This window comes from Pan troglodytes, chromosome 19, assembly GCF_028858775.2.
Source record: "Pan troglodytes isolate AG18354 chromosome 19, NHGRI_mPanTro3-v2.0_pri, whole genome shotgun sequence".
In the NCBI taxonomy this organism is placed as follows: Eukaryota; Metazoa; Chordata; class Mammalia; order Primates; family Hominidae; genus Pan; species Pan troglodytes.
In genome coordinates this window covers 70194473-70265724 of record NC_072417.2, presented here as the reverse complement: position 1 = coordinate 70265724, position 71252 = coordinate 70194473, and the positions used below count along the sequence as shown (strand labels likewise).

At 48.4% G+C, this 71252-nt stretch overlaps 1 protein-coding gene and 2 long non-coding RNA genes across 10 annotated transcripts; 1 reads left to right on the top strand and 2 right to left on the bottom strand.

Moving 5' to 3' along the window:
• Nucleotides 1-12396: 12396 nt before the first annotated feature.
• On the bottom strand, nucleotides 12397-14709 carry LOC107969279 (uncharacterized). The gene is made up of 3 exons (XR_001711009.4): nucleotides 14503-14709; nucleotides 13559-13627; nucleotides 12397-13322 (listed from the first exon to the last, which is right to left on the bottom strand). It is a non-coding gene; the product is annotated as an uncharacterized LOC107969279 (long non-coding RNA).
• A 9962-nt stretch (nucleotides 14710-24671) lies between these two features.
• Nucleotides 24672-60857, bottom strand: AKAP1 (A-kinase anchoring protein 1). Of its 8 annotated transcripts, none has more exons than XM_063798060.1 (12): nucleotides 60645-60743; nucleotides 59506-59670; nucleotides 38825-40562; nucleotides 35844-35977; nucleotides 34072-34198; nucleotides 33378-33505; nucleotides 31358-31535; nucleotides 29735-29885; nucleotides 29069-29136; nucleotides 27545-27618; nucleotides 26955-27017; nucleotides 24672-25767 (listed from the first exon to the last, which is right to left on the bottom strand). In XM_063798060.1, exons 3-12 carry the CDS (start codon nucleotides 40536-40538, stop codon nucleotides 25693-25695), a joined length of 2712 nt encoding a protein of 903 aa, XP_063654130.1. In that variant the 5' UTR covers nucleotides 40539-40562; nucleotides 59506-59670; nucleotides 60645-60743; the 3' UTR covers nucleotides 24672-25692.
• A 147-nt stretch (nucleotides 60858-61004) lies between these two features.
• Nucleotides 61005-67720, top strand: LOC101058698 (uncharacterized). Its single transcript, XR_008540528.2, has 2 exons — nucleotides 61005-61203; nucleotides 66608-67720. It is a non-coding gene; the product is annotated as an uncharacterized LOC101058698 (long non-coding RNA).
• The last annotated feature ends 3532 nt before the right edge of the window (nucleotides 67721-71252 follow it).

Genomic DNA, 71252 nt, shown 5'->3' with positions numbered 1-71252 from the left:
TTGTTGCCCAGGCTGGAGTGCAATGGCGCGATCTTGGCTCACTGAAACCTCCAACTCTCGGGTTCAAGCGATTCTTCTGCCTCAGCCTCCTGAGTAGCTGGGATTACAGGCATGTGCCACCACACCTGGCTAAGTTTTGTATTTTTAGTAGAGACGGGGTTTCGCCATGTTGACCAGGCTGGTCTCGAACTCTTGACCGCAGGTGATCCACCTGCCTTGGCCTCTCAAAGTGCTAGGATTACAGGCGTGAGCCACCATGCCCGGCCTACATTATTTTTATTTTTAATTTTTTAGTTTTTTATATTTAAAAGATAGAGACGGAGGTCTCATTATGTTACCCAGGCTGGTCTTGAACTCCTGGGCTCAAGCAACCCTCCCACCTCAGCATCCCAAACTGCTTCAGCCACTGCACCCAGCAGTCTTAAAGTCTTAATCTTTGTTGAACAAGAGGCCCTGCAGTTTCATTCCCCTCCCACTCCCCACAAACGTAATGGTCAGTCCTGGAGTAGCAGACCGTGGCATTAATAGCCTATGTCTGGAGTCGGGGTTCTATTCCCAGCTCTGCCCCTTGCTGCCGGGGCATCTTGGTCAAGCCATTTAAGCTCCATGCCTCAGTGCCCTATCTGTAATATGGGGGTAACAGCTATACCCGTTCAGAAGATGTTAAGAGAATCAAATCAGCCTTCAGCTCCCAGCTTGGCACATTACAAAGTACTCAATGAAGCTCGGTGATTAGCGCTAAGATGATTGAGGGCGGATTACAGAGGCAGCACTCTTGCCTGGACCTACCTCAGAAATGCCTTTTCTAAAGGCAGGAGCAAAAGAAAGAAGCTTTGGGATTAACTCTTCCAAAATAGCAAATGTTCTTTCTTCAGCATTAGGGCTAAGACCAGTGGCATTATTACACCCCAGGAAAAATGTGTCCTCATCAAGTCACAAAAGCCTGGTTTCAACCCACAGAGGGAACAACAACAAAAACGTCTGAAATGCTGAAAAAGCCAAGAGCGTCGGGTACACGTTATCCAGCCCATCTTTGATTTGGGAGTTCACTGAAGCATGGCTGATGCATGGTTATCTTGGGTCCTATATGTCTCTTCCGTAAATAGACTTTTGTTACATGAAAAAAAATGGACTGACTTGGAAAAACAGAAAGAAACACAAGGAGCAGCGAGACTTTTTCCCTTCTCACAAAATGGACAGGTCTGAGAACTCCCAGGGTCCTGGCTGTTCACAGATCAATTAACCTCCTGTAGCCTCAGTTTCTGCCCTTGTAAATGGGGAGTATGCAGGAGTGATGAGGAACACAGATTCTGGAGACAGACTCCCGGGGGCATCTTAACAATCTCACTTACCGGTTGTGTGGCCTGGGACACACACTAGGCTTCTGTGCTTCTGCTCCTACCTCCTGTAGAAGCTACAGTACCTACCTCCTGGGGTTGTTGGGAGGGTGAAGCAGAATAATATACATAAAGCGTAAGGAATGGTGCCTGGCCCAGAGTAAGTCCGCAATAAATGTTAGCTGCAGATCATGAACCTAAATCACCCAGCTGCAGTTGTGCCGAATAATGGGAGAAGTAGTCGTAGCAGTTGTTATTATTGTTATTTAAACTGCCCCAGGACCTCTGATCTTGTAACTTCAGGTTCCTTCTGCATATGCCTCCAAGATGTAGGAGACCCTTAAGGAGCATCAGCGATTGGTCAAGGCCTAGGGATAAGCTAAACTCAAATGAGATCTTCCCAACCTTCCCCACCCAGAGGACCATGATCATAGGCCTCAGAGTCATTTTAATGTCAGAGAAGAAAAGAACCAGCTGGGCGCAGTGGCTCACGCCTATAATCCCAACACTTTGGGAGGATGAGGCAGGCAGATCGCTTGAGCCCAGGAGTTCAAAACTAGCCTGAGTAACATGGCAAAGCCCTGTCTCTACTGAAAAAAAAAATGCAAAAATTAGACAGGCATGGTGGCACATGCCTGTAGTCCCAGTTACTCAGGAGGCTTAGGTGGGAGGATCACCTGAGCCCAGGAGGTTGAGGCTGCAGTGAGCCATTGCACTGCAGCCTGGGACACAGAGTGAGACTCAATCTCAAAAAAAAAAAAAAAAAAGAATCTTGTAGGTCAGCACGTCCACATTCCTCATTTATAGATGAGGAACTAAGGCTCAGAGAAGGCAAGTGACCTGCTCAAGGTCACACAGAACAGGAGCTGAGCTAGGAAGACAGCTCAGCATTCATGACTTTGCACATCCGTTCCCTTCCTGTTCCCGCTTACAGCTTATTCTGTTGGAGTCCCTGGCCCCTCACAAGGTCCCCCGACCTCTCTATCTCCCAGGTGAGCATCTGTCACGTTATGGACTCATCTAATTATTGGCCACATCCTACTAGAGACCCATTTTTCTTACTGAATCAGGCCACCATTAGGTCCTGAAAGCCCCATAAGTCTTCTATGGATGAGCAGATCCTTTAATCTATTATTCCCGATTCCTATTTATATATATTTATCCATATGGCTATATAAATAGGGCTTTGAGATGTATACGTGGCAGGTTATTGCTGTAGCATAGCTGTTCTCCCCAAGAGGAAAACAAAAATGATGTATGGCAGAAGCTCTTTTCCATGCAGAAAGCTGCTGTCTGATTTATTAAGAGTTAGGTTGCAGCCACATGCTCTGAAGTAGTGAATCTATTGCAAAGTTATCTAAGAGCAGGACACTCTCAGCTCCAGAAGCCAAAACAGCAAGTCTAGGGTGTGGCAAGAGCTCAAAGAATCTTACAGCAGTCACTCGCTAGGTACTTGCCATATCCCACGGTATTAACTAGGATTCCTTTGGTTGCAAGTTTAAGCAAAAAAGGGAAGCTTGTTATAAGGATATTGGGTGTCTCCAGGAGCTCAAGGAGAGGCATGGGGCTGGGTCTCAAAATGGCTACAAATGCCTCTCTCTTATGCATCTCTGCCTTTCTCTGGTCCTTAGCTCCATTCTTCCCTCTTGCTCCAGATTATCATTCTCCATATGGAAGAAAACATGGCAGCCACCAGCTCCCAAGTTTTGCCTCTTACAGTTTCCACGAACTGACTTTGTACTTTCTCTGGTCCCAAGTACAAGGAATGGAATCCAAGTTCCCCGTGTGGCTCAAGGGTCAGGAGCAGGGTCACGAACCCAGAGCAGCTGCTGCAGGAAGCATTCGATGAACTGGGTGTGGGCAGGAACAGTTCCCAGACAGTGTGGGAGAATTTTGTGTGTCATCAGACAAAGCAACCCGAATGCTTTTTCTCTATACTCACTGTGTGGACTTGGAAAAGGCACTTAGCCTCCCTGGGCTTCAGCCTCCTTCAGTGTAAAATTGGGATAATGGTGTGCTCCATAAAGGCAGTAGTTTTTTATTGTTTTGTTCACTGATATATCCCCAGTGCCTAATCAATGCCTGGAACATGTTTATGTTTAATAGATATCTATTGAATAAATAAATGAATGAGCTGGGCACAGTGGCTCATGCCTATAATCCCAGCACCTGCTTGTTGGGAGGCCAAAACAGGAGGATCTCTTGAGCCCAGAAGTTCAAGACCAGCCTGGGCAACATAGCGAGACTCCATCTCTACAAAAAATTTAAAAATTAGCCAGGTGTAATGGCGCATGCCTGTGGTCCCAGCTACTCTGAAAGCTAAAGTGGGAGGATTGCTTGAACCTAGGAGGTTGCGGTTGTGGTGAGCCATGTTTGTGCCACTGAACTGCAGCCTGGGTGACAGAGACAGACTCTGTCTCAATAAATAAATAAATAAAATACATAAATGAATGGTAACTCTGTTATTAAGATGGTTGGGAGGATTAACTGAAATAACAAAAAGAGCTAACATTTAAAGAACACTTAGGTGCCAGGAGCTGTTCTAAGCATACAACATTAATATATAGAAGACACTTCGAACAGTGCCTGGTGCATGTGTGCCCACGTAAGAGAAAACTAGGGTTCAGGAAGCAAGTAACTCGCCCGAGGTCATTAGCTAGCAAGTGGCAGAAGCAGGATTCAAATCCAGGGCTTTCTGAAACCACTATGCTCCCTTCCCCCTTCACTGACATTCTCTAGTCCAATATTTTCCAACCCTGGGTTGTGACTGTGGGGTGGGGAGATGGGGGGGGGTGTGAATAAACATGGGGTATGGAGTATGAGTCCATATGTGTAAAAAGCATTGTGGATAAACTGAATAAATATGCTGATCACAGATACATGCACAGCCATTTCAAAATGTCTTACATGTTACAGTGTTTAATGAAATACAAATTAATAATGTAAATTATTACTGAATTCAGAGTCACCTAGGATCAGGTATTTTCTCAATCAGCAAATACTACAACTACATCTGCTATTATGGAGGAGGTTTGTGAAATTGTAATTAAAAAAAAAAAAACATTCAAAGGGCCAGGTGCAGTGGCTCACACCTGTAATCCCAGCACTTTTGGAGGCTGAGGCAGGTGGATCACCTGAGGTCAGGAGTACAAGACCAGCCTCACCAACATGGTGAAACCCAGTCTCTATTAAAAATACAAAAATTAGCTAGGCACGGTGGCACACGCCTGTAATCCCAGCTACTTGGGGGACTGAGGCAGGAGAATCACTTGAACCCAGGAGATGGAGGTTGCAGTGAGCCAAGATTGCACCATTGCACTCCAGCCAGAATGACGAGACCAAAACTCCGTCTCAAAAAAAAATACAAAAACAAAAACAAACAAAAACACTCAAATTATGAACCTCTGAGCTACGCCTACCTCCTCATGTCACAAATAAGGACAGTCAAAGTCACTCAAGGTCAAGAAGTGAGCGAGAGCAGACTCAGGGCAAGAACCCAGGTCCTGGGACCATCAAGGTTTCTAGAGTAGAAAGGGAAACTTCCTCCTTCCATTCTGACAGTACCAAGCACCAGTGAGGATGTTGAGCCACAGGAAGCCACTCTCTGCTTATGGAAGGAAAAAAAAATGGTGCTAACTAAATGACCCTCAAGAGAACAGATAGAATGAAGCATGCAATGGCTTTCTATCCGAGCATTTAGGAAAAATAGCCAGTGAAATCCATCCATAGGAATGAATCTCATGGTGGAAATATGACCACCATGGGCTTATCCTCTACTTGCGAACACTCAGTCCTTTATCCTCTCCAGGCCCCAGTTTTCTTTCTTTCTTTCTTTTCTTTTCTTTTTTTTTTTTTTTTTTTGAGACAGAGTCTTGCTCTGTTACCCAGGCTGGAGTGCAGTGGCATGATCTCGGCTCACTGCAACCTGTGCCTCCTGAGTTCAAGCAATTCTCTTGCCTCAGCCTCCCGAGTAGCTGGGATCACAGGCATGCGCCACCATGCCCGGCTAATTTTTGTATTTTTAGTAGAGATGGGGTTTTATCATTTTGGTCAGGCTGGTCTCGAACTCCTGACCTCAAGCAATCCACACCCCCCCCACCTCGGCCTCCCAAAGTGCTGGGATTACAGGCGTGAGCCACTGCACCTGGCCTCCAGGCCCCAGTTTTCTTATCTGTAAAATGGGAACTGAGGATGAGACCAGTGGTTTTCAGATTGTGTTTGCCAAAGTCCTAGCGATGCTTCACAGGGTCTGCAAATGTTTAATCTAATCATCTTTCAAAAATATTTAAAACTATTTTAAAACTAGAGGCAACAACGTGCATATTCTAATGTGCTTTGTTCAAAATGATAACCCCTTGCAGACCAGCGCTGCACTCATGTGGACTATCTGCTTTCCCCATTCTTCTAGAGAACTCGAAATGAGCCTCTCTCGCCTTCTCAGTTTAATTGGAGCATATCCTACGACCGCAAGGCGAGCAGCTGTCAAAATCTGTTGCCATTTTGGACTGCTTAGCTGGGAGAGTCAAGATTTTTTCAATATTGTATCACCAAAGCAAAACATGGCAATAATTTATATGTTGTGGAAGATGCTAATGGTCATCCATAACCGTAATTTCAAATTTGTATTTTTTGTTTGTTAAATCTATTTACTAATGCAATAAGAAATATTTTTTTTTCCCCTGACCAGGAAACAAACTTGGGCTGCACCGGTGAGAGAGGCACCACATCCTAACCACTAAACCTCCAGGGATGCAATATACATTTGTTAAATACACTTTCTCTTTAGGCCAGGCAAGGTAGCTCACACCTATAATCCCAGCACTTTTGGGAGGCTGAAGTGGGTAGATCACCTGAGGTCAGGAGTTCAAGACCAGCCTGGCCAACATGGTGAAACACCGTCTCTACTAAAAATACAAAAAAATTAGCCGGGCGTGGTGACACACATATATAATCCCAGCTACTTCGGAGGCTGAGGCAAGAGAATCACTTGAATCCGGGAGGCGGAGGTTGCAGTGAGCCAAGATTATGCCACTGCACTCCAGCCTGGGCGACACAGTGGGACTCTGTCTCAAAATAAATAAATAAATAAATAATAAACTTTCTTTTTGGGAATAATTTTATATTCACAGAAAACTTGTAAAGATAGCACCAACAGTTCCTAAATACCCCTCCCCCACTTTCACTTTTTCCTAATATTACCCACATCCATTACCATTTATCAAAACTAAGAAACCAACAGCGGTATGTCACTTTGAAGTGAACTCTAGATTTTATTCAGATTTCACTTGTTTTTCCACTGATGTCGTTTTTCTGTTCCAGGATCCAATCCGATGTATCACATTGCACGTAGTCAACTTTGTATTTTCATCAATCTCGATGTCCTTATTTAATAAGTAAATACTATAAATGTGTGCATGTAGTTTCATGCTAACAAAACATCAATGTTATATGTTTTGTATAATGAAAGTCCAGAAAGATTTCTTTGAGGAAAAAAAGAGGAGATCCACTGTACCTTTTTTTTTTAAGTTTGCAAACAACTAGAGGTGCTGTTCCTTAAGGCCTGGGGAGACTCTGACAGCCGTGTGATTCGGTGTCAGCACAGGATCAGGTTGCATCAGGACTTACTAAGTGAGCTAAATGTGCCCATCTCTCAGTATGGAAATTACACATCCTGTTCAGATTGAAATCACCCTTGGCTATTCATCCTGGAGGGATGGGGACTCTCTTTTCCAATAGAATGAACGTGAAACAAATGTCCATTTATCCACTCATTCTTTTGACAAGTATTTAAGCACCTACTATGTGCCAGGCCCTCTAGGGGTGGGGAATTGTGATGAACAAAGCAGACTACTTACTGCCCTCAGCTTACAGTCCAATGGGGGAGACAATGATAAACAAGAGAGAAGTAAACTATGCCGTGCAATGGTGACTCCTGCCAAAGAGAAAAGTCAGCCTGGGAAAGGGAAAATTAAAGGGTGGTGGGGTGAAATTTTACTTTATGTAATGTAATTTTAGAGTCAGGGTTTCACTCCGTCGCCCAGGCTGGAGTGCAGTGGTGTGATCATAGCTCACTGCAGCCTCGATCTCTGGGGCTCAAGCGATCCTCCCGACTCAACCACCATGCCCAGCTAATTTTTTTTTTTTTGGAGAGACAGGGGTCTTGCTATGTTGCCCAGGCTGGTCTTGAAGTCCTGGGCTCAAGTGATCCACTCACCTCAGCCTCCCAAAGCACTGGAATTACAGGCATGAGCCACCGTGCCCAGCTGAAATTTTAGGTATAAGGTGGCCACAGCAGGCTTCCTGGAGAAGGCGACTTTTGAGTAAAGGCCTGAAGGAAGTGAAGGAGTACTCACCTGAGGGAAAAGCATTCTGGGCAGAGGGAAGGGCACGTGCAAAAGTGCTGGGGCAGGAGTACACCTGTGTGCTTGAGGAACAGCAAAGGGCCAGTGTGGATGAAGGGGATTGAAGGAGAGGGAGAGACTAGTCAGGAGGCGGGGATGGAAACATGGGAGACTGCAGTGAGAAGAGCCTCCTTGAAACAGCTGGGAGGCTTGTGCGGCCCCAGCAGAGGCTGAGACTTTGCAGTGCTCGCTTCCAGGGGAGTGTGGCCATGTGTGCACGTGTGTACCCCTGGGGAGGCCCAGAATGTGCCCTGACCGAGTGGAGAGGCACAGCTGTATCTGCTTGGAGCGAGCTGAGAGCAGGGCTTGCCTGGGCTCCTGACCAGCTCCCTGAGGCACGGTGTGAGCCTGCCTCCTATGCCCACGCTGCCCTGTGAGGGGCCGATGGGGCAGAGCAGTGAGGAGCCTGGCCCAGAGCAGGAGACTGAGCAGCTTACCTGTGCTGGCAGCAGGTCCTGAACTTACTGGCCCAGGGAGAAATTAACTCTGCAGCTCTTGGAGCACTCCAGAAATGAGGAGAAACTCAGGAAAAGAGAGGAACTTCTTACAATTCATGATATGGGATGTGGGAGGCATTTTCATTTAAATGTTAAACCCAAATGTCCTTCAGCAGGTGGCTGGATTAACAAAGTGTGGTACAACCATTCAGTGGAACTCAGCAGTAAAAAGGAAAGAACTATTGATACGCAAAGCAAATGAATAAGTCTCAAAAAGTGATGCCGGGTGAAAGAAGCCAAGTAGAATCATACGCCTGATTCCATTTATTTAAAATTCCAGAAAATGCAAACGAATCTCCAGTGATGTAAAGCAGATTGTTGGTTGTCTGGGGGGGATGGGAGGGAGGGGCAGAAAGGACTACCTAGAAAAAAGTAAACTTGGGGGGTGATGGATATGTTCATTATCTTGATTGTGGTGATGAGTTCACGGATGTGTACATAGGTCAAAACTTATAAAGTTGTATGGCCGGGCGTGGTGTCTCACACCCGTAATTCCAGCATTTTGGGAGGCCAAGGCAGGTGGATAACTTGAGGTCAGGAGTTCAAGACCAGCCTAGCCAACATGGTGAAACCCCATCTCTACTAAAAATACAAAACATTAGCCGGGCATGGTGGCGGGCACCTGTAATCCCAGCTACTCTGGAGGCTGAGGCAGCAGAATCACTTGAACCCGGGAGGCAGAAGTCACAGTGAGCCGAGATTGCGCCACTGCACTCCACCCTAGGTGACACAGTGAGACTCTGTCTCAAAAAAAAAAAAAAACAACTTTTAAAGTTGCATACTTTAAAGACGTACAGTTTATTTTATTCTAATTATACATCAATAAAGTTAAAAAATGTAAATGGCCTATACACTTCAAATACAAGTTAGAGGCGGTCAGAATGGGGAAAGTAAAAGACGTGACTTTATTTTGTGTCCCAAGATATTATTTATATTACATATATTAAAAATATGATTATGTATTCTACATTTTATGTATATATATGATTACATACTAAAACGTATATTTATACGTGTATTTATATTAAATATATTTGATTTTCTCATTTATATTTTCATATGATTTCATAGATTTATAAATGTCTTATGTTGTGTGTTACATATAATTGCTTGTATGCATTTTTAGATTATGAAAATACTGGAGGGCTGTGTTTATATAGAGAATCCCAGATGTCAGCTGGGGTCTCCTGGCCCCATAAGGTGGGTAGCATTGATTAGACCGCCCATTTCTATTTCCACAGTCCAAAACTATCTCCAAAATTTCTCCAAATTCCAGAGAGCTGAGTTTCTAGACTTCCAGCCTCCCCCAAATTCTGCTCAGCCCTGGGTCTCCTGGCTGTGGCTTTATCTCCACTCTGGTTAAGCATTCATAAATGAGACATCTCTTCCTTTCCCTCCTCGTTTCCTGGCCCGACCCCACCTCACCCCCAGCCCCATCTCCAAGCACCTCAAATACAAGGCTGCTACCCGAAACCGAATCGGCACCACAGGGCAAACACCTTAAAAGGGCGCGTGGTATTCCTCAGGCCGCCCTGGCCGGGACTTCCTCCCCTGCGGCCACGCCACCCCAGCCTTCCCTCCCTCCCCATCTCCCCTTCCAGTCCCCACTCTCCTCTTTGTTCCTCCCTGTGGGATCAGGTTCTTCTCTGCCCCCAAATTCTTCCCTTTTCAGAGCAGCGCAATTCTGCTGGCCCAGAACCTCCTCCCAAACTCTCAGATGCTCGGCAGAACAGAAGGCCCACAGAGAGATAGCTGCAACTGCCAAGAGCTATTTTTTTCTGCCTCCCGCATCTGTAGGTTTGTGACTCTACGCGCCTTCGTAGCCACGTGCATCTGCACGCACGCTTACACGGGGAAGAAATACCCCAAGATGCTAACCCGAAAAGCAGAACCTGGGAATTGGCAGGCTACCCCTCTTGGGTTCCCTCCTCCCCTCCCCACGCCCACGTTCCGGGGCCCTCAGGACTCCTGCCTCGCCCCCTCACTCTCTGAAGTGTCTTTCCTTCCTGTCCCAAACTGTTGCTCTGCCTTCCCACTCTGCCTCAAAGGCCTGCCTTTCCTGAGCGAGTAGCAAGCCAGCCAGTACAAAGGCTGAATAAACAGTCAGTGGAAATTAACTTGAACGTTCAGGGAGAAGAACAAAGACTTTCGATGTGAGCTGGGGAAGGAATCATAATTGCCAGAGAGAGAGGGGCGGCCCAGACGCCCGGTTGCAAGAGACACAAGAAGCTGCGTTGTTGACAGTGGCGGAGACAGACAGGCACGATGCTGATTTGATAAGTGGAAGGGCGAGAATTCTAATGTAATGATGCTGATGGAGAGAGAAATGAGGACTCAGAGCGGAGAGGCAGGTGAGGGGTCCCTAAGGCAGCCAGCTGAGGTCTTTGTGCCTGAACAGGGGATCCCAGCTTCGCACCCTGAGAGCAGGGCCTGGGCAGCAGGTGTTCTGATGGCAGCTGCACCCTGGGGCCATAATTACAGCCAAGGAGCATCCCATGGCAGTTCCAGGGGAAAGTGGAGGGAGGACTGGCAACTGGGTCTCCAGCGTGGGGGAAATGACGGACCCCTATGGACCTAGAGAGATGGGGTAGCCGCGACTCTGGAAGAACGCATAGAAGCAGACAAAGCTGGCCTGCTTGAGATTTCTACAGAGAAGCATTCAGCAGATCTTGTTGTCTTCAGGCCGCAGCTAAGGGACATAAATAATAAAATATAGATTGAGTGCAACCCGGATGCCAGGGCTTCATGTTTAAGTCCTACAATCACCTTTTGAGGCGGCACTATTATTGACCCTAGTTTATAGAGGAGCAAACTGAGGCCCAGAGAAGTGGAGTAACTTCTCGAAGATCACACAGCTCTTAACTGGCACAGCCAACCCAGAACTGTCCAGGCATGTACATTTGCTTTTGCAGGTTGGGAGGTTTCAGCCTTAGTGACACATTGATGTGGTCAGAGATCTAAGGTTCAAGGGTCTAAAGCCTGGCAGGATCCGGCTTTTTCTTCATATCACTCACAAGTATCCTGACAGGCCTAGTCTGCATCCACCAGAGGCTAAGATGGCACCACCTGTCCACAACCTTCCACGAGTCACGAGGTGCAGAGGAGGTTCCCTGCCACTGGTGTGAGCTGCTCACTGGGTATTCTGCACTCATTTTCTTATCTAACCTCATCAGACCTTACCTGACCCCAAAGTGGGGTGCTTAGAAGGAATATAAGGAAGGCCCTTTCAAAGGGGCCTGAGATGCTGGAACACACAAGACAAGGATGCAGTCATGGAATTCCCTTTGGGCATCTCACCCTCTGTTAAATGCACCTCTATCTATAGCATTTGCTTGGGGGAAATGGACTTACTTGTTTATTCATTTGACAAAATATTTTTGAGAGCAGATGATGTTCTGGGTCCTGTTTTATATGCTGGGGTTACATAATAAAAAACTACGCCCTGCTCTGGAGGGGCCCACAGTACCAGCAGCTGAATCACAGCAGGCCATGGGAACTGAGGGGCCGCCATTCCACACCTGGTGGGAGGCCAGGGTGAGGGTTCAGAAATTCTTCCTGGAGGAGGGAGCCTCAGAGTGCAGTGTTAGGGGAAAGGCAAGGGGTGGAGGTGGGGAGAGAACGCAGACTTTCTGCAGTTTAGAAGACTGGAAGTCGGGGGTTGGTGAGCCAGGAGGCTCTGGTGGCCATGGGGTTCTGGGAGCCTTTCTGGATGGTATTGGAAGCCTCTGTTGGGGGCACTAAGAATGGCTGGTGACTCTGATCCAGCTGGAAATGGGGATAAAAGAAAGATTCCAGTCCAGGCCCAGTGGCTCACACCTGTAATCGCAGCACTTTGGGAGGCCAAGGTGGGGGGATCACTTGAGGTTAGTAGTTTAAGACCAGCCTGGCCAACATGGTGAAACCCCATCTCTACTAAAAATACAAAAATTAGCCGGACATGGTGGCACACACCTGTAATCCAAGCTACTTGGGAGGCTGAGGCAGGAGAATTGCTTGAAACCGGGAGGCGGAGGTTGCAGTGAGCTGAGATCACACCACTGCACTCCAGCCTGGGCAACAGAGCGAGACTCTGTCAAAAAAAAAAAAAAAAAAGAAGAAAGAAAAAAGAAAAAGAAAGGAAAGAAACAGAAAAAGAGAGAGGGAAGGAGGGAGGAAGGAAGGGGAAGCGGAAGCAGAAGGGAAGGGAGGGAAGGAAGGAAAGGAAAAAAGAAAGAAAAGAAACAAAGATTCCAGAGTGTTTCTCTCCCTGCAAGAAATGGAGGAGACTTCCCAGGACCCTTGCTGGGTATCCTGGGGCTGGTCTGCCAGGATCTAAAACATGGGAACCAGCATCTTCTGGAGGGAAGCCACACCAGGCCACCTCCATACCTCCCAGTAATTGACAGGAGGGACGCTCAGGGTCTCCGTTGCTCTCTGAGTCACACCATGTTCTATATGTGCGTGGCCTGAGGACACGCTATAAATATTCATGGCTGGAAAAACAAGGTGAGAGTACAGTCGTGCTCCAGAAGAAACCACGGAGGGCAACTGGCTTTCATTGGGCAACTTCGCTTCCCGCCTTTAAATGCTAGGTCAAAGCCCGAGGAAGAACTAGACCTTCTAAAACCCAGTTTCCTTAATTTGTTTAACAAAAGACATCTCCATGCTCTGTGGCCTCTTAATTGCCGTAGATGTTAAAGTGCAGAGAATTAAAGAATCAATGGACAATTAAGGAGGCACTGGCAGATTCTGGCCAAGAGCATATTATTTATTTATTCAGCCAGCCATGCTCATTTTTAAAGCGCTAACTTTCCATTTTGTTTGTGACATCAAAAATAAATCAAACTGAACTGTACACGTCATAGCTGAAAAAAATTATTTGCATGATACATTGCCCCTTTGAAGCCTCAGTAGCCATCTGCAAAAGGAATTTTTGTCAGTGTCAAAACAACAACAACAAAAACATACGCATTCATTCCGGCACCAGCTTTTTCTTAGGATACAGACAGGATTGAAAAAAACAGAAATAAGATTTTAATTCACTAGTGATTTTTCCATGCAGTCTCAAGCTTCTTTTTGATTTCTGAGCATCCATTTTCCTGGGTCATCTAGAGAGGGTTGCAAGATTTTAGTCCATTAACACAGTGGTAGTTTGGTGAAATCTCAACAGGCAGAGACAAGCAGCCAGAGTGGGGACACAGGTTGGCTGAGGGCTCCCTGCAGCACTCAGCCAGCCCCTGTGTTTCTGCTCCTGGTCCAAGACCTTGCCCCTAAGTTGCGGGTCCCCTAGTAGCCCCCCCCCCACTTTCCCTCTATCCAGCTGACAGCATTGGATATGTCTTACCTAAAAAGGAAAATACAAAATTGCCATCCGATATCTTGTTCCTTAAAGGTTCCCTGATTGGGACAAGCGCTGTGGAATTGTTCTTGCACTGTGACCTTCACTCAGCAGCCCTTCCTCAGCCCACCCACCCTCACCCCCTCCAGCCCACCCACCCTCACCCCCTCCAGCACACCCACCCTCATCCCCTCCAGCACACCCACCCTCACCCGCTCCAGCACACCCACCCTCATCCCCTCCAGCACACCCACCCTCACCCCCTCCAGCCGGCCCACCCTCACCCCCTCCAGCACACCCACCCTCACCCCCTCCAGCACGCCCACCCTCACCCCCTCCAGCACGCCCACCCTCACCCCCTCCAGCCCACCCACCCTCACCCCCTCCAGCACACCCACCCTCATCCCCTCCAGCACGCCCACCCTCAACCCCTCCAGCCGGCCCATCCTCACCCCCTCCAGCACACCCACCCTCACCCCCTCCAGCACACCCACCCTCACCCCCTCCAGCACGCCCACCCTCAACCCCTCCAGCCGGCCCATCCTCACCCCCTCCAGCACACCCACCCTCACCCCCTCCAGCACACCCACCCTCACCCCCTCCAGCACACCCACCCTCACCCCCTCCAGCCGGCCCACCCTCACCCCCTCCAGCACACCCACCCTCACCCCCTCCAACACACCCACCCTCACCCCCTCCAGCACGCCCACCCTCAACCCCTCCAGCCGGCCCATCCTCACCCCCTCCAGCACACCCACCCTCACCCCCTCCAGCACACCCACCCTCACCCCCTCCAGCACACCCACCCTCACCCCCTCCAGCCGGCCCACCCTCACCCCCTCCAGCACACCCACCCTCACCCCCTCCAACACACCCACCCTCACCCCCTCCAGCACGCCCACCCTCAACTCCTCCAGCCGGCCCATCCTCACCCCCTCCAGCACACCTACCCTCATCCCCTGCAGCCGGCCCACCCTCTATTTCACCGCTTCCTGCTCACTTCTTCCCAAGTTACCCAGAGGCTGATTCTAGGACCGTGATTTTCAAACTTAAGTGTGCATCAGGACAGTGTGTTAAAAGAGTTTGGATTCAGGAGGTCTGGGGGAGGACCTGAGAATGTGCGTTTCTATTAAGTTCTAATAATAAGATCGCTTGGAGGACGGCTGTTCTAACTACTGGGGGCGGGGTGGGGATGGGGGGAGGTGGAAGGCGGGGAGGACGCTTCCAGTAGCTTGTGCTGTGGCACCATCTAGTGGTCTAAGACATAGTGGCAGCAATCTGTGCTGTGTGCATTGAGTAACCCTGAAAACTAGCCCTCTCCAAGCGCCTTCACCTTTATCATCTCTATTTTTTTTAAGTAAGTGTTTTATTGAAGATAAACGATCACTTTTCATACTCTGAACAACCACAAGAGAATGGGATCTTTACAGACTGTGTCCTGCCCAAAGTCCCACAGCGACAGAACTGAGACTGGAAGACGGCTGTTTTAAGGCGAGAAACTTTCAACTGTGCAAATAGACTTTGGTATTTGTCCTCGGGATACTTCCAGCCTAAGGCAAGACATTGGAAGACAGCGACACAGCCACCCAGATTACACAATAATTAAACCCTAACTTAACCAAAAACTTAGTCCCGAACACTTCCTAGCAGCCAAGTCAACGTAGGAAACAAGGATTCCGTCAATTCACAACCTAAAGCAAGGGAGCATGCCTGTTTATGAGTAAAATCAAATGGTCCCTAGTTATAGGAGCAGTGGGCATGAGTTTAGCCTGGGAGGCTTATTGAAAATGTAGAGTCCAGGTCCCAGCACTTTGCTTTTTTTAACAAGCACTCCAGGTAAACTGAGGCTAATGGCCTGAGCTCCCTCATTTGAGAAACACTGTCTGAAAGGGTGTGACCTCCTATAATGATGTTCCTCCACCCCATGCTGTCCAACAGGACTAAGAGCCACACATGTGATCTTAGCATGTCCACTAGCCACCCTTTAAAAAAACAAGTGTAACCGGTGAAACTCCGTCTCTACTAAAAATACAAAAAAAAAAAAAAAAAAAAAAAAAAAAAATTAGCCGGGTGTGGTGGCGGGCACTTGTAGTCCCAGCTACTCAGGATGCTGAGGCAGGAGAATGGCGTGAACCCGGGAGGTAGAGCTTGCAGTGAGCTGAGATCGCGCCACTGCACTCCAGCCTGGGTGACAGAGTGAGACTCTGTCTCAAAAAAAGAAAAAAAAAGTGTAACTATGTTTTATTTAACCCGCAATGTCCAAAATAATATTTCAATGTGTAATTATTATTTTTCTTATAAGGTGTATATTTTATATTTATAACACTTCTCAATTCAGACAAGTCACGGTTCAAATGCTCAATAGCCCCAGATGGCCAATGGCTACCCTATAGGATAGTGGAATGCAGTCCATTAAAACTTTGTGTGACGATGGAAATCACCTGCATTCAGGCATCATTTATTGAGTAATTTCTACATGCCAGGCCTTGTGGTAAGAGCTTTACATGTTCTAGGCCATTTCAGCCTCACATCAACCCTATGTTAGTAGTCTCAAGATACAGAGGGTGTTGTGAATCTCCGACTCCCACTACCACGTTCATATATTCAGATGGCCGTATTCAAAATGACCCGGAGAACACAGAAGAAAGAACTCTGTCAAGAGTCTGAGCTAGGCGGCAGCAGATATTGAGGGCTCTGGCAGGGGAGACAGGAGGTTGAGACTGAAATCCAATCAACAGTGATGATAGGAAGAGATGTAAACACTGAACCGGAGGGCCGGGTGGGAGTTGTACTGGAACCGTGTGTCTGGTTGGATAGGGCTCATTGGTGGCAAGCAACAGAAATGGATTAGGGATTTATTGGAAGGCTACTGAGGAAACTCACAGAATGGCTGCTGGAAGAGTTCAACCACTGCCCTCAGAGCAGCACTTGGCAGCATGAGTTGACAGCCATCTCTCTAGAGCAAGGATTTTTTTTTTTTTTTTTTGAGGTGGAGTTTCACTCTTTCACCCAGGCTGGAGTGAAGTGGTGTGATCTCAGCTCACCGCAACCTCCACCCTCCGAGTTCAAGCTATTCTCCTGCCTCAGCTTCTCAAGTAGCTGGGATTATCAGTACCTGCCACCATGCCTGGCTAATTTTTGTACTTTTAGTAGAGACGGGGTTTTACCATGTTGGCCAGGGTGGTCTTGAACTCCTGACCTCAGGTGATCTGCCCACCTAAGCCTCCCAAAGTGCTGGGATTACAGGCTTGAGCCACTGTGCCCAGCTGGGAACAGGGATTCTTGATTCCAGCAGCAAATCAGAATCACCTGGTGAGCTTTAACAATCCAAATACATAGATGGGCGAGGTGGCTCCTGCTTATAATCCCAGCACTTTAGGGGGTTGAGGCAGGAGGATTGCTTGAGTCCAGGAGTCCTAGACCAGTCTGGGCAACATGGTGAAACCCCATCTCTACAATAAATACGAAAATTAGCCAGGCATGGTGACACGAGCCTGTAGTTTCAGCTACTTGGGAGACTGAGGTAGGAGGATCCCTTGGGCCCAGGAGGCAGAGGTTGCAGTGAGCCAAAATTGTGCTACTGCACTCCAGCCTGGGCAACAGAGAGAGATCCTGTCTCAAAAAAACAAACAAACAAAAATCCCAAGACACAAATAATTACTGGAGCTAAACATGTTCCTACTCTGTGGTGTGTGACCCTCACAGGTGTGTGCCCCTCACAGGTGTGTGCCCAAGAGAAATGAATACATGCATCCACTAAAAATACAAAAATGAAGGATAGGAGCTTTATGCATTACAGCCTAAAACCAGAAACCTCAATGAACATCAAAGAATGGGTAAATAAATTATAGTATATTCATACAGTGGGATGCACACAAGAGAGCTGAGGTACGTGCCATCTCAGGCAAAACGGTGAGTGCAAACACTAAGATGCAAGAGTGCAGACTGCATCATCCCATTAACACGAAGTTCCAGAGTAGGAAAATTAATATTTTATTTATTTATTTATTTATTTTTGAGATGGAGTCTCGCTCTGTCATCCAGGCTGGAGTGCGGTGGCGGTGGCGCGATCTCCGCTCACTGCAAGCTCCGCCTCCTGGGTTCATGCCATTCTCCTGCCTCAGCCTCCCGAGTAGCTGGGACTACAGGCACCCACCACCACGCCCGGCTAATTTTTTGTATTTTTAGTAGAGACGGGGTTTCACCGTGTTAGCCAGGATGGTCTCGATCTCCTGACCTCGTGATCCACCCTCCTCGGCCTCCCAAAGTGCTGGGATTACAGGCGTGAGCCACCGTGCCCGGCGGAAAATTAATCTTACAGTGGTAAAATTACAGTTCCCTAGGGGACAAGGTATTGATTAAACAAGGGCATGAGGTCAACTCCTGGGATCCTAGAAATGTTCCTTTAACTTCCTCTGGTGATGGTTACCCAGATGCACAAGTTTGTGAAAATGCATCATGATCTACACTCAAGATGTGTGCACTTGGTGTGCTTTGGTGTACACGTTACACTCCAAAGGTAATACTTTTTCTAAATCTCTCCCAGTGCCCAGGGTGTAGCCCAGACCAATTAAATCCGTGTCTTTGAAAACAGGTCTCTGGCATCAAGTCATTTAAACTTTTTTTGTTGTTGTTGTTGTTTGTTTTTTTAGCCATAACTTAAGCATGTCCTGCGAAGGCATCAGTAGTTTTCAGAATGATTCCAATATGCAGCCAGGGTTGAGCATCCATGCCCTGGGCTCATCAAGTGTTCAAACTTTGATGAATGTATGAATAGCCTGGGAGTCACAAAAATGAGGATTCAGGAGGGTGGAGCCTGAGATTCTGCTCCCAGGAGCTGCCAGCGCTGCAGGTTCCTGGACCACACTGCTGTCTAAAGAGGGTCTTCCCAGTCTATCCTGAGAAGACTGCCCACCCTCTGGGGGTGGAGGGTTCTGTGCCTGATCACTCTACCAGGAACAAGGCAGGTACCAGGAAGGAGGTCTACAAGGCACAGAGCTGCCTACTATCATCACAAGGAAGCTGAGATTCTGCAATTTTCAAAATCTAAAGAACTCATGGTTGGCCCGGCGCTGTGGCTCACGCCTCTAATCCCAGCACTTTGGGAGGCAGAGGTGGGTGGACTGCTTGAGCTCAGGAGTTCGAGACCAGCCTGGGCAACATAGTGAAACCCCATCTCTACTAAAAATACAAAAATTAGCTGGGTATGGTGGTGCACACCTGTAATCCCAGCTACTCACAAGGCTGAGGCAGGAGAATTGCGTGAACCCGGGAGGTGGAGGTTGCAGTGAGCCGGGATGGTGCCACTGCACTCCAGCCTGGGCGACAGAGCGAGACTCTGTCTCAAAAAAAAAAACAGACCAAAAAAACTCATGGTTGGAAAAGAGGCAAATAAATATCAAAGCTGCATTTAAGTTTGATTAAATGGAGGGTGGTGGGGGTTAGGAATTGCACACGAGTGTTTCCAGCAGGGGCCAGCAAACTTTCTGTGAAAGACTAGATATTTTTGGCTTTGCAGGGCATCCAGTCTATTGTAGGTACTCACCTCTGTGGCTGTAGCACAAACACAGCCACAGGCAATACATAAACAAATGGTCATGCCTGTTCCAATAAAACTTTATTGACAAACCCCGGCCTAGTGTGTGACCCTGTTTATGTTATGCTATCATCTATGTGTGCTGGGTGTGCAGGGATTGAACCTCTGGTAAGAAACACAAGAAACTAGATATAGTGTCCTCCAGAGAGAAAATGTGGGTGTCTGGGGGAAACAGGAGGATTTCCTTTTTTCTGGTTATCCTTAAGTATCTTTGGAATCATGTATTATGTGTTTATTACCTATTAAAAGATGAAAAAGACAGGACTTCTATAAGTGATGTTTTCACAGACAGCTTCCTGTGATCATGTCATCCTCTCACTTTATTTTTATTTTTTAGAGACAGGGTCTCACTTTATTGTCCAGGCTGGAGTGCAGTGGTGCAATCATGGCTCAACTATAGCCTCCACCTCTTGCCTCAGTCTCCCAAGTAGCTGGGACTACAGGCATGCACCACCACACCTGGCTAATTTTTGTATTTTTAGTAGAGATGGGGTTTCACTATGTTGCCCAGGCTGGTCTCCAACTCCTGGGCTCAAGTGATCCTTCCACCCCGACCTCCCAAAGTGCTGGGATTGTAAGTGTGAGCCATCGTGCCCAGCCCCTGCTCTTTTACCATCTCCTTTTCCAAGTGTCCATGAGCCAGATCACAGGACCAGCCCCAATCTCAGCAGGAAGTGCCTCCCATCATGGCAATGACCCTGGCCATGCAGCTTCTCCCTCACCTGCCATGCCACTCTGTTCGGCCTCCTCTTCCTTCAAAGCCTGGACGAGGCCAGCTCTGGAGAGGAGCCCTCCCACCTGTCGCCTCATTCATCCTTCTTGTCAACATGTCCCTTTGGTGCTCGGGCCATCATAAAGAGAAGCAGAGGCATCACATGCAAGCAAAGACAGAGTCTGGAGTGCAGAAGACCCGGTTCAAGTCTGGCTCTGCTGATTTGAAGCCTCAGTTTCCTTCCTACCTCACCAGCAATTGCCAGGATCCCATTACAAAGTGGGAGAAGGCACCCACTCAGGAAAGCACCATCTGCACCGAGATCATCAAACCCCACTCCCAAAACAGAGACGCTCCCTAAAGGCTCAATGTTTGTTTCATCTTTGAAGCCCCCAGCAGGATGCTTGGCATACAGCAGGTGCTCAATGGAGAGAAAGAAATCAGTGGGAGCAGTCAGAGCTCCTGCCTGTCACCAAGCCAGGGAGGCTGGTGAAAGACAAGAAATCCATCCCAGCTCCAGGTAGGAGGTATCCGCCTTCCTTGCCCAGAGCATCAGGGCTTCTCAAATACTGTCTGTCCCCACCAGATGTCAGTTGGGCCTATTTCTAACAAGAAACAGCCAAGATCTCTCTTAGATGATTTGCTTTGTAAAAATACAAGTCAGCCTCATTAAGAGGAATCTTCAGGAAGGCTCCTATTCACAGATCAGTCAAAAGTCAAACCTGGCAAGGATGTCAGCACTCACCTAATTCACCCCCACTGTTTACAGATGGGGTTATGAGAAGAGAGGGCGAGGAGCTTGTCCCCAGTCAGGCATAAGAACATGGTACCCTGGCAGCTTTTATGGCCAGAGCTCTGAGCCCTTGGAGGAAAGGTGTGGGACCCTAGAATGACAGGCCATGGGGAACACACAAGCCCCGAACCTCAGAGGCTCATGTGAGATGTTTCACAAACCACACACCCATTGAGAGCTGGCTGCAGCCCTGTTCCATGTTATCTTCACACTGGGACCCAGGTGGGTGGATGGGTATCTACCTGGCATGTAGCCAATGCTGGTGCAGAGGGAGAAGACAAGCGAACCACATACTGGCTCAAGGCATCTGCCTTGGTGACTTGTGCCACCTTTACCCATCTTCCACTGACCAGGATGAGTCCATGCCTGAGTCCAACAAAACACAGTAGGATGTACGATCCTACCGTGAGGACGACAGAATTTTTGGCAAGACATCCAGTCTACCAGAGATGCCCAGCCAAACTACAAAAAAAAATGTTGATGTACAAGGTCTCATACATGCTCTGACAACAATTTCAGGGCTGGGTGCAGTGTCTTGTGTCTGTAATCCCAGCACTTTGGGGGCTGAGGTAGCGGAGATCGCTTGAGGCCAGGAGATCAAGACCAGCCTGGGCAACATGGCAAGACCTCATCTCTACAAAAACAATGAAAAAACAAATTAGTTCGGTGTGGTGGCGTGCGCCTGTGCTCCCAGCTGCTCAGGAGGCTGAGGAGGGAGGATTGCTTGAGTCAGGGAGTTCGAGGCTGCAATGAGCTGACTGCACCACTGCACTCCAGTCTGGGCAGCAGATCGAGACCCTGTATTTAAAAAAAAAAAAAAACCAGGGAAGGAGAGGGCGAGAAAGGAAAACAATAAATTCAAATATTTTACACACCCAACTTCATAGATTATATAAAACTTTATACCAACTCAATAGCGTGCATTATTTTCAAATACCAATAGAATATTTAGTATGGCCCCCTTCCCTGCAAAATGATTCTAAAGTTCATCTGGAAAAATAAATGTGCAAAAGGACATACAACTTTTTGAATAAGGAAGAACATAAATAAGGCTGTCAGTATCAGTGTGATAGTGATCAATGGAATAGTCCAGGCCTACACTGTCCAACGTGGTAGCCACAAGCCACACGTGGCTATCAAGCCCTTGAAATATGGCCGGCCTGAACAGAGATATGCTGAAGTGTAAAATGCACACTGGACTTAGTAGGAAAAATACTGTAAAACAACTCATTAATATGTTTCATATCCATTACATGCTGAAATGATAGGACTTAAAGTATTATGAAAATTAATTTCATCTGTTTCTTTGCACTTTTTAATTGTGGCTCCTAGAAAGTTTTAAATTACAGATGTGGCTCACATATTTCTATTGGACACTGCTGGTCTAGGAACAGACCCAGATTTTCCATCCATATCCTTTATGATATTTCCCAATGGAAACTTAGAGATTTGTTTTGGGTTTTTTCTTTGTTTTTTTGAGACAGTCTGGCTCTGGTCACCCAGGCTGGAGTCCAGTGGTGTGATCTCAGCTCACTGCAACCTCCGCCTTCTAGGTTCCAGCGACTCTCCTGTCTCAGCTTCCCAAGTAGCTGGGATTACAGGTGCGTGCCACCATGTCATTTTTCTTGTAGAGATGGGGTTTTTGCTATGTTGGCCTGGCTGGTCTCGAACTCCTGGCCTCAAGTGATCCACCCAACTCAGCCTCCTGAAATGCTGGGATTACAGGCGCGATCCACCGTGCCTGGCCAGTTTTCCTTGTTTTACGTTATCACAGATTCAAAACGTCCACTCTTTGGCCCTAGCTGCTGCAAGTGTCTCTTGGCTTTATGTTACTTAAGATTTAAATTTTCCATAAAAGCAAAATCATTGATCTCTCTTGTCATGGTATCTTTCCCACTCTAAGTTCCAAAGCTTTTCCATGGACTGATCATTTAATCACTGTGGCATTTATTTGGGGATGTGGACTGGGGCAAGATGAATCCACGCTGCTTTAGGGGTGGTGGTGAAGAGCACCTGGCCTGGGGTAGCAGCCTGGTTTTTAGTTTCAGCTCTGCTCTATCTACGAACCACTTTCCAAAATCAACATCTTCTACCTCTTGGGTCTGCTCATCTACGGACTCCCTGCCTCCCTGGGTTGTGTCAAGGACTCAGTGTTACCTGTAAAAGAGACAGCACCTGACACAGTAAGCACTCCCTAACTCTAGCTACAACTCTCATTTTATCTTAGAACTGACATTAGTTATCGTCTGACAGATGTTGATGTCTACAAGTGGCATACCTGAAGTTGTACAAGGTATAGCAGTAACCCTAAAACCCAGCCGCCATGGTGATGCCCCAGAGACCAGAGGGGCAGTACTGACACCAATGCCTACAGTGAGAACAGGGTGGAAGCTCTAGCCTCCTGCATCCAGCATTCCACCCCTCTCCCCTACACCCTGGGTAGATTACCAGATCTCTTGCCAGCACTGGCTTCTCCCGTGAGTTTCCAATTCACACCAAGACATCCCCTGGATGCCCCACAGGTAATTAAAAGAGGGCGTCTCAAATGCACTTGCCCAGGCAGCTGACTTGCGGAGGGATGGAGCGAGGACCTTCATAAATCTGCTCCTCCTTAAGAACAATGAGATTTCTGGCAAAATGGTTAAAAGTCAAGTTTTTCAGAACTCTGGAAATTAATCAAAGGCCCATAACAATCTGAGAAGCATTTATTCGAGGAGTACAAGTCCTTCACCAGCCTCCAACTTGCTCTTCCTCCAGCATTCCAAACCGAGTTTAATGGAGGCACCCTTGCAGGGTAGGACTCTAAGGCGTGGGAGTCCTGGGTAGCAGCCCATCCCGCTCATCAAAGCCCAGGGGGCTTTATCTGAGGATCCTGACTTCATCACATCTTGTCTGTCCCAGGCTCCATCCCAGGGGAATCCCTTTTTTCTCATGTCTACACCTCCACCTCACCCACCCTTCTCCCTGCACCAGAAGCATGTTTTAATGTTTGAAACCCCTCAATGGTTCCCTGGAGATAAAAGCTAAATCTGCACACCAGGCTCTGTGAGCATTCCCTAAGTTAGTCAGAAGGCTTCCGTAGACCTTTTCATGCTCCAGCAATGCTGGATTATAGAGGAAAAGCTTAGACCTGGGTGTATGGTGACTTGGCCAAAGTCACACCCAATTCCTGCCAGGACTTAAAGCCAATAGTGGCTAAGGAACTGCAGGGGAGCTCCCTGGGACCAAGCACTGTAGAAGCAGAGGGCATTTCCATGATTAAATTGCCTTATGAGGTTATCTCATCTTACAGATGAGGGAAACAGAGGCTGTTAACCACACAGGCGAGAACCTGGATGGAGGGGAAGATGGGCACCTGACAATGGCCACAGCTCAGGCTTGGCCAGGACAGAGAGACGGAAAGAACAAGCCAGCTGGGTTGGAACTGGGAGGAGCTCCCAGGAGTGGGTGTGCGGTGGGAGGATATCTCCAATCAGAATGACCCTCAGGCTACGTCAGCTCTCTAAAAACTAGAGCTCAAGCTCAACAGCCCTGCAGCCAGAGGCCTCAAACGTAGGGGGCAGGGGCAGGGCACTGGGGTAGGCCTGGGCTGCAGTGGCCAGCCTTCTTTAAGAGCAGGGGCTATTAAATTGAGGCAGTATCTCATCCCATAACTTACATGTATTTTTTACATCATTCTTATCACTACAGTAAATTAAATAACTTCACGAATCTATTAAGAATGACAACCAAAGAAGGCACAACCCGTTTTGGAAGCCAGTGCTTTAAACTGAGTCTGGCCAGTTAACATGCAGTGAAGAAGTCGGAGGACGCTTGGCTGCCACCTGGTGGGACAAGGAGAGAGAGGAAAAGGCCAGATAGAAATTTCTGGCCAAATTGTCTTCAAAAAACCATGGGTCTCCTGCAGAGGCAGTTGTGTGGGGCCTGTGATCCAGTTCGCCACATTCACCGCCCCCCTCTTCACTCTCCGCCCCCCCCAATTCTTCACCACTGGAAAAAAATGGACTCAAAGCTGCAGTTCATACAATTGAAGATTTATGTAAGTTACTTAAGTTACTTATTTTTAAACTGCACAATGCTGAAGCCAGTCTAAAAAATAATCAAACACACCACTGCAAGTTAATTCAATGAGTTACTTTTTTTTTTTTTTAAACAGATTTGTACAGCAAAAAGTTCCCAGATCACAGTCTCTACCATACAGTCACCTGTCCAGTGTGCAGGAAGCCACAGGGGCCCTGGCCAGAGGGGCCAAGAGCAGAAGCTGCACTGCAGAGCTTACTTCTACCTACAGGTGACATGTGGCTGGAAAAATCTTGAGTTCCCTTTGTTCTCCAGTGTATCTTGTACAAAATATTACATTTGTTTAAACACATATTTACAGAGCTTGCACAAATAGAAAATGGTTACAAATTACAACCAGGCTTGGCAGGATACCAGTTCCCCTCCCCACTGACCAAGGTCAGATGTGATGACCATTTCATATTTACAGTTGCAATTTAAAAAGTCTGTGTTTAGAGACCTAAATGAAGTTTATAAAAACTGGTTAAATATCATCAATTCATTTATGTAAGCTGTACAAGTAGTGGATACCAATTAGTCAGTTCATGTCTTGCTCCCTGAAGAAAGATTTTGAAGTAAAAGAAACCCTCTCAAGCAAGCAACATACATCCCTGGCCTGTCTGCCAGTTTGTTTGGTTTTTGCCGGGGAAGGAGATAGAAGGAAGAAGAGGGGAATGGAACAGGGGGAATAGGACAATCTGGTTGAAACTGTTTCTATTCCTTTTTTTTTTTGTAAACAGCTGAGAACCAGGATAAGCCAGCTGGCTTGTTAAACACTATCCTTTGGCTTTGAGAAGAGAACCCATAGTTCCATCCTTTTTTCTCAGAGACGAAATGTCTTCTCAATAGGACTACAGTATGGAGAAAGAAAGGACTTTCTGGAGAGGACAATGTTTGTTATTCCGATGTTCATCTTTGACTTGAGTGCCAAGCCCAATTTCAACAGTGCAAAAAAAGACTCTCAGGAAGCAGCATGGGGGTCAAAGGCTTGTGTAGTAGCTGTCTACCCACTGGGCAAGGCCTCGCTCCACCAGGGACCGGTTTATCAACACCACCTAGAAAAGAAAGTTCCCTTAAAGCTTTGTCCATGGCATCCTGGGGCCATCTCCCTAGCCAACATGAGTTCTCCCCTCCCCGGTTGCCACTGCAGGCAACAGATGTATGAGAGTAACAGTGTAGGCCAGACGCAGTGGCTCATGCCTGTAATCCTAGCATTTTGGGAGGCTGAGGCAGGTGGATCACCTGAGGTCAGGAGTTCGAGACCAGCCTGGCCAACATGGTGAAACTCCGTCTCTATTAAACATACAAAAATTAGCCAGGTGTGGTGGCAGGCACCTGTAATCCCAGTTACTGAGGCTGAAGCAGAATCGCTTGAACCCCGGAGGCGGAGGTTACAGTGAGCCAAGATCACGCCACTGCACTCCAGCCTGGATAACAAGAGCAAGACTATCTCAAAAAAAAAAAAAAAAAAAAAAGTAACAGGGTGGGGGACATGGCTTATGCTCTAGCCAACAGGAACATTTATTTAAGTGTTCTGTTGGCTGCTGTGGCATAAGGATAGGGTTTTTTTGTTTTTGTTTTTTGAGACAGAGTCTTGCTCTGTCACCCAGGCTGGAGTGCAGTGGCACAATGTTGGTTCACTGCAACCTCCGTCTCCCAGGTTCAAGTGATTCTCCTGCCTCAGCCTCCCAAGCAGCTGGGATCACAGGTGTGCATCACCACACCCAGCAGATTTTTGCATTTTTAGTAGAGATGGGGGTTTCGCCATGTTGGCCAGGCTGGTCTCAAACTCCTGACCTCAAGTGATCTGCCCGTCTCGGCCTCCCAAAGTGCTGGGATTACAGGAGTGAGCCACTGTACCTGGGCAGGACAGGCTTTTTAATATGCTGAAGAAATCTAAGCTTTCATACCATAAGATAGAGGACAGAAAAACTCAACAGACAGAAGGTCCCAGAAAGTCTCGCACAGGGTTTCTCCACCTTGGCGCTATTGACATTTGGGGTTGGATAATTATTTGCTGTGGGGGGCTGTCCTGAATACTATGGGATGTTTAGTGGCATCCTTGGCCTCTACCCACTAGAGGACACTGGCATCACCACTGCCAATCAGGACATCCAAAGTGTCCCCTAGGAGGTGCTTGTCTACAGTTATATCCTCTGATTAACACAAATCCCAGGACCAGCTCCTAATCAATCCATTACTTCGGGCCAGCAACACAGAAGGAAAAGAAGGCAGAACTTACTTCATCTCCAACCACACTCCACAGCTGAATCAGAGGAAGACCAGTTGGACTGTAACTTGTCACCTGAAGAAGGGGGGTGGAAAGAATAATATGGTTAGGTTTTGTGTCCCCACTCAAATATCATCTTGAATTGTAATCTCCATAATCCCCATGTGTCGAGGGAGAGACCTGGTGGGAGGTGATTGGATCATGAGGCGGTGTGCCCATGCTGTTCTCGTCATAGTGAGTTCTCATGAGATCTGATGGTTTTATAAGTATCTGACAGTTCCTCCTTCACATACTGCCTCTTGCCTGCCCATCATGTAAGACGTGCCTCTTCCCTTTCTGCCATGATTGTAAGTTTCCTGAGGTCTCCCCAGGCCCGCAGAATTGTGAGTCAATTACACCTCTTTCCTTTATAGATTATTCAGTCCCAGGTATTTCTTTACAGCAATGTGAGAACAGACTAATATCAAGTATTAGCTACTTCATGCACCTTTCCTTAAATACTGCTGGTCAATCCAGGGCCAAGCCACAGGAAAGAAGGCATTGAAAGGTCAGTTCCCAAGAACCCAGCCAGCCTGCCTCCCCCACCCCTGCCAACCACACACCTGAGCAAGCAGTGCTGTATTCCCTGTCATCTCGCTCATGGCGGCATCTGCTTCCGGTGAAAACTGGTCATCGTCTTCAGGAGGAAAAGGAAAAGCGGCATTTAGGCTCTCACTGAGGCAAGGCACCCTTGTCATGTACACAAGTTTCAGGTGCATTCCAAGTAGAATGCTTCAGATGCTGTGGGACTTGAGAACTGCACTGAGGAGATCCACCCAGGTCAGAGACGGAGCCTAGGCCTCCATATGACTCCCAGTGGATAAACTAAGGGCCGCTACTGCATGTTGCCCACTGGAGCACAGACAACAGATGGACAGAAACTTCACCACTAACACCACCACCAATACCACCAGCAGCAGCACCACCACCACCCCCACCAACTCGGGTGCTGGCAGTGCAGAGCATATGTGTTCTTCCACCAAATTAGTAACACCAAGTGCTATCCCCACTTTACAGGAGAGAACACTGAGGCAAAGGTGGATTCCTGAAGGTCAACCAGCTCCCAAGTGGTGAAGGTGGGAATCAAACCCAGGCAGTTGGCCACACAGCCCAATAAGGCCAGCCACTCAGAGTGGGCAAGGCGCTGCGGCAGCATTCAGCTTTGCTGGATTACAAAAGTTACATAGAACACCATACCCAAGGCAAGCAGTGGCAAGGATGGGAGAGACAGGGGTTTACCAAGGAAGATCCGGGAAAATCTTACGAAGGAGAAAGTTTCAGCTGGGTCTGGACAGATCGCTTAGATGGACAGAAGCAGAGAGGAAGGAGGGGCAACAGCAATAAAAGAAGCAAAACAAAGATCTTGCCCCAGTGCTCCCTCTAAGCCGACTCCAGCTAGACTGTAGTATTTCTAATGCATGCAAATTGCTTAAGACAAGCAAGAAGAAGATCAGAAGGGGCAAACCTGGGGAGGGAGTGGGATGGGATGAACTATCACCTACAAATATAAAATTCCTAGCCATAAACAGCTGCCATTTCGCCACCCTCTACACACCAGATCTTAGGTTTATGTAATTCTCACAGCCAGCATCAAAGACAGGTACCATTCCCATGTTCTGGGGTGAAAATTGAGGCTAAGTCATTTACCCAAGATTTTGCCAGTCCTCTTCCCTCTGACAATGCTTTCATAGTCTAAGACACCAGATAGGGTGTCCCCACTGTGCCCTATGGAGCTATGGCCTGGCTGAGCAGTATCAGTGACCAGCACGCCCTCAACCACCGGGGCTAAGACTCTGGGTCTGGACTATAATCTGGAAAGTGCCTTTGTTGGAAGCCCCTTGATGCCTGAGGTCTGAGTACAGTCTAGAGCAGTGGATCTCAAAGGATCAGCAGCACTGGTCTCACCTGGGAACTTGATAGCAATGTAAGTTCCTGGGCCTAAGCCCAGACCTATTTAGTCAGAAACTCTTGAGTGGTAGCAACTTATGTTAGCATAAATCCTCCAGGTGAGAACGGAGGCTCTGAGAAAGACCTACTCTCAACAACTGTCCCCAACAATCCCCCAAGCCAAAGGCCTCAGCTGTTACCTGACAGGGGCATCACACTGTCCAGAAGGACTTCTGCTCCCTGAAACGGCAGGGTGACAAAGTCAGACCTGGGAAGGCAAGAAAGGAACAAGTTTAATGTGGACATGAAGGCTGACTCCACTCCAAGCCAGTATTCATCTTTGTACAGTGACGCCCATAACCTGGGATGCAGCAAAGCAGAGGGTTCGTACTTTGCAGCAGGCCACGGCTCACGGCACACCCAAACACAGCCAGCCGACCCTGCTGCAAGCCTGACCTCAGAGGGACTTCCTATGACCAATTCCTAAAAAGGAGCCTGCTTCACTTTTTTCCTTTTTTGTTGATGTTGTAGAGATGAGGTCTCGCTATACTGCCCGGTCTGGTCTTGAACTCCTGCACTCAAGTGACCCTCCCAAAGCGCTGGGATTTGCAGCAGGCCACCACACCTGGCCCAGCTTCACTTTTGAAGGATGATGCTGGGGATTCTTCCACAATACAGGCCTTCTAGCTCAGTTTGGCTAAGCGAGTAATCGAGTTTGTTTCTATCAGACTCTGCTAAAACACAGTAGGCAGCAGGAGGGAAGAATTAACCCTCACCCAAGCCCTGGCACAACTGAGCCAGCCACGCAGAGATCACGCATCCCAGAACAAGCAGGGCGTAGGCCTGTCTGAGGCATCTCCGCTCACCTGATTTGCCGGAGCACGTCTACTTTCACCCTCTTATATCCGCCGTAGTCCACGTATCGAATCTCCACTTCGTTGGTCTCCTCGTAGGAGGCAACCACTTGGGCTCGCCACCAGGCCCCGTCCGCACCAGGGGCAGCACAGATGACCGTTACTGCAGGGTAGGGAGCAGAGTGCGTGGAACGCCTGGGCCAGGGCAGGGCACCAAGGGCCACCTGGCCACTACCCACCTCCCTGCGTTACCTCTCAGAGGCCTGCAACCTCCACAGTGCAGGGGACAGGAACAGCAACCGGCCCCAAGCAAAGCCTCCCCCAAGCCCAAGACCAGCCGAGGGAAAAACCTGGATGTGAGAAGTTCAGCCTAGCAAGTGTGCCGCCCCCGAGGCCATCCAGACTGAGAAGCATTCAGTCTAGATCCATTACTCCAAAACTTCTGGGACCCAAGAGGGACACAGATGAATAGGAATAAACCAAGTAAATATGGCACTCGGGGAATGGGGGCCAGGGCCAGCCTTACATTTAAAAGAAAGTCCCTGAAGAAATCAAGTGCAGCAGATCTCAGCATCCTCATACCTAGGGTGTGCTCCAGCCCACAACTCAGCTGGAGAGCTTGACCAGAAGGGGCCTCCTGGGCCTAAACCCCCTTCTTCTAGCCTTTGCCTCTGGAAGGTGCTGACAGCACCTGGGCAGCCACCCAGGATCTAGGGGTCACTAACCCACTGTGGGTCAGAGGCAGACGAGACCAGGAGGTAAACGTTCCCAGCAGCACCCCAACAGCTGCCCACACTGGCCAGGATGAGGACCTGTGACATGAGGCTGACTGTGCTGGGTCCTGACCCTTGGAGAGAACCCCTGGCAGTTACCCCTCAGGCTCCACTTCAGTCTTTACTGCTGGGTTAAGGCAACTTTAGAGAAGCCAATGAAAACTAAGTCCTTATCCTTCCAAAAGGAAAAAATACACACAAAAGGCTACAGAGATCACTTCAGAAGGTTTTCTACTGCACTGAGTGACCCTGCCATCCCCTGGTGAGGAATGGGTGATGTTCTGACATTCCATCCTCTGTGATAAGGACAACAAAGATAATAATGACAAAGGCTGGGCTCAGACCCCAGATCCTGCTCACTTGGGCAAGTCACTTGAGGCCCAGTTTTCTCATCTGTTAAATGGAGATGACCCAACACGCTGCACAGGCTTGTTGGACTTGGGGATTTTTTTGTGGTAACCATTATATGCATAAGTGCTTTATATGTAATACATACAGTATTCAACACTAATTCCTGGAACAAGTGGGTATCACCCTCTTTAACAGATAATAAATAGGTGGCAGATACTATGACACTGGCTTTGAGGGAAAAAAAAAGAAAAAATTAAAAAAAAAATTAGTGGCAGAGCTGGGATCTGAATCCCTGTGTCAAAACTCTACTCCAACACCCATCACTCTGCCAGCCAGTGGAAACCCCAGCTCTGCCTTGCCAGGAAACCCACCCCAGCTCCACAACAATGTCAAGAATTGAAGGATGCTACTTCCATGAAGGATCGCAGAACAGCCTCCTCCTGATCAGGATCCAGGGCAGAACAGGCAACCGCAGGGGTCCCCCTTCCCGACCCCTCAGGGCACTGCTTACTTTCCACTGGGGTGGGCAAGGTGGGGATTCCAGGCTGAGAGTAACAGAGGTACATCTGCTGGTCGAGGCTGCGCAGCGCGTGGAAGGTAGGGTGTGTATGCTGCTGCACGAACAGGTGCCCGGCATTGACCTGGTTGACCACAATGACCTCCACGGTGATGCCATCAGGCAGCATGAGCTGTAGAGGGGAAGGGGGAGCGGTCACTGAAACAATCCTTCTTATCTCATCTTTGAATAAGTCCCGAGACCCAAGGGCAAGTCTCTGGGCTGGCATATCTTTGAAAAGGGCAACTCAAGACAACATGGCACCCAGAAGGCAGAGGTTGAAGGACTACTTTAACAACAGAAAGTGTTCGACACACCTGTGGCTGTTGTCCTGCAATACCACGAGCAGCCATTAGGGGCAGTCTCACCTCAGGGCCAGGCAGGGAGGGTCCCACAGACACTGGGCAACCAAGAAGCAACTGCAGAGGTAGTGCTGGGCCTTGCACAGGCCTGGGCAGGGTCCACCTACCAGCAGTGCCCTCCCTCCCACTTCTGTTGATGAATCTATAAGACCCAGGGAGGGCAACACAGGAATGAGGTGGCCGCTGAGAACAAGACTCCTGAAAATAAGCAGTAGGCAGGCCCCCAGGCCCTTCAGCCAACTCCTGTGGACTGGCAGACAACCCCAGGAGCCTATGGTCTGACAGCATCTACGCTGCCCTCCCAAGAGCAAGCAGTGGCCTCAGGTCAGGTCCATGGTCAAGGTCTAGCAGAGTCTGCTTCCTATTTGCTCTCCCTCCTACTGCTTACCCTCCTGAGGTCAGGAGTTCAAGACCAGCCTGGCAAACATGGTGAAATCCCATCTCTACTAAAAACATAAAAATTAGCTGGGCATGGTGGAGCACACCTGTAATCCCAGCTACTCAGGAGGCTGGGGCAGGATAATCGTTTGAACCTGGTGGGCAGAGGTTGCAGTGAGCCAAGATCATGCCACTACACTCCAGACTGGGCAACAGAGTGAGAGTCTGTCTCAAAAAAAAAAAAAAAAAAAAAGAGAGAGTGAGTCTACGACCGAGCCTCCTGGGAAAAAACTCTTGATTCAGGAGTAAAGCATAAAGTGGTATTCAGCCTACTCTCACATATCCACAGGAAAAAGATATCCCAATCCTTTCCCTCCAGCCCAAGGGCCTTTGCAAAGGGGAAGACACAAAACTGAAATGCCTACCATCCATAAAAAAAAAACAAAAAACAAAAAAAAAACACGAAGGAGGACAATTTCCTTGGAGCTATAGTCAGCCCATCTGTCCATCTGTGTAAAATGTAGTCAACAGTCATTGGCCCACAGAATTCTGCAATTCTACTCCCAGTGAGATAAGACCCAACCAGGGCCAGAGGCACACGGCAGGATATGGGCGACGGCCCTGAGATACCCTGCAGTCAGCAGCACACAGGGGCCCTGGAGATAGCAGCTCTTCCCTCTGCCAAACTCCTGGGGCAACCTCCAAAGAGTCACTGGACTTCCGGGCCTGGTGGGGAGTATTCATTCTTCTTTGTAATTTAGGCACCTCCTGGGGAGGGGGAAGGGGAAGGAGATCCTTCACCAGGGCCACTGCTAAGGCCTGACTCAACCAGAAGAAAGAACAACCGCCATCCAAACCCATGATTCTAGTCCCACCCAGGTCTCAGGTGTTGAACGGAGACCCTGGACACACCCAATCTCCTGGCTGAACTACACCATCCTTTCTAAGCAAATGCCTAGAAAACTTAAAAGGTGCTCAGGGGGCAGAGCCAGGGAAAGTAGTCCTCCCACGTGGGGACCAAGAGGCCTCTGGTTTCCTGCCAGCGCTATCACCACCTAAGCCCTGTCCCCAGAACACAGTCCCATAGCAGAACCGACCAGTAGAGGCCAGAGAAGAGAGGGCACAGGCACTCATGTGCACTTGGCCTTCTTAGCCTGAGGTCTGGGGAGTTTCTTGTTTGGGGTAGGTTTAGGGGAAAGTGGCAAGAAGTCCGGATCACCCAGTAGCACACTCACCCAGGATGTCATTGGCAGAGAAGGCAGTGCCAGTGAAGGCAATGGGGGAGCGTAGATATTGGTGAGGTTCAGCTCTTTGAACTTCTTCCCAATCAAGTTCAGCGCTTTGTCTACATGATGTTGAGAGCCTAAATAGTGGATGGGGGCAGGACATACAATCACTGTAAGAGGAAACTCACACCCACACTCACAAAAACACAGCCACAGACCCCACTCCACTGGACTTTGCATAGAGTTCAAGTGCATCTTTGAGGTACCAAAACACTTAAGCTCTGCTTTAGGAAGAAAGGCATCTAAGCCTTTCAAATGATACCTCTGCCATTATGATCCATGCTTTCAATGCAACAGAAGAGGCAGGCAGCTGTGAAAATGCCAAGGGGGAATTGCACACAGGGCACTTCTGCTTTGAGAGAAGCCTTTATGGGGTGGGGGGCACTATGAACCCAGGACCCAGGCCCCGCCCAACCAAGCACCCACACTTCTCCTGGCCAAAGATCAGAGTAGGGAGGGACCTGAGTCTCCCGCAGGCACCTGAAATGGGGAAAAGGCTGCAGGGAAGATACCTAATGCTCCCTTCCCTGGGATGAGAAGCAGGGTTTCCTATTCCAAAAAGATAGCAATTGAAACTCAGATGCTATTCACTTCTATTTAATATTTCAGGTAAGAGGCAATACAAGCAGCAGATGCTACTGACCTTCTATGTGGCAGATCTGGATGCTCTGGGTGTAAGGCAGGGTTGAAATGTAGATCTTGGCACCAGATGTTTGCTTCAGAAAACTCACATAGCGCCCCTGCTTGCCAATTAGCCGACCGACTAAGTGCTTCCAGAAAGACAAAAAGAGATGAGAGGGTTAAAGGGAAACTAATTCCCCGGACACCCAAAGACCTACTTCTGTTTTACACAAGATCATGCTCAAACATATTAGCTGTTACCATGTCAGCATTTATTTTCCAGGACTATTCTAAGCACTTACATTTACTCATAGTACCTGTGAAACACAGATAACTTTATCACCATTCTGTATATGGGGAAACAAGCCCAGAGAGGCTAAGTAACTACCTTAAGGTCACACAGCTGCTAACCAGGAAGTTGAACCAGGCAGTCTGGCTCCAGGACCAAGCAGTTCCCATTTCATCCCAACAATGTGGCCCAGACCCGGAAAGCTGCAAAGGCAGCAGCATCTTCTCCTCTAAAACCCATGCTGAGAAGTTTCACCAGCACACAGTTTCTCGATTTCTCGTGCCCCTCTCCCTCAAGTCTACTCAGATCCAAAGATAAAGGGGCTCGATTTGAAAATGAAGGTCTAAGAACCCTGGGCTCCCGCTGCCAAGTGACAGCAGGCTGAAGCCTGCAGAGCAGGAGGCATGCATAAGTGCCCAGTGCGCCAGAGTTCAAGGCAGATAGAAGCAGCCAAACTTAGCCCTTACATAAGATGGGCTTCCACACAACTGCCAACGACCCCCTCCCAGAGGAGCTATTGGGGACATGGTCCATCCTCAGGCACAGCCTTTCTCTTCATGCCCTTTGTAACCACTGAAGGAAAAGCAGGCAGGACGGATAACAGGGCCCCCCAGGGAGGAAACCACCAAGAGACCTCGCAACCCACGGTCAAAACAGCCACTCTGACCCAGAGTTCAGACCAAGCCAAGTCTCCACCTGAGCACAGAGCCCAGGGCCCTGGGAGAATGCGGTCTGACAAATTATTTCTGAGCCCCAGAGATAAACATCAAGATCAAGCTAATATGTTGTAAGTTCTAACAGCAAGAAGCTCGAAACCACTTAAGCACTCAGGAATGGGGGACTGATGAAGTAAACTGACATCCACACAATGAATAATGCAGTTACAATTACATTTTCAAAGAATAACACACGAAAATTAAATTGTTAAATATTTAAAGTATTAATTAAAGCGACATAATCTCAGTTTTGTTTAAAAACCACAGGGTGCAAGATGAGAAGGAAATAAAAGTCTTTCACAGTCACTCTCAAGGGTAGGATTAGAGCTGATTTTTATTTTCTGCATGTATTTCTATACTTTTCAAGTTCTCTAAAATATGGATTTATGCTTTGCTCAATTATAAAATACACTTTACGTTGGAGCACTTGAGCAGAGCTCAGTGAAGGGATTCTGGCTGGCCCCCACAGCCTTGGTGTTTTTTTTCCAAATAGATCTGAGCCCCAGAATATGCAAGAACCACCCCTAAAGGAGACACACAGGCCTGCGAGTTTGAGAAGTACAAGAATAAGATGCTCCTGGAGGCAGCTGGAGGAATTCCATGTTGCAGGAAGCTCTCTGAGCCTTGGCAAAGTGTAGCGTGTCCTTTCCCTGCAGCCTTTGACTGACCCAGGGCTCCTTCTGGTTTACTGTCCCTCTCCCAGCCCCCTCCCTCCCTGAGGTCTAATGGCCCTGGCCCCAGGGAGCTTTGCGCTTACCACAGAACCAGCCTGGGGGACTCCGCCCCTACCTTTGGCACCTCGATCTCCCAGATGATGAGGTCGACCTTCTTAGGGTTGGAGCCTGCCTGGGCATTTTGGAAGCTCTCAGTCTTCTTGAGACTGCAACAGCTATCCACGGAATCCATGCTGTTCCTGTCAGAACCTGCAGGGGAAGAAGCAGCAGGCGCGCACACACACAGACCCCAGCTCAGAGCAGCCAGTAACCAAGAACTTCCCAAACTCACATTCCCAGGAGGCCCTGCCCCACACCCGCTCCTCAAGCTTGGCAGGTGACTGTCAACTTACAGTCTAGAAGGCTCAGAACAACCCCAATGAAAGGAGGACTGGGGGTGTCAATACACCTAATTTTAGCCTGTCACTTACAGTCCCACTTGCTTAATTGGCAGCCGCACCCAGCCACAGCTGCTGGAGCAGAGACACAAGTGGTGAACTTGGAAGAGACAGACTGCGCCCAGGGAAGGGGAGCCCAGAGGGCGGGGGAGGAGACACGCTTGAGGTCCATATGGTCCTGAGAGCCAGACCGATGGACCACAAACACCTTGACACCCTTCCAACTATCCTACCCCCTCAGACCAAGGGTCGGTCTCCTGTCCCCAGGGCCCAGTCCCAGGGTCACAGGTACTGGCCTTCAGCCCAGCAGAGCTAGACAAAGTCCTCACTGGCCTGCCTGAGGGCCCCATTCTTATACCTAGCGGGGACCCGCTCGTTCCTCTGCCATATGTGGACTAAAAAAGGAGAGTCTCCTTTCCCTTTGCTTAGGCCTGATTCATGCAACTCTGAACACTCTTCTGGCTCAAATACTCCCTTGGTCAAAAGACTGAGCCAAAGCTCATGCCCAGGAAAACCCAATGGGAACAGACTCTGCTCCCGACCTGGGCTGTTCCACTCTCACTCAAGAGCGTGCCAAAGGGACCGTCACAAAAAAGCGGGTCCAGATCAGCTCAAGAGAAGTGGCCCTGGCTTAAATATGGACGACTCAATCACCAGAAATAGATCACTCCTGAGAGTCTACCAATTAGGTTACCTTCCACATGGTTTCTCCAAACCCTGAGTATAATCCTTTGCCAAGTAACCCATACACTGGATGCAGAGAACTAAGGCCCAAGAGATCCTGCTCCCAGCTAAGGAAGAATCACCTTCAAAGTGACTTCCCCCCTTAACACTAGGCGCTTCGAACAGGATTCATGCAGGGAAAAGTACCCCTTCTGGGGGAAGACTGCTTGGCTAGCCTGCTGGAAGCATAACAGGCTGACAGGGGTTGGGCGAGGGGGCGGGGAGCTCTGCTCACTCACAGTATCCAGCCTCTGCCCCACAGAATGGGACTGGCTAACACCTGCCATCCCGATGGCTCCCAGCAGTGGCTCAGAACCACACCCGGACTCTAGCAGGCTGCACTCAAAGGCCAGCTTCGAGCTCCCTCAGTGGGGTGGTCCCTGGTCCCCTCTCAGCTTCAACTTCCTCACAAACAAAGCAGGGCTGACATGAAGGTACATGCGAGGCACTAACCTGGTGCTTGGCACCCACCGCATGCTCGTGGACAGTATTACCTCATTTCCACGTGCCATCCCTAAACCTCCCTGCCCATCACCACGGCTTAGGTTCAAGCCTAAACTCAGAAGACTTCAACAGGTCTGAGTAGCTACTACTATCCATCTAGAGTTGGCAGACAAGGCTGCAGGGCTTGTTAATTCAGCTGAGGGGCAGTAAGCAAAGGGAAACTCCTTTATTCTTAAAAAATAAATAAAATAAAAATCACCCATTTTCAGATGCAGTATTTTAAGAAACACTTAAACATCCCGAGATTAGGATGCATCATATAGTATCTTGCCTTCTATAATCATGACCGGCAGCACTTTTTTCTTTCCAAGGTACATAAAAACAGTAGTGTCTTAACAGCATCTTGGAGGTGACAAAATGTAGCGTGTGGTACAAACTAGATGCTGCTGAAAGTGGTAAAATTCCCAATAAAGATTCCCAACCTTCCCGGAGCTGAAATGGGAGGGAATGGCTCCAGGACAAACAAGTCAGAGAGCCACTCGGGATATTCGTGGCCTCTCTCCATGAGATAAATGAAAACACCCCAGGGTGCCTGCAGAAGCAGGGTCAGGAGCTGCTGACCTGTAAGTTAGCGGTCTGAACTGTCTACGCTGGGGTCAGCACTCGAAAAACCCAGGACACCTCGTTATCAAAGTGCCCCGCTTTCCCGGGGGTGGAGCTGCAACTGCACAGAAAGAAAATGGCTGAGGCTTTCTGCAAAGGTGACAGCGACAACTCAGGAAGCTCAAGCCTCTCACAAGTATTCAAAGCTGTGGCCGTTCTTTGGGCACTTACCCTGTAAGAGCTTCTGGAGAAGGAAAGCAGGTGAAGACATGGGAACAAGCACATGATTAAAAGGAAATAAAAACCATTCAAAACACTCACACCCATACCTGGCACTCAAGGGAAGTAAAGCTAAGGAGGCCTCTCCATTAAAACACACACACACACGCACACACAAAGAGGTTAGTGTTTAAAAAAGAAAAAAAAAATGGGCTGGGCATGGTGACTCACACCTATAAACCCAGCACTCTGGGAGGCCGAGGGCGGAAGGATCACTTGAGCCCGGGAGTGCGAGACCAGCCTGGGCAACAAAGGAAGACTCCATCTGCACCAAAATAATAATAATTTTTTTAAACAAAGAAAAAGAGGCACACTAATGTTAATCAGCGAGCCCAACTTGGCGCTAGTTCCTTGGGAAGGGCTCACTGGGGAAGGTCACCGGTTGAGGAACCAAGTTACAGCTCCCATGACTTGGGGTTTCAGGGCAATCTAACTCCTCAGTTACCCACCAGCTCTACGCTGTGTCCAGCCCTCTGCAGGTTGCGATAAAGAGCTGAGGAGCACCATGACTTTGCTGCACAAGTAGCAGAAGGGAGAGGCAGACTGGCAGCCTTTCTCCAAGAAATACTGGGAGCGCCCCATCCTCTAAACGAACCCGAGACCCTCCTACCTCCTGAATGATCTCCTTCCGCATCCATCGTCCATCCATCCTCAGCCCCCAAGTCTGACAACTCCCCCTTCAGCACCCCATTGCTGAAGGGCACAGTACTTTCTGGCAGTGGCGGGGTGATGGCCTTGTCCCTGGGGCTCGAGCTGGTCTCTGTGCAAGAGTCTTCAAGCCCTGAAGTGCTGAAAGAATCTGAGCAGTGTCCTGGGGAAGCCACCAAAGGGACACTTTGGCTGCTGTCTGACATGCAGGTGACACAGGTGGCATCTTCCACCAGGATGCCCGCCCGGTCCGGCGACTCTTCACTGGGGGTGGTCGGTGCCAGGCAAGAGGCCAGGGAGATGTGGTGTGCAGAGATATTTGGCTTACTGTCCTTGGTGGGGCTGGACAGAAGGCTCTTCAGGCAGCTCACGTAGGTCTTTGGTGGTAGTGAGCCCTCTGCTGGTAGGCCTGGCAAGGGGAGGCCAGCATCCGGCGGGGCAGCAGCTGCCTCTGCTGTGGCAGGCTCCGCAGTGTCTGGGCTCAAGACAGTTTTCTGGTGAACTGGGACACAGCTCTCTTCCTTCTGCCCTTGGAGCTGACTGGCCTGACACACACGACCTGCAACCTTGCCAACCGTGGTGGCCAGCACCTGTTCGGTTGCTTCTGAGATCACTTGGGAGATTATCTGGAAGGCAGCCCGCTCAATCTCCTCATTTCTATCCAAGCCCTCCTCATTTCTATCCAAGCTCTCCTCATTTCTATCCAAGCCCTCCTCATTTCTATCCAAGCCCTCCTCATTTCTATCCAAGCTCTCCTCATTGCCCAGTTCTCCCTCGACACCTCTGTCCTGGGCTTTGGCGTCTGCGACTGGGGGTGCTGGCGCCACATCGTCCTTTGCCAGCTCTGTGTGAGCCGACTCGATGAACCTACTTGGCAACTTCTCTGCTACATACTCTTCCTCCTGCACTGGCCCCACCACCTGGGATGAGCTGCTCTTCCCCTTATCTTCTTCCCCCTCTAAAGAGGCCAGGCTGGGGCCCTTGCTGTTCTCCAATTCCAAGACATGCTCCCGAGACAACAGAGCTTCTTCAAGCACCTTTTCCCCCAACACGGCATCACCAGTCCCTTCGGCCCCACCTGTCTCTCTTGCCCTCTCCCCAGAGCTATGCTTCTCTGCGGGGACTGCGGGGTAGCCTGGCTGGACCTTCCTTGGCACCCTGCTGAACGGGGAATCTTGCTTACACACCTCAGCTGATTTGCTGGAGAATAGTACACCCTTTGGGGATGAAAGGGGGCACTCTAGAGGAATCGATTTGGCTTCACCACCTGTCAGGGCTAGCTCCAGCTTTGTACTGTCATCTCTGCGTGTTCCTGGTCGCAATCTCATGTCTGTGGTGTTAGGAAAAATGCCCGAGGACTCTGATCTTCGGCAAGGTGGGTGTGTCTGGAGCAATGCTGGGGGCTCTGCAGGCAGCTTGCTCACGGTGGACAGTTCCTTTTCTGGAGGCTCTGTGACACTGGGGGGTGTGGACACTACTTTGGGACAGACATCTTCCATGGGGAGAGGTTCCTTGATGGCAGGGTCAGCCCTCAGCTGCACAGCACCAGCCTCCACCTGCTGCTCATCATGGCTGCTGACATGGCCTTTTTTACGAGAGAAAAACCACCACCAGCCGAGGAGCGCCAGCATCCCAGGCAATGCCAAGGGGAAGAGCGAACGGAACTGGATTGCCATCCTGGAGGCTTGAAGTAATTATACCTGGGGAGAGCAGGAGAGCGGGGAGGAGGGATGTTACAGAGCCAGGTAGGAGGATACTGGCAACCGCACATGCAAGACAGTCAACAGGGTAGGGCTGGAGCCATCTCCTCCGCCTTCCCTGCCCTCCAAGAGGAGCACACCTCTCAGCTCGTACCAGTCCACCCTCTGTGTGATCCACTGGGGGTCAGTGGCCAGGAAGAGGCATCTTCCCCTCCATGCTCCCCAACTCACGCACCCTCTTGAAACAAACCGAGCATTCTATTCTTTAACCCAAATCCCTCCCTTCATCACTTCATGATGCCAAATTCTCCCTATGTTCCCCAAAAAGGGGCTAGCTCTGCTCAGTGTGGCTCAGTTCTCTAAACTCACAGAACATTTTTTTCTATCAAGTGGCATCAGAGCATTTCAAACCCCCATGGAATCCACATGTACATGGTTCCCTCACATCTACCCATAAAATCATGAGTCAATGAAATGGAACTTTGTTACTCAGCAATTAGAGACAGTGAGAATGAAGGAGGAATAAAATTCCCAATGGCTAAGGAGATGCTCCAGGGTGAGGGACCAACACAGCAAACTGCAGCATGAAGGTCCAGGTCAGACTTGGAAGATTCAAATACAGGCGCTCCCTGATCTTCCAAGGCTCAACTGAGAATTTTTCAACTTTACAATGGTGGGAAACAATACCCATTCAGTGGAAACTATACTTCCAATTTTGGATTCTGATCTTTTCCTGGACTACCGATAGGTGATGCGCTACTCTCTCGCGATGCTAGCTCCCAGTCATCCACTCTATCACAAGGGTGAACAACGGGCACTCCAGAGTGGACAGTGTTGCTAGGTGATTTTGCCCAACTGTAGACTACTGTGAGTCTTCTCAGCTCATGTAAAGTAGGCTAGGCTAAACTATGGTGTTCAGTAGGTTAGGTGCATTAGATGTATTTATTTTCGATTTATGCTATTTTCAGCTTACAATGGGTCTACCAGGATGTAACTCCATTGTAAGCTGAGGAGCATCTGTACCATCGTGGGGTCAGTGAGGGTGTCCTAGGGACCCACTGCGTAGTCTGGACTTTATCCTGCAGACAACAGAGAACCAGCATAGGTCTGCAAGGCACACACACCAAATTGTTTCTAGAAGGCAATTCTGGGAACAGGATGAAAAGTGCATCGAGGCTGGGCACAGTGGCTCATGCCTGAAGCCTGAAATCCCAGCACTTTGGGAGGCAGAGCTGGGCAGATCACCTAAGGTCAGAAGTTTGAGACTAGCCTGGGCAACACGGTGAAACCCTGTCTCTACTAAAAATACAAAAATTAGCTGGGCATGGTGGCAGGCGCCTGTTAATCCCAGCTACTCAGGAGGCTGAGGCAGGAGAATTGCTTGAACCCAGGGGGGTGGAGGTTGCAGTGAGCCGAGATCAAGACTCCATCTCAAAAAAGAAAAGTGAAGTATATCGAGCAGAAGGAACCTAGAAACCTAAGTCAGTTAGGTCTAAGCAAGGAGGAATAGTAAGGGCCTAGAAGAAGGCAACAGACATGTAAAGGGGATAGAAAACTCAATTTTTCCTCATCTGTAAGATGGGGACACATCTCTTAATGGATGGTTGGTATAAGGATTAGCTGAGATATAGAAAGTTCTTTGCAAAGCAGTTAACACTCATTAAAGGTATACGATGGGCTTATTCTAGAACACTTACATTCAATGCTTCCTATGCCAGCAAACTTTAAATCTCTCTGCCAAAGTAATGTCTTTCTAAAACCAAAAATCCTTGAACAGACAAGCTGAATTACACCTTATTTGGGTTTGTTTTCTTTTAGAGATAACAAATGCACATGTTTTAACAACTCATATTGGTTTGACTTACATTGTTTTCTGGCAGAACCAGAACATCAGTACTTTTAAAAGTTCCCTGAGAGGTTCTACTTTCCAGCCAAGGCTGGGAACCACTACTCTAGGACTCTGCTTCTGAAAGTGCGATCCATGTACCAGAAGTCCTGAATATTGCCTAGGACCTTGCTAGAAATGCAGTATCCCAGTCTCACCTCAGACTTGCATTTTAACAAGATCCCTAGGGGATTGAGAAGGCCCTTACAGTTTGTGAAGGAATGCTAAGGGGTGTGTTCTGCCCCTGAAGTGATGAAGTGGGGGCAGTGGTAGTGAGAAGGTCACCTCCATTTGAAAGTCCCTATATCTTTAAAGATAAACTTTCTTGCTGATATTTGAAGCAGCAACAATGATAGCATTTGAAGCACAATGCAGGGCTAGGCAGTGGCCAGGGCTAAGGCTTTACATCAATTCCTCAGGGAAGAAATTTAGTGCTACCGTTTTGCTTCACATTCAAACACAGAACCTTGCTAGATTGTTTTCCTTTCATCTCGCTGTCGTCCAGGCTGGAGTGCAGTGGTGTGATCTCGGCTCATTACAACCTCTGCCTCCAGGTTCATGCAATTCTCCTGTCTCAGCCTCCAGAGTAGCTGGGTCTACAGGCGCCCACCACCACACTTGGCTAATTTTTGTATTTTTGGTAGAGACGGGGTTTCGCGATGTTGGCTAGACTGGAACTCAAGACCTCAGGTGATCCGCCAGCCGGCCTCCCAAAGTGCTGGGATGACAGGCCACGGCGCCCAGCCAAATGAATTACTATCTTGAAGGTTAAAATAGCTCAAGGAGGCTGGGTGCGGTGGCTCACGCCTATAATCCTAGCACTTTCAGAGGCTGAGGCGGGTGGATCACGAGGTCAGGAGATTGAGACCATCCTGGTTAACATGTTAAACCCTGTTTCTACTAAAAATACAAAAAAAAAAAAAAAAAAGAGAGAGAGAGAGAGCCGGGCGTTGTGGCGGGAGTCTGTACTCCCAGCTACTCGGGAGGCTGAGCGGGAGAATCACTTGAACCCGGCAGGCAGAGGTTGCAGTGAGCCAAGATAGTGCCACTGCACTCCAGTCTGGGTGACAGAGCGAGACTCAAAAAAAAAAAAAAAAGCTCAAGGCATACAGCCAAGGGATGGGTACCTAAATTCTCTTCCACATTAAATCTGGAACCCATTATTCTAGAACTGTGGGGAAGAGGCGCTATATGAGCCAAGAAAAGGGGAAGTCTGTACTACCTTTCCGGAGAGCCTTATGATAGCTCTTAAAAGCTCATAACCACATCCTACAACTCTGAAATCCCACACTTGGCATCTTTAAATTAAAAAAACAAAAACAAAACCACAACAAAGAAAAATCCACAAAGCCAAGCACCTGTGATCCCAGCTACTTAAAGAGGCAGAGACAGGAGGATCGCTGAAGTCCAGGAGTTGCCACCAGCCTGGGCAACACAGTGAGACTAGTCCCTTAAAAATTTTTTTTTCAAAATGTTTTTAACCCACGTACCTCTGCACAGGCTGAGGCATCATTTGAAACAAAATTGGGATTAACAAACATTTCAGGGGAATCACTGCTAGGTAGATTACGGAATCCACGGACATACCGATGTTATCGAAAGAAGTTGATCTCATGTGCCGACATGGAAAAAATCACCTGGATACGTAAAACAAAAAGGTACAGACCACCATGTGTATGGAATGTCTATGTTCACATAATCCCATGGAAAAACTGGGAAGGACACACAACAAGCCATTCAGTTGTAGGAGAGGGGAAGTTTCTACACACTGATCTTGTATCCTGCAAACTTGCTGAACTCACTAATTCTAACCATTTAGTAGATTTCCTTGGGATTTCTTACCTACAGATAAAGAGTCTTACTTCCTCCTTTTGGGAGGAGAGATTTTTAATTTCTTTCACAACGGTTCTCCAACTTGGCTTCACATTAGCATCATCTGGTAAGCTTTTAAAAGCCCAAGGCCAAGACAGCACCAGCCCTATTAAATCAGAATCTTAGAGTGAGGCCCCAGCAGCAGGGTTTTTTTTTAAACCAAGGTGATTACAATGTGCAGTCAAGTTTGAGAATCACTGTTCTGAGGCCAGGTGTGGTGGCTCATACCCAAAATCCCAGCACTTTGGGAGGCGGGGGTTGGAGGTAGTGGAGGGGGCGGCAAATCATTTGAGGCCAGGAGTTTGAGACCAGCCTGGGCAACATGTGAAACCCTGTCTCTAAAAAACATTAGCCAGGTGGTATAATTCCAGCTGCTCCAGAGGCTGAGGCAGGAGGATCACTTGAGCCAGGGAGGCAGAGGTTGCAGTGAGCTGAGATCGTGCCACTGCACTTGCAACAGAGTGAGACCCCATCCTGGGGGGAAGAAAGAGAGAATCACTGTTCTGTAATAACCCGCCCACACCCCAAAAAGTGGTAATGATGGGAGATTTGCCTTGTATTTGCTTTGTGTTCAATTGTCTTTCAAATAAAAGAGTAAAGACAGGGAAGTCTCCCTAAACCTATTCTGGTTTGGGGGCTGCCCAATAAAAATAATTTTATTTAATTTTTTGAGACGGGAGTTTTGCTCTCGTTGTCCAGGCTGGAGTGCAATGGCGTGATATTGGCTCACCGCAACCTCTGCCTCCCGGGTTCAAGTGATTCTTATGCCTCAGCCTCCTGAGTACCTGACATTACAGGCATGCGCCACCACACCCAGCTAATTTTGTATTTTTAGTAGAGACAGGGTTTCTCCATGTTGGTCTGGCTGGAAAAAATAATTTAAAAAAAAAAGAGTAAGGACAGTTTGAGACGGGAAAGTGGCTATGAGGAAAGGCTGCAATGGATAGGGGAGTGTGCCCATGGCCTGCTGTCAGAAGATTCAAATCATACCTAACAGGGCACATGCCAGCAGGAAGAGGAGTGGAGTCTAAACCCAGGTTTTCATCCAGTCAGTTTGTTTGTTTGTTTACTTATTTATTTATTTAAGACAGTCTTGCTCTGTCGCCCAAGCTGGAGTGCAGTGGGCACGATCTCGGCTTACAGCAACCTCTGCCTCCTAGGTTCAAGTGATTCTCCCACCTCAGCCTCCCAAGTAGCTGGAATTCCAGGCACACGGCACCATGCCTGGCTAATATGTGTGTGTGTGTGTGTGTGTGTGTGTGTGTGTGTGTGTGTGTGTGTGTGTGTGTGTTTTAGCAGAGATGGAGTTTCACACCATGTTGGCCAGGCTGGGCTCGAACTCCTGACCTCAAGTGATCCACCCATCTTGGCCTCAAAAACTGCTGGGATTATAGGCGTGAGCCACCGCGCCTGGCCAGGTCAGTAAATTTAGATTGTGATTCCTTATTAACTAGGCAATCCCATTTCACCCAGATTTATAGCTGTGACTCCCATAGCAATTATCTGATCACAGGAAAAAGATTAAATGGGATGGGGTAGAGAAGAAAAACAATCCTAACAGCTACCCCACCGGGGGCTAGTTCTCCTTATTTTACCTATCAAGGGCCCAAGGCCGCAGACTCTAATTGGCTGTCTGCTCAAAACACAAACCACCTCTCAAGATGGCTGGGAGAAGCCCCACCCCTTTAGAACTAAAAGTTGATCCCAAGGGGTCCTGCCTGTCTCCAGCAGTTAGTTGCTGGTCCCACACCACACCACCACACCCAGCCTCCCAAGATCCCATAAGGGGGCTATACTACAGTGAGGTAGAGACCCAACACTCAAAGCACACACCTCTGCCCTGGCTTTGGTCCTGTACCCTGGGCCACCCATACCCAGTCCCCAGCACCTTCTGTCACTAGGCTCCCTGCACTTCACCTGCCCTGTTCTCAGTCCTCAGACAGAATGCACAGAATCACCACTGCAGGCCACAACACCCATCTCTGCCTGCTGCTCTGTAGCTTACCAGGACACCACCACTAGCCCTCCCTGCCCAGCTTGTTCCCCAGAGACTGAGGCTCTAAGCCCTCAGACCACCACCTCTAGAGTCACCCCTATAGTCACTGGAGCTACTGAAGAATTACTGCCTGGAAAACATGGTTTCTACAACATTTCCAAGCCAGGGAAGGCCTCCTAGAAGGCACTGAATACTGCTACCCATTTCACCCAACCCACAGAATCCAGGATGTCCCACCTAAATTCCCAGTGCCCATCTCTCCCCAGCCTTCACCCCGCACTCTGGACTAGAGCCAGAGACCCAAGGCTGAGCAATCAGGAACCAGGTGTCACTGCTTCTATGCAGTGAGTGGCTCAAGATAAAGCCCTTCTCACACCATTGCTTCCAGGAACAGAAACTGCCTGGCTTGAAGCGCTCCACCAGCACTTGAGAACAGAGATTACCAGATCCCTGAAGAGCAGAGTGGAAGATGTGTTTTTTTCCTTGCTACCAGGGAATTGTGCCTAGAGATGTGAACCATCCTCCAACAAGAACAGAGCCAAGAGACCCTGGGATCAGCAGGCCTTGGCTGGGTCTCACTAAGGGCACCCATTGCCAGGAGACACCTCACAGATGCCCCTCTACCAGCCCCCACTTCCCACTAGTCAAGAAATCAGCTAGGCTAGGTGCGGTGGCTCACGCCTGTAATCCCAGCACTTTGGGAGGCCGAGGCCGGCAGATCATGAGATCAGATCAAGACCATCCTGGCTAATACAGTGAAACCCCGCCTCTACTAAAAATACAAAAAAAAAAAAAAATAGCGGGGCTTGGTGGCGGGCACCTGTAGTCCCAGCTACTTGGGAGGCTGAGGCAGGAGAATGGCATGAACCTGGGAGGCGGAGCTTGCAGTGAGCTGAGATCGCACCACTGCAGTCCAGCCTGGGCAACAGAGTGAGACTCCGTCTCAAAAAAAAAAAAAAAATCAGCTAGCCCCTCACTCCCTCACCCCTGAGCCACTCTCACCTCAGTCAAACAGACTTCTTGGGAATTGGTAAGATGCCATTTTGCCCAATTTACGTGGTCCGACAGGGCTACAAGAGGTGGTATAAAATGCATCAGCCTTTCCTGAGTGCCCAGGTAGTGCCACCTCTTTTCATACATACACATACCCCTTTAGCCTTACAAGGCTCTTCTGACATCTTCCTTCCTGCACTGGGCCAGACTCTTCGGAGTTGCTCTCTTTGCCCTGAGGTGTTTGTTTTTGTAAACCTGAACTTCTCAACATTTAAGTGGTATCACAGTAGTCCCCAAAGCCTTCCTACTCACAAGCTAATCAAAGGCTGGCTCCTCCCCCAGGCCCAGGACTAAGGGCAGACCTGTCTGCAGTCAGACAAAAGCCTCCCAGAAGGATGCTGCAGAGCCCTGCCCTAGGGTTGGTGGGGAGGACACTCTGTCATTTTGAATCTGTTGGAATTAAATAGCTGCCTGCTTATTTTTAGCAGGTCCATTTGCCTGGGAATAGATGCATACTGGCTAGTTGCCAAGTGGTCACACAGAGCTGAAGTTAGGCACGTGCTACAGCCACAGGCCTCAGCATTCATCTGCTCACTCCAGGTTCCAAAGGATCTCTTCTTTCTTCAGGGAGGTACCTGCAGCTTCTCAGAACAGCCCTCAGAAAAGTAATGGCCTCACTCTCAACTCAGCTGACAAACCTGGTAACTGCAGGCTACAGCCTTCTGCTAAACAAGAAAACAAATCCCTGGCAATGGTACAGAGAGTGTTGGTCCCAGTGACTAAGCCAATTTGGCTGCAGTTACTGCAAAAAGAGCCGCATGTAACTGATGGGAAAGTCCACCATAAAAACAACAGCTTAGGAGCCAAGTGCCCAACAAGCCCAATTTGGGCTTGGGCCTGGTAAGTGAAGCCACATCCACTTTGCGTTCTGAATGAACATTTACACTGGAATTTGAACATTTCTTCCATTATTCCAGTGTTCACACTGACAAAGGCTGTCCCCAGGTGTTCCACCAATAGGAAGGAGCCTGCCCAAGACACTCCACCTCCAGAGTGCCCAGCTCATTAAGTTCCTGCTGAGGGACTCTTCCCCTTGAAGGGGGTCTTCCAAGGGCAGGGAATCAGAACCTAAAGCCCAGCACTTCAGCCACTGCATTCAGAGAATGACAGCAGACTGTGGCCAGGCAGAGGCATACTCCCTTCCATGGGAGTTTGGTGGAGGAAAATCACAAACTCGGAGTTCTCCGCAAGATTCCAAAAGCGCCTCTTGGCTTGTATCAGATGCATTTACCTATTTCCTCATCAGGTCACAGTCATTCACCTTGCTCATTCATTCAAATATGTTTAAGTTGCTATAAGCAGCAGATTCTGATCACCAGAAGCACATGATTCTGATGGAAGAATCAATCTCTCTCACTCACTCACACACACACCCCTGCGCCACAAGCAGCTGAGAAGTGGGCAAAGGGAGCCCAGGAAGGCTTTCTCAAAGAGGACCAGGATTTCCTTAGGCTGCAATGGGTGGGTAGGGAGGGGGAAAGGACATAAATTGAGGTTCTAATATCTCTGGGCATGGGAGGGAACAGTGAGTCCCAAAGTAAAACAGGAAGAAATCCTAGGAGCTGAAGTGCTGGTCAGGCGAGACAACGAGTTTGACCTTTGCCACAGGAGCCATAGTCGCAGCAGTTGCAACATGGTAAAGTAGAGTAGGTCACAAGAGGTAAAGGTCTCGGTGACCCTCAAGAGTGACTGCTATCCAATACTGGCAGCCACTTAGTCATGGGAGGTTACTGAGCACTTGAAATGTGACCAGTGTGACTAGGGCACTGAATTCTACTTTAGGTTAACTTGAACTCTCCACCTGCAGCTGGCAGCTACCTACTGGACAATGCAGCTCTAAAGGGTGTTCCCAGAAGGCCCCAATGAACAGGAGGGCTGGATACATGCTGCAGCCGCCAACACCTACCTTGCTGGGTAGTGCTCGGTTCTGCCACCAAGGGTGGGGGCGATGGTAGGCCTGGGCTGTGCACCCTCAGCAGCATGGCTGGGCCAGGAATCAGAGTGCTGGAGCCATGGCTCAGGTGTTGGTCCCAGCCCAGCCTCAGTGCTCACAGGACTGTTACCTTCATCCTCAGGGGCCTGTGTAAGTCACAGTAAGCTATGACTTCATGTGGGTACCCTAGAGATCCCAAATTAGCTCACAGTGGGGTTGTGAGGTCCTGTCCAGGACTGTCCCCCACCCTCCATTGTGATGGCCCACAGAGAAGCCAGGGGGGCCAGCACCACCAGACCAGCATACTTTGTGGGTGCTTCTGCCCTTCCACGTAGAGCAGCTGTCAGGAACTCGGGACACTTTCCCAGCCCAATTCACAGAAGGAAGGCCAGAAGGCCAGAGGCTTAACCCAGTAGTGTCTGAGTACCTGCTTGGCAAAGCCTTCTACGGCCAAAATGAAAACCCTGAATCCACTACCAGGTGCTCTAGGTAAGACAAGCCAAAAGCCAGAAATACCATCTCTGGACATGGCCTCAAAGTAAGAGCTCCGCCAGCCCAACTAAAAGTTAAACCAACTCCTGCTCTGGAAAACTTAGTACCCGAGGGTGAACTGCCCAGTCTCCTTCCTGCTCTGCTGGCCAAATCCATGGCAGGTCCAAGTCACATGCCTCTTTTTGTGAAGGAAAAATCATCAGCACCTCCTACAAAGGTCTTCCTAATCACTTCATTTTGGGGGTAGGGGTGTGGATTTTAAAACTTTGAAGACTATGTCACACTCACCTTGCCCCTCACCTCTGGCCTTGACAACCATCTTGCTTTACAAGTGAATTCCGCCAGGTTTCTAAAGATGGTCACAACACAGGTGCCAGGAATGCCTTCCTGGGTACATGGAGTTCCCGCCCACGACCACAGAAGACGTTACACAAAACTGCCCAAAAGGTATGAAATGGCAATCTGACAACAACCTGACTTAAAAGCCAGTAAAGACATCAGAAAAGATGTTGGTGTGCAGCAAGAAACCCTTCGCAGCACCTCACATGGGCAAAACCAAAGAGCTAAGACCCTGATCTTCCTAATGGCAGACAGTGAACTACGACCACCCCAGAAATCACATAAAAGCATAGAAGGTAATTTCTATTCAACAAATAATTACTGGCACTCACAGAGAAAAGCATGGTGGGACACAAATTAATCAGGCAAGGCACTGCCCTCGAGGCACTTTCAGTCTTGGCGGGGAGGAGTGGAGGGCAGAATTTAAAAAAAAAAAAAAAAATAGCCCAAACAGGCCACCACGGTAGCTCACGCCTACAATCACCAACACTTCGGGAGGATTGCTTGAGGCCAGGAGCTCAAGACCAGCCTGGGCAATATAGTGAGACCTTGTATCTACAAAAAAAAAAATTTTTTTTTAATTACCCAGGCATAGTGGCGCACACCTGTAGTCCCAACTACTCGAGAGGCTGAGGTGGGAGAATTGCTTGAACCCAGGAGGCAGAGGTTGCAGTGAGCCGAGATCGCACCACTGCACTCCAACCTGGGCAACAGAGTGACACCTTGTCTCAAAAAACAAGCAATGACCTTTTCTCCAGTGGGCCTGTTACTGCCACTCTCTGCTACTGACCAACTGAAAGTTTTGTCCATAGGACATGGAAGTGCCCTGTTAGGGGTGAAGGAGGAACAGAAAATGGGGTGCCAGTGTCCTCAGACTAGAATGTTCTAGTATCTTGGGGTAGGAATGAGAGAATATAAGCCTGAATGCCAGCATTATGGGAGCCAAGGAGAGTTGGGATGCCCCATTCAATATATAGACTTTCATTCAAGACCCATCTTCAGCCAGGCACGATGGCTCACACCTGTAATCCCAACACTTTGGGAAGTTGGAAGATTACTTGAGCCCAGGAGTTCGAGACTAGCCTGGGCAATGTGGTGAGACCTCATCTCTACAAAAAAAAATTTAAAAGAATTAGTCGGGCATAGTAGTACATGCCTCTTGTCCCAGCTACTCAGCAGGCTGAGGTGGGAGGATCACTTGAGCCCAGGAAATCAAGGCTGCAGTGAGCTATGATGGCATTACTGCACTCCAGCCTGGGGGACAGTGAGACCTGTCTTTAAAAAAAAAAAAAAAAAAAGTAGGGGGGGACCCATTTTCACCACTACCTGGTACCCAAATCCAGATCGCCACATTTATAACTTCTCTAAAAAGTGAAGCCAGACCTTCTGCTGGCCTGGCCTGGCGGAAGGGCTCCACAGGCCTAGTTGTCTGCTGACTTCAGCCACCCAACTGAAGGCCCAATCCATGCCTTCAAAGATGCCTGTCCCTGCATGGATCGGCTGGCTTCTTGTGGGCCACAAACCACGCACACCTTCTCAGCAAGCTACTGAATGATGGGCTCCCCCAAGACAAGGAAATCAACCAAGAAAGGAGGGGCACTGGATCCAGAAACGAGACAAGAGAAGGGGAGAGGGAATTCCAAGGCTGAAGGGGAAGCAGAGCCAGGGAAAAGGGATGCGCCCAGGAGAAACGTGGAACCGTTGCGAGTATCTGGTATGTGAAGCCACAGTGAGAGCCACTTTCCCCCAATGACAGGCATTCCACAGCAATGGTGGAGGCTGCGAGGTGGTCAGGGAACTGGTGAGAGAGACAGAAAATTAAGCAAAAGAAACTAAGGAAATTAACTAGGAGAGGAGAAGAAGAAAATGAAGGAAAAGAAGAAATATGGGAAACTAAAAACCTTGCAGCCATAAACAAGGTTCATATTATAATAATGTATATTCTGAAGAGCAACTTGACCAAAACTTGGGCTATCTCTACACTGGGATGATGAGGGAAGAAAAAAGCATAGGAACGAGCTAAATCCTATCTCCCACAGCAGAAAAACAAATCAGATAATAATCCTTAAAAAGAAAGAAAATAATACTACTGACAATGATGGGGACAGCTGGAAGAATTGAAAGTAATGGGGGTGGGGGGCAGTGGGCAAAGGACTGTCCTTTCAAGCCTTGTACACAGTCAAAAGCCAAATCCTTTCTACAAGTAATGTTTTGATAGAAAACACATTATTAAGATACATACAAGTAGCAATGCATGCTCTATTACCACACAGCTTTATGTTTCTTATTAACCATCCTAAATTTGCATTAATGTCAACTCATCTGTGTACAAACTTGTAAGGCCTTATTTTCCTATAATAATTGATGCCAATTTTGCTTCAGAGACCCCCAACTGCCCAGCTGACATAATAGTAATATCAAAAAGAGAGCATGCTTATTGGCAGGTTAGATCCCTCTGGAAGCAAGGCATTGAGGGCTAGCCAGCATCAGATGGCTGGACCTCTCAGGGCCAGTCATTTAACAAAGAGTTGAACACGCACTGTGAGCCAAGTTCGCTGGGCACATAAGGCAAAGAGATCCCTCAGGAAGCAAAGGTGGAAGGAAGGGTAGAGAGTCAAATTACAGGTAAGATACTGCAAAGATTCCGCGACTTAAATATAAAGACCTGCAGCCTCTCTCAACTGATTGAGAGAACTGAACCCTAAGGCTGCCCTTGCATGTGATGAATTACCTATATCCCTGTGCATGTAGCAGGGCACCAGCTGGGAGAGTTGAGGAACGGTCACCTAGTCCTTTTCTGTGTGCTGTGGTTGAAATGAGAAAGGCTGGATGGAGCACTTGGAAGGGGAAGCTGCAGACAGAATGAGGCGGGAATGCCTCTTGGAAGAGGTGGCATCAGAACTGGAACACTTGAGAACTGTGCCAAGATCTGGGGGGAGGCAGGAGGAGAGCGGGGAGAAAGTTCCAGGCAGGAAGAACATGTGCCAAAGTCCTAAGGCAGGAACAGGCTTGGCTGACTCAAGAGGTAGCAAGAGGGGAGGTGAAGATGAGGTCAGAGCATGGCTCTCAGAGAAAGGGCTCTCCAACATCACTGCGCGGAAGGCCAGTCGGACTCGCAAGAACCCCAAGGGACACGGTCCACCAAACTTTCTCCAGAGGGGAAAGTGATGTGCCTGAAGAGCCAAGGGGCTTTAGTTCTTAATTAATAAGCAGAAGCTGCTTCCAGACTTGATTCCTGAAACAGGATGCCTCTGTGGCTGGTAGCATGACAGGTACACTGTGTAGGTAAACAGGGGCTTGCTTTTACCTTGAAGTTCTCAGCGAATACACTTGCCAGGAAGCCCTGCGGCCACACCACACATTAGCCTTACAGAGCCACCACTAAGGGTAAGGGATAATAAGCCCCCCTTACTCTCAGGCTCCCTCAAAGGAACCTGTTCCAATAAGGCAGTCCAGCCCCAGGAGGCGGACACACACAGCCTACGTAAGCCCTTGCCACTTCTTTGAATCAGACTTTGCAAAAAACAACCTTGCTCTCCAGCCAACATAAACCATAGGCAACAGAGGGCCTTATAAGGCTTGAAGCTTTCTTAATCAGAAACAGTTAGATGGGCTGGAGTTAGCAGCTCCAAGTTAGAAGGAAGGAGGAACTGAAAAGGAGAGAAGAAAGGGTGGCCTAGGGAACCAGCAAGCTTGCTGGTCAAACTGCTTTTTCATCCCTCTTCAGCTTCTGTGTCATCACAGTAAAGAATTCTCACTGGGGGTCTATGGCCATGCCTCCTTTCATGTTTGCATTTTGGTTTAAGGCAGAGGAATCAGACTGCCCACCAATCCACACTATTAGAGAGTTTTTAAGTGTCCATTTAGTGGTCAGACTTTAGGCTGGGCAACTTCACACAAAAATGAAGTTATGGGGCCAGGCACGGTGGCTCACACCTGTAATCTCAGCACTTTGGGAGACCAACATGGAATGATCACTTGAGCCTAGGAGTCTTGAAATGGGTCTGGGCAAGGTGATGAGACCCCATCACTACAAAAAAAGTTTTTTTTAACTAGCCAGGCATCATGATGTGCACCTATAGTCCCGGGTACTTGGGAGGCTGAGGCAGGAGGATCCCTTGAACCCAGGAATTCAAGGCAGCAGTGAGCTATGATCGAGCCACTGTACTCTAGCCTGGGTGACAAAGCAAGACCTCATCTCTAAATAAATAAATAAATAAATAATGTTTTTAATGGGGTTATGTGGTTTCCTGAGAAATTGCCTGCTGGGGCAACAAGGGGTCCTCACTCCCCAGGCAGCAGTCTGACACCTAGCTCCCCAGCTCCCCAGCTCCCCGGGCTGCCTCAGTCACATGCCTGCCTGCACCAGGAGGCAGGCTGGGCCCCTGCCACAGATCCAGAATAGAAAAGGCAGCCCTGGAGACCTCTTAAGCAGCCACCCCCTCCACACACCCCTTGGCAGCTTCCAGGGTGGCTTTATTCTCCTCTCTCTCCTGACGAGGCGGTGGCAGCAGAGACAGCAGCAGCTTTGGCACCAGGACCTGTCCCGTACACTGCAGCCACATGCACTTGGCCCTCCTAAAGGATGCCACCTGCTAAAAATAGCACCAGCACATGCTTGGCCAGGTGAGCCACACCAAAGCCAAAGGACAAAGCAGGGAGGTTATTTGCAGCACGGCCTTTTCTCCCAGAGACAGCTAAAGGCACAGCTGAGTGTGGGTCTCCCTCCAAGGCAGTTCAGGAAAGTGAGAATCACTCCTGCTCCTTTTTCTTGGGAGTGGCAGAAAGGAGGGGCAAGAAGGAGTGTACAGAAGACTGAACTGTCCTTCAGATCTGTCATCGACCCAACCTCACAAAGGCACATCCAGGCCCAGGCCAGAGAAGGGATGGGGGCTGGGGCTGTGCTTGAACAGATCTTACTGCCTCCTCTAATCAGGAGGCCAGCTACTGCTGGGTGACAGCCTTTGCAGGGCCAGGAGATGGTCTGTGACCTCCAAGTGAGGTCTGACAGGTGTCGGCAAATTAGTGACTTCAGGATTGTCTTTTTCAATCAGCTCAGTCTTCAGAGCAGTTTCCCTGAGCCCTCAGGCACAGCTTTTTTTATTCATAGTCATTACTTGTGCATTTCAAAAGCACCCGATGGTTGCATAATTCTGATGATAAAATATGGCTTTGGAAAGACAAGAGAGTTAAGAGTAGGATCCTGTACTTCAGTTTCCCATAAAATGAAGATGTCCTGTAATATGGAATATCTCCCTCACAGAGTTGTAACGAGGCTGAACACACTTAAGTCAGACTCCATATGTGGGATCAATGATTTTAATCTTTCTAAAACCCAGTTTAGTTTCCTGAATGAGGATGTGGTGATAAAGGGGCAGTAAATAAGCAACAACCAAAATGAGCATGGGGGGCGGCGGGGGCAGAGGAGGAGGTGGGGAGCACGCCCCAGCCCAGGTCCAAGCCAGTCCAGCCCTTGCTGTGTCCAGGGACCAGTTTACTCTACTCGGATCTTGTTTCTTCACCCACAAACTAATCACTGTACTAACCTCATAGGGCTGACAGAGAATAAAAATGACACAGTTAGAAAAAAAAAGCCACTAATATGCCAGTAGGTGCTCATCAGTAAGTGTCCTTTATGCTGCCTGGCTCCAAGAAAAGAGATCTCACATTATATATACCAAAGGTCAATCTAGCAGGGTTCAAACAAAGCACACCCAGGACTAGAAGAGGGGGCATCTGGAAACAAAGAACTCCCCACCCCTGCCACAACAGAACACGTTAGCATCCACACTGTGGCCCCACTCTCCCCCAACACCTTCTGTGAAGAATGGCCCCTAACATTTAGGTGGACTGGAAACAGCAGAATGAAACCACAACCTCGTTTAAGAGAAGGGCTGCACTGAGATCTGTAGGAAGTCATCAGGTGGGTGAAGGACCAAGTAACAATATGTTGACATCTGACATTTGGAGACCAAGGACAAACCAGCAGGGATCTTTATGATAATAAACAGGCTTCAAACCAAAAGGGCTTTCTAAGGGCTTAGCATCTGGACCTTTGCTTCACGCTCCTATCCCCAGGTCCTTTCTGAAGGTCCTCACTCAAACTGTTTCAAAACTGATCGTCCACTCCCAACTGGCAGACTAGAACTCACTTGTAGTATGCCATGGAGACAACCAGTAGATAATTTGTCACCAAAGCTGTTGGGTTTATGGACTCTGGAAGACTAAGTTCAAACATGTTATGCTTTAGAGATTTACAAGTTGAGACAATTAAGCTTTTAGAGTTGGAGAAAAAAAAACTTTCTAGGCCAGCGCTGTCCAACAAAACTTTCTTCGATTATGGAAAATGTTCTTGACCTGTACTGACCAGGACGGCAGCCACTAGCTACACGAGGCCACTGAGAACCTGAAATGTGGCTAATGTCACTAAGAAATTTTTTTAAAAATACTTTCAAAAGTTTAATTAGTCACACAGCTAGCAGCTACCCTACAGACAAGGCAGCTCTAAACTCCCCACACCCAGGACAAATTTAGGCAAATAAAGCTATCTTTAAAAATAAAAAATATTTAGAACAGTAGCACACCTTAGAGCTAAGAACTTGAGATGAACAGTGAGTTGTTTTTTTTCCCCTTAAGTCTTTGACATATACTACCCATTGAGCTGTGCTCCCCAGCCCAAACACATCACTCCAGTGGCCCCTGGGCACGTTTGGTCTAACTCCAAGGCTCCCAGGACCATAATTTGAATACTGATAATTTTGACCAACCCTCTTTTAGCCACTGAATAAACCAAGATCTGGAAGGCCAACCAGCCTGCCTAGAATCACCGCCAGGTTTCAGCTCTGAGAGCTGCAGCAAGTCCCAGGCTCTTGTCAGCAAAGCCCAGCAGTGAAACAAACCCATCAGCCCTAGGTTATACACACTTTTACTTTCAGGACTCACCTCAGGGCCCTTCTTTGCTCCCAAGTGCAACTGGGCCTTAGTGACACATGGCTCGGTGAACACAACCAGCCACCATTACAGAACAGGGAACACAATGTTTACCACTGACTGCTGCAAACTATCAAACCAAGCCGGAAAAACAAGCAGATGGTGAAGACCCGGACAGAATGTGGACAAGGCTGCACCATTTAGTAAAATGAAAAAGTTAAGGCAAAGGACACCTTGAAAGCTATTGATTGCTGGAAAGCTAGTTCTCAGAATGCTGAATGATAACACACACGATGTTAACAATCTACTTAGAAAGCAGCAGAAAGATTAGGAGAAAAGCCCAGGGATTTAAGAATATTCCTTGGTTCTTCTCACAAAAGCCATCCAGAGGACCTAGTTTTAACTCCACACCCACACTTCCTAGTTCCTCTACCCCTCAATTTGAATTTGTGTGCCAGCCACTGAAACAATCCAGAATGACCTCCAGCTTCACCCTCACTGTTCTCAGAGGTGTGAGGATTAAAGGATTAGTGTGCTCATAACTCACCTAGCACAGTAACTATCAAGAAAGAGGCATCCTCTCAAGTTTAGCTCCCAGCTCCCCCACTACCTGTTTCTCCAGCCAGACTCTGTCCTACTCCAAACATGCTCACTGATGATGTTTTCCACAGCCCAAGCTTCAAATTAGGTACCAAGGCCAGGAGGTTCCTTCAGTGGGATGCCACATATGATGGGAACTTAATGTTAAATGATCATAAAAGTGAAAACTGCCTGAGGTATTACACCAGGAAGGAACATGGAAGAAACAGAACTTGCCATAAGAAGCAAGATTTAGGACTAAAATACACCCCCCACCATAAAGATGAGCAACTCTCAAACAGTATATGAGATGATTTCAATGGGACAAGATGCCCACAGGATCTACTACCTCCCCATAGTGGAAGAAAACGCCTGAGAATGACAAGCTGAAGGTATTAACTCATACCTGAAACAACTGACTTCCCCACAATAGGAAAACAGACCAAGCTACAGAAAGGCCCAATCATTCAGACTCACAGGGAAGATTAGGAAGGAGTGACCTAGGGGAACTCTACGGCCAGCTCTCTGGGTACATTGGCTACAAGCTGCCTGCTCTTCAAAGCCCTGAAATGCACACACAATCAAGTCATGTTGCAGGCTGGGAGTAGGAGGCTAGCCAGCAAAGCTTAGGGAAACCAATTTGTTTTTCCTCCCAAACAAGCTTCTGGGTCAGAGGCTAAGGAGAGGGGTGCTTTTAATAGAATTCAAGTCACTCAAGTAATTCAAGAGAAACAAAGTCAGTCTCAGGGATTGTTCAGGGAGGAGAGGGGAAGAGCAATGCTTAAGCACCTATCACAGTCCCCAGTATCACAAATATGATCTCCATTTGTCTTTAGGACAGGAAAAGGGAATACTGTAGAGGCTAACACCAGCCTTCCCCTAAAATATGGCTGCAACCCAGCCTATGTCCAAAGCTCAAGAATAATTTGGGTTACCAGGCAGCAAGAGAAATTGCTTTTAAATATTGATGTTCAGCAACCTTACACTGGAGACATATCGACTTCAGCACCTGAGCAGGCCACTTACAACAGACACCTCCACTGTCACCCTGCAGTGGCCAAGTGAGAATGCATTTCCTAGAAACAACTGGGAGATGGGAGAGATATTCCTACGAGGAACTAGACCTAGACACAAATCCATTAGACCTGTCTCACTCATTGGCTAGGATCTGTTACCTGCAAGTTCTGAGCCATCATCTGACAACATGCATGAAGACAGAGCCTATGAATCCAGTAATGGACTCAAGCTTTAGTGATTTGCATGCCTGTAGGATCCAGAGGACCTCCACTAACCTAGGGCCATATTTCAAAGAGAATACACCCAGGAATTATGCAGAACCTACAAAACCAGTTAGAGGTTAAAGAAAAGTTCAACACAAGTCAAAAGGCTCCCAAAACATAACTTCACTTGCTTCCAGTGCTCAGGGTCTTAAATAATCAGCAGGTGAACCACTTCAATGCCAAGATCAGAGGAATCATATAAATGATCAAGTCAGGCAGCCTTCTTCATTTCAAAGATGTTCTGTACCTTTAAGAGCAAAGTGGATGGGTGGTGCTAAGAGTCCAAGCTTTGCTTTCTAAATAAAGAGTTTAAAAAAAAAAAAAGGTACTAATTTGGGAAGGACTTAGCAGTTACATGAGCTTGTAAGGCTACTAGTTGCCAGAATTAATAGCTTTTTGTGAACGGTGTTCCTTGATCAGTAACTAACAGATACTGTTGCACCAGGTCCAGCAGCCTAGATTTCACTGGAGACAAATTTAAACACGAAGTAACGCGCACTACAGCAGGGGAAAGATACCCAGGTTAACCTCACTAATTGCCCTGCGCATACACCCTACCCAGCTTGAGAGGCCTCGACTCGCACCTGGAGCGAAGTCCACCGGGTTTGTGTTAACGGCGGCAGGAAGGCGCCGCCACCCAGGACATCCCCCAGGAGAGGAAGATCCCGAAACGCCCAGGGCTCCCATGCCGTTCCGAGTCGCCACAGCACCGCCTACCACGATCAGCACCTTTCTTCTCCTATCCCTCCCTGGAAGGGAAACAGGAAGACCTTCAGCTAGGGCACAAAAGAGTTGAACGCCAGAAAGCCCGCGTTCGAGGCATCCAGCCACTGCCTCTCCTAGCACATCGTAACCCCAAAACTGGCGCGGTCCCTCCAGATCGCAGACCCGGGGCCCTGGGCCGCAGGCGGGGCCGGACACGTGACCGTCGGCGCCCCCGGGCGTGAGGTCGGCAGACACCCCAGGCTGGACGGCCTCCACCCCTCCGGACACGCCTGCAGGGGCTACGAATGCAAATTCCCCCCGAGACGCCCCTGAGCCTCCGACCTCCAGACCCCAATTCGGTTCGAACGGTCCCTCAGCCCGAAACACGGTTGGATCACAACCGGCCGATGTCCCGGCCCATCTTCCCAGTTCCCCTGGCTCGCCGCACGGAACTCCCAGGGGCTGCGCCGGCGGGCGAGCCGAGGGTGAGAAGTTGGGCGAGGCTCCAGAAGTGAAGGGGCAGCTCCGGCTCAGACTGTGTACACACGACCTTTGAAAAGTAAACGCCCGCGGGGCTGGGCGACCTTGGGTGGGACGCGCTCGGGTCAGCCTCGCAGGCGGGTGTGCACGCTCCGGTTAAGTTGAGGTGCAGAGAGGCGACCCGGGCGTCGCGCCCTCGCCCCCCGCCCCCGAGGACAGTGACGCGCGTGGGGAGGACCGCGCGGCCGCAGAGCGCCGCCCAGAGCCGCGCACACGCGATCTGTCAGGAGCCCGCGGGCAGACAACCGGCGGGGGAGGACGAGAGGGGGCGCAGACGAGGGAGGGAAAGATGGGCCTGCCTGACAGCGCGCGGCGGCCGAGAGCCCCCAGGACACCTCTGCGTCCGGAGCGTCCCGCCCCCGGGGTACCTGGAGGGCGCGTCGCACCCTGCACCTGCACCTCAGGCTCCCCATCGCCCCGACCCCGCCGCCTTCGGGTCTCCGGCAGGGGGTCCCCGGCGCAGCTGCCCCCGACCTACCAGCTCCTCGGCTACCATCGGGGTGCGGGATGCGGAGTCCGCGCGCCGCCGCCGGCCCCCGGCTGTGCCCCGCGGCCCGGCCCGCAGCGCCGCGCTTCCGCAGCTCCCCCACGTGCTAGCCCAGGCGGGTGGAACACAGAGACATTAAATACTGAAGACGCGCGGCGACGTGCCCGCAACGCGACGCAGGCCCCGCCCCTCGCCCTTGTGCCCCCGCGCTCCCGAGCCCGCCCCGCTCACCTGCGCGTGCGCGCCGCCGGCCGCTCCCGGCAGTGCCTCCGCCGCGCCTCTCCCAGCTGCGCCAGAGGGGGCGCGGTCTACAGCGCTGGGCTAACATCCCGCCGCCGCCCGGAGCCGGGTCTTGCTCGCGCTCTCGCGAGAGAGCCGTCATCTCTCCGGTGCCCGGGAGAGGGGCCGGGCGGGACGGTACAGCACCCGGAGGAACCTTGATGCCCTGCCCTGCAAGCCCAGCACCGGTTTTGCCGCCTTGTCTCGAAGGGTCAACCAGGCCATCTCCTGCCTCGGGACGGAGAGCGCCCTGGAAAAGGCGGAGGGGCCGGTGAGGAGCAGGGCTTCCCTCGCTTCGGGGCTTTGAGCTTCCCTGTGACCGTCATTTCCTTGTAGCGTATAATTGGGTTGGCCATTAATAATTGCTCGATAACTGCATAATGGTGAAACCTGGTACCACTCAAATGCAACTTTCTTGCTCGTTTTCACAAGTCGATGTTATCGAAATGAAGCACTTTTCTCTGAATTGGTGTGGGTTTTGGAATGATTTTTGCAGAGATAGTCACGGTGAGTCACTATCTGTGCCAGGAACTTGGGAAAATAAATTCCTCCAAAATAAATGGAGAGGGTAGGGTTTTGGCTGTCCAGCCCTGCTGTCATCCTTAAAACAAAGTGACTTTAAATGAACATTTGTTTGGCCAAAATATAGAAAATAGATCATGCTAAGAACTAACAATTACTTGGGAAAATGCTTAATCTTCACTAGTGATCAAATGCAAGTTTAAATGACAGATGCCATTTACTATACCTAATGAGATTTAAGTCAAATTCATATATATATATGAATCCCAATTGCATGGTGTGGTAGATGTCAGGAAGGAAACAAATAGGAAACTGACATAGGAAAGAAAGAAAAAGAGCCCTATTTTTTATTTTTTTTTGTGAGACGGAGTCTTGCTCTGTCGCCCAGGCTGGAGTGCAGTGGCACGATCTCGGCTCACTGCAAGCTCCGCCTCCCAGGTTCACGCCATTCTCCTGCCTCAGCCTCCCGAGTAGCTGGGACTACAGGCGCCCGCCACCACGCCCGGCTAATTTTTTCTATTTTTAGTAGAGACGGGGTTTCACCGTGTTAGCTAGGATGGTCTCGATCTCCTGACCTCGTGATCCGCCCGCCTTGGCCTCCCAAAGTGCTGGGATTACAGGCGTGAGCCACCACGCCCGGCCAAAAAGAGCCCAAATGTTTTAGGTCCTGTGGTCAGAAAAGGCCTAAAGTGAAATTTAAACTGAGACTTATTGGATGAGAAGGAACCAGCCTTGCAAATTGTATACGGGCATAAGGGTTGGAGGAGTATTCCTAGCAGATGCACAACACAGGAAAAAGCAGGAAACAACTTCTGGTAAACTGGAAGACCAGTGTGGATGGTATGTATTGAGGGAGGGAGCGTCAGGAAAGGAGATAAAAAGGATCATTTCTTGTCTTTGTTTTTTGGGGGAATAGAGGCCTGGGCTGCCTTAGTAAATACTTAGTATTTGCCATAGTAAATAGTGAAGCTTGGATTTTATTCTATTCTGCTCAGTCCCAAAGTCAGTCATGACTCTACCTCAGGGCCTCCCTCCACATGGAATATTCTGCAAAGCTCACTGTCTTCACCTCTTTCAAGTCCTTTGCTCAAAGGTCACCTACTCAGACTCAGTGAAGTCTTCCCTGGACTCTCTGTTTTATTTTATTTTTTATTTTTTGAGGAGTCTCTGTCACCCAGGCTGGAGTGCAGTGGTGCGATCTCAGCTCACTGCAACCTCCACCTACCAGGTCCAAGCGATTCTCCTCCCTCAGCCGCCAGAGTAGTCCCACTACAGGCACGTGGCACCATGCCCAGCTAAAATTTTTTGTATTTTTAGTAGAGACAGGGTTTCACCATGTTGGTCAGGCTGGTCTCATACTCCTAACCTTAGGTGATCTGTCTGCCTCGGCCTCCCAAAGTGCTGAGATTACAGACGTGAGCCACCGTGCCTAGCCTGGACTCTCTTTTAAATTGTAAACACACACACATACACACACACACACTCTCTCTCTCTCTCTCTCTCCCCCCATCCCTCACCCCTTCTTTCCTTCATAACCCTTACCCCTGTCTAGACTTCATTTATTTCATGAGGGCAGGGATTTTTGAGGGCCTGGTACATAGAGGGTGTTCAGTAAAAATGTGTTCCGTGAATGAATAGGAAGCTATTAAAGAGGGTTAAGTAGAGAGTGACATAATTTCTGTTTTTAAAAGCAAGCTGTAGCTGCTGTGGGAAGAACAGATTAGAGAGAGATCAGTGTCAAATCAGGGAGAGTAGTGAAAGAGGATGCTGGACGTGGTTCAGGTAAGAAATGATGCTAGTTTGAGCTAAGGATTATGGCTCTGGGGATGAAGACACTGCTTTGGACTTAAGATATATTTTGAAAGAGGAGCAGACTTACTCATGTTGGTGGTGGTAAAGAAAAAGGAACAATGAATGATGATTCTTCTGGCTTGAGTTACAATGTGAACTGGGGTGCAATTTCCTGAGAAGGAGAAAGCTGGGGGCAGAGAAGTGTTGGTTTCATTTTTGACCCATTGTTTTTGTGACATCGAAGTGTAAATAGTAATTAGGTTGCATACGCAAGTCTGGAGCTCAGAGGAGTGGTCTGAATGGGAAATACAAATATGGTTTGAAAATCATGTTTAAAAAGATATATTAAAGACAATGCTAGGCCGGGCACGGTGGCTCACACCTATAATCACAGCACTTTGGGAGGCTGAGGCCGGTGGATCACAAGGTCAGGAGATCAAGACTAGCCTGGCCAACATGGTGAAATCCTGTCTCTACTAAAAATACAAAAGTTAGCCAGGCGTGTTGTGCACCTGTAATCCCAGCTACTCGGGAGGCTGAGGCAGGAGAATCACTTGAACCTGGGGGTCAGAGGTTGCAGTGAGCTGAGATCGCATCACTGCACTCCAGCCTGGGTGACAGAGCAAGATTCCATCTCGGGAAAAAAAAAAAAAAAAGGAGAAAAAAAAAAAAAAGGCAATGCTTAGCAGTAGTGGAGGTAGGAATAGAAAGAAACTGAGAAAATGATGTCCAGGGATGTAAGCCCTGGAAGCATTGGTAGGAAAGAAAAACAGGAAGATGGAAGGAGTAAAACAGCGAGATGGGGCTATGGAATATGGTTATGAGAAAGAAGGACAAAGACCGGCGGTGAATGAGAGAAATATGTCAGTCATACCCGATGCAAGGGGACATGGGCACAGCCTGCCAGAAAAAAGGAATGAGGGAAGAAAAGAGGAGTGTGTTAACTGGAATACTAGAGAAAGTGCAAGATACATGTCAAAGGGGGAAAGGTGAGAAAATAGGATTGACTACAATCACCATTAGACCTCAACCCAGTACCTGTGGCTGAGGAAGTATCCACAAGGTCTGAACAGTTCCAAGGTCACCACGGTGGCCCTAATATAAGATTAGAAGGTAGAGGAATGAGAAGAGAGGTGAGGGTGGAAGGTGATCCTAAGAACTTGGCCATGAGGAAAATAAGATAAGGTTGTTAGGCTTCAGCTTTGTCAGCTCAAAAATGGGCAAGGTCTGCCTAAGGCAGGAATTTTAACCTAGGATGCATAGGAATTTAACCTGGGACATCAAGGATGTCCACAACACCCTGAAATCATTTGCATGGTCTTATAAATATGGCATTTTTTCGGTACAGATTAGTTATGGATCATTTCTATCAGACTCTAATCCTGACCTTAACAACAACAACAAAAAATTAGAATCTGGTGAATAGAGCAAAACATTTTATCCAGAAAGGAGTATGTCAGTCAGAATAAGAAGGTAAAAAATAAAAGTATTCAAAGGAGACCAAAAAAATAAAAATAAAAATAGAAGAAGTAGTAAGTGTCTGTGAAAGGAAGAAGGTGTCCAATCTCATTTAATCAAGAAGCTGGGCTCTCTGAGAAGTCAAACCAGTCAGATCTGAACCCAATGCTATTATTCATTTAAATTCTATGACCCAAGCCCCTCACTCTGACTCTGTACCCACCCAGTAGCCTTCTGATCATTCTCACTAAGGAGAGAAGCCATGATCGGACTGATGAAAGGCACTGGTCCACCAATGACATTTTTATCATTATAAATTACATAACCTACCCTCTCTCATTTTCTGTATCTTGTACATCATGTGAATATTTTTAGTATGAGTCAGCTTTCAGTTCTGGGACTTGAACATGGTGAAGTTTCTGAAGCTGTTTTAAAGCTAAGTGAGGGCTTGACACAGGACCATGGGAAAATCCATCAAGGTAAATGCCACCTTGTGAGTCTCTTTTTAAAAGGTAGTTAATTCTCATGCATGTAATCCCAGCACTTTGAGAGGCCAAGGCAGAAGGATCGCTTGAGCCCAGGAGTTCAAGACCAGCCTGGACAAAATGGCAAAACCCCATCTCTACAAAAATTTTAAAAATTAGCTAAACAGGCTGGTACTTGCCTTTAATCCTTGCTACTTGCGGAGCTGAGGCGGGAGGATTGCTTGAGCCCAGGAGGTTGAGGCTGTAATGAGCTATCATCACACCACTGCACTGTAGCCCAGGCAACAAAGTGAGACTCTGTCTCAAAAAAAGAAAAAACAAAAACAAAAAACAGTTAGCTAGTTAATGAGCCGGGTGCAGTGGCTCATACCTATATAATCCCAGAGCTTTGAGAGGCAAGGCAGGAAGATCTCTTGAGGCTAGGAGTTCAACAGCAGCATGGGCAATGTAGCAAGACCGTGTATCTACAAGAAAATTTTAGAAATTAGCTCGATACGTGGCCAGGTGCGGTGGTTCACGCCTGTAATCCCAACACTTTGGGAGGCTGTCGCAGGAGGAGTGCTTGAGCCTAGGAGTTCAATACCAGCCTAGGCAACATAAGAAGACCCTGTCTCTTACAAAAAATAAAAAACATTAGCTGGGCATGGTGGCGCTCACCTGTAGTCCCAGCTACTCAGGAGGCTGAGGCAGGAGGATCTGCCTGACTCCAGGAGGCTGAGGCTGCAGTGAACTGTGATTGTGCCACTGCATAGCAGCCTGGGCAACAGAGTGAGACCCTGTCTCAAAAAAATTAAAAAAAATTTGCTGGATGTGGTGGTGCACTCCTGTAGTCTTAACTACTCCAGAGACTGAGGTGGAGGGATGTCTTGAGCCCAGGAGTTCAAGGTTGCAGTGAGCTATGATCACACCACTGCACTCCAGCCTGGGCAACATAACAAGACTCTGTCTCAAAAAAAAAATTAGTCAGTTGGTTTTCTTCTCTTGGCAGTCCCTCCAATTTCAGGGGCACATGTTTGAGAAATGCCCTACTTTTCTATTGGAAGCATCTACAGAAAGAACTTTTTTAGTGCTAATAAATACGAACTGTCTCCTTTATATGTATACACTGAAGGAGCCCTCCCACACTCCACCCCACTCCCAGTTCTCTTAAAATGGAGATGCATTTGGTTATGCCCCAGGACCATGTGTGTCTGCAGGGAAGAATAAATAACCCACTCCTAGAGAAGTCAATGGAAAGAGCTGGGGGAATAACAATACTAATGGCACTTAAGTAACTAAGGCTTAATGAGCACTTAATGCCCAGCACCATGCAGAGTCCTTTATCCTAATCCTCCATCAACCTCAAATACTAGATACTCTAGTTATCTGTATTTATTTCTGTATCGCAGCAATCTGTATCACTGTATTTCTGTTCCACAGACCTTAGTCACACAACAGCAATGGCAAGATTTTCACCCAAGCAATCTGACTTGGAACCCATGGATTAACCAACTGCCACTGGAGGCAAATCCAGAGACCAAGGGAGCAGTTTATACAGAAACAGGTCTGTTATGGGTGGAATTAGGTCCCTTCAAAAGAATGTTGAAACCCTAACCCCCAGTACCTCAGAACGTGACCTTATGTGGGAACAGGGTTATTGCAAATGTAATTAGTTAAGCTGAGGTCATCCTGGGATAGATTAGACCCCTACTCCAGTGTGACTGGCGTCTTTATAAGAAGACAACCAGGCCGGGCGCAGTGGCTCACACCTGTAATCCCAGCACTTTGGGAGGCCGAGGCGGGTGGATCACAAGGTTAGGAGATCAATACCATCCTGGCTAACACGGTGAAACCCTGTCTCTACTAAAAATACAAAAAACTAGTGCAGCATGGTGGCATGTGCCTGTGGTCCCAACTACTTGGAAGGCTGAGGTGGGAGGATCACTTGAGCATGAAAGGTTGAGGCTGCAGTGAGCTGTGATGGTGCCACCACACTCCAGCCTGGGCAAATTATGTTTTGGTCGGGCGCGGTGGCTCACGCCTGTAATCCCAATACTTTGGGAGGCCAAGGTGGGCAGATCGTGAGGTCAGGAGATCGAGACCATCCTGGCTAACATGGTAAAACCCTGTGTCTACTAAAAATACAAAAAAATTAGCCGGGCATGGTGGTGGGCGCCTGTAGTCCCAGCTACTCGGAAGGCTGAGGCAGGAGAATGGTGTGAACCCAGGAGGCGGAGGTTGCAGTCAGCCGAGATCGCGCCACTGTACTCCAGCCTGGGCAACAGAGCGAGACTCCATCTCAAAAAAAAAAAAAACAGAAGACAACCATGTGAAGGCAGGGAGGCACAGAGACAGCACCATGTGAAGACAGAAAATTGGATTAATATATCTATAAGCCAAAGAATGCCAGATCGCCAGCAAACCACCAGAAGTAAGGAAGAGGCAAAGAAGGATTCCCCTACAGGTTTCAGAGAGGGAGCATGTCCCTGCTGACACCTTGATTTGGACTTCTTCCCACCAGAACTGTGATACAATAAATTTCTGCTGTCTTAAGCCACTCAGTTTGCAGTATTTTGTTACAGAGGCCCTAGGAAATTAACACAGTGCCCTTCTTTCTTGAACCATGGACAGCAGTTGGTAAAAGGGAATGTGATGTCATTCAGAACATGATAAAAGAGGGCTGTCCGCTGACTCCCTTCTGAACCTCAGGTGCCCTGGCTTCCCAGGGCAGGAGCCCCATCCAGGGGGCTGTGATGAAGGGGCCTGCTACCCAGGCACCATCACCACCACATACTACTTGGGAATTTTTTAGCTAGTTATTTAAGATCCTGATTCTGGTTCTGTTTAGTGGGTGGCTGTCAGGAATATGGTTGGCCATATTTCCCAGCTTCCCAGAGCCCCCTCCATTCTTCCCAGCTTCTTCCAATTGGAATTTAGTTTAGAAATGGAGCCTAAGAAACTCTGCAGACTCCTTCAGGTAGGGTGAGGTTCTATCCACAGCCAATTTAGGTCCTTTAACTACAGCAAGGTTCATGCATGTAGAGAAGCAATTAAATCATCAAACACTGTTACTTACGTCATTTGATTCCATGGGAGATACCTTCTGGTCCAACTATTGAGATCCTCCTGGAGGCCACCCAACCATGCTGGATGCCTGTGTATGGGCATTTGAATTGCTTGAATCTGTAGGGAAACTGCAGTGAACCCTTTCTGGGTGAGGTTTGCAATCTCATGTACCATATTTATTTTGTTAGTTTTCATACCCTTAGACACACAGTTGCAGCTGAGATGGTCTGAAACAGCAAGACCCAGAAGTCTCGCAGAATTTCAGGGAGACAGGAGCTTCCCTGGGGATGAGACATTTGGCCAAGGTGACCCACTCCTAGGAGTGATGGGGCAGAGTACATAGCAATATGAGAACTTGGACACTGCACCCAAATTTTCCATTGCCACCAACCTTCACACACCCCCTCCTATTTCTCTGGAACCATTTTCTGGATTTACCTATTCTAAAACCTAGCAAATTTCTTAGTAATCTCTGTCTCCCATTTGATCAGGCACACCAGTTTCCCACAGATGAATGCATTCTACCCAGGACTGCCATGAGCCTATTCAGTGGCATTATGCAAATTAGGCAACAGGTGTTCCATTCCATAGACAGGCGCAGCCCTGTGCGAGGCTTCATGGTGAGTGGAGTGCAGAAGCCCAGCCTGGACTTCAGCCCCTACTTGCCCTTGGGTTGGATGCCCATGTGCAGGGCTTGACCTGCATGGCCCTCTGAGACACTTTTGTAGTTGGAGGTGAGTCCTAACAGAGCTAGTGCTATCTACCATGACACAACCAACCAGACCTCTTAGGATTTTGTGCACACACTGCAATGGCTTCATTCATTTAATTGCTGCAAATGCCTAAAGTATTGCCTTGCCCAGCACAGATACTTTAAAAACACTTGTTTGATGATAACCCTAGAACTGATATCAAGATTTTTGCTTACGGTTGGGTGCGGTATCTCTCATGCCTATAATCCTGGTGCTTTGGGAGGCTGAGGTGGGAGGATTGCTTGAACTCAGGAGTTCAAGACCAGCCTGGGCAACATAGCGAAACCTCATCTGTACTAAAAATAAAAATAAAACAAATTAGTTGGGCATAATGGCATGCACCTGTAGTCCCAGCTACTTGGGAGGTGGAAGCGGGAGAATCACTTGAGGCTGGGAGATCAAAGCTGCAGTGAGCTATGACTGCACCACTGCATTCCAGCCAGGGCAACAGAGCGAGACCCTGTCTTAAAAAAAAAAAAAAAGACAATTGCATAATGTTTAAGAAACTGGGCTCTGGGAATATTAATCAGTACAACCACTTTGCACAACATTTGGAAAAAATCTAGTAAAGTTAAAGATGTATGTAAACTGTAATCCAGCAACTGGACTCCTAGGTGGAAACTGTTACTGATCTGCTTAGGGAGACATGTATACAAATGTCCATTGAGACATTGTTTGTAATAACAACAACAAAAAATTCTTTTTGGAAACAATTTCCTTCAACAGGTGAATGGCTAAATAAATTATGGTGTAGTTCTACAGAGAAATATTATACAGCATCAAAAAGCTACATATATTAATGTGGATGAATCTCAAAAATGTATTTATTGACTGAGAAAAAGCCATTTCTGGCATGGAAGGGTGTAAACAATTTGATTCCTTTTATGTAGTTTTTTAAAACCCACAAAACATTGCCTGTGAATGCATGCATACGTTGAAAAAACAAAAACAGGCCTGAGTTGCCTGTCATGAGTGACACCAGATTCAGGTTGATGGTTATCTTGGGATCAAGGATAAAGGAGGAAGAGAAGGATGTACATCAGTTGAAGTTCACTGTGTACCCTCCTAATGGCAAGTACACAAGGAACTTAAGCTGAATCTGTAATATTTTATTTATTTAAAAGCATTGTAAAGACTTGAAGCAAATATAAAAGGTTAAGGCTTTGGGGAAGCAGAAGTACATTGGTGTGTGTTACATTCATCTCTATAGTTATTTGTGTGATTGAAATGTTTTATAACAAAATATTTTCTCTTTGCAAAGTGGGGTTTGAATCTGCGCTGGCCCCTAGCAGTGTGACCTCAAGCAAGTTACCTAGCCTCTTAGTTTCCTCATCTGTAAAATGAAGATAATCATAGGACCTATTTCATGGGATCATTGTGAAGATTAAATGAAATAATCTATGTAAAATACTTTGCACAATGCTGAGCACAATAAATAAAAGCTATTATTCCATTTCAAGTGCTTTCATCAATCAATCAAGAGCAAGTCAAAGTTCATTCAACAAATATGTATTAAGTAACTCTTTTGTGCCAGGCCTTGTGTAAAAGGCTGTGGTTACCAAGGTAATTTACACCTAATCTGGTAGGGAAGGGAGACGTGTACGTAAGTTAAGGCTGCGTGCAGCAGAGTCAATGTCATGATAGAGGTTAAGTGCTAGGTGGCATGAGAGGTGGTAAATGTCAGTGAGTTTTATTCTGCTTGTGTTAGGGTTTGGGAAGACTAAACATATTGCTGATACTCTTTCTGCATTTGGTTTTCACCAGAATAAACCCTATTGCTTCAGTTATTTTTGTTGCATAACAGAGCACCTCAATATTTAACAGCATTTAAAACAACAGCTGATTTTTAGCTCATCAGGGATGGTTTGTTTCTGTTCCACATATTGCCAACTGGGTGACTTAACTGAGGATAGAGGATCCAAGATGGTGACAATCATGTCTAAAGCCTCAGCAGTGATGGCTGAAAAAGCTGGGCTGGCCACACATTTCTTCTGTGGTCTCTCTAGAAAGACTGATTCTCTTTACATAGTGGCTTGGGGCTCCAAGAGGGTGAACACTGAAGCTGTCAGACCTAAGTCTGGGTGTGATGTAGTGATGCTGCATTCTATTGGTCAAAAAAAAGTCACAGGCCAGCCCAGACTTAAGGGGAGGGTCAATAGACCACCTCTTGATGGGAGAAGCAGCAGGACATTGTGGATATCCTTAACCTGCTGCATCTATTGTGTCTTATTCCATTTTACAGCCAATTTATGAATTAGGAGGCACCT

Coding starts and splice junctions, on each gene's coding strand:
- AKAP1 (XM_009432710.5), bottom strand. CDS start 40,538: ATGGCAATCCAGTTCCGTTCGCTCTTCCCCTTGGCATTGCCTGGGATG. Junction 33,506..34,071: donor CCAGATCTGCCACATAGAAG/GTCAGTAGCATC, acceptor TCCACTATTTAG/GCTCTCAACATCATGTAGAC. Junction 31,536..33,377: donor CTCTGCCAATGACATCCTGG/GTGAGTGTGCTA, acceptor TCCCCTCTACAG/CTCATGCTGCCTGATGGCAT.